The following is a 71794-nucleotide window of genomic DNA, read 5'->3' on the forward strand; positions in this document are numbered from 1 at the left end:
CTGAGCTCCCTCGCTGAGGCCCAGAGATAAACCACCGTCATTTCCCTGTCTAAATTCTTTACTGGTAGAATTTATGAGTGTCATAAAATGGCTTTTTTGCACCATAAAGCTTGGAGGTGTTTGTTGCACACCAACTCTATGGAGTCACTGAAAATCTGGTTGAGCTACACACTGGTAAGCACTGATGTTTATGTGCAGGTCCGCTGCTGGCGGATTGCTGCTGTCGAGACTGCATGGCATGGTGGTATGAGCATGAGCTATCTACTGAATCTACTTCCTGAATCTCTGTTCCAATATCTAGTAAGCAGGATTGAGGGGGGCAGGGTGCCTGGGTGGCTCAGTCCTTTCAGCAGCGGCCTCTTGGTTTCAGTTCAGGTCATGATCTCAGGGTCGTGAGACTGAGCCCTGGTGGGTCTCTGCACTCAGCGTGGAGTCTGCTTGAGAGTCTCTTTCTCCCTTTCTCTCCGCCCCTCTCCCCCACCGCAACACGTGAGCCCCACCCCCTCTCAATAAATACACAAATAAATAAATGTTTTTTAAAAACACAACGGAATGGTAATACCTATCTTGCAGAGTTCCCATGTGGATTAGAGTTGATGTATGTAAAACACTCAGCACAGTGCCTACCAGAGAACCAGAATCAATTAAAAAATAGTTGAAAACTGCAATGCTATGATTTTCGGATTTTATGTTCCCTGCCATTTCACTTAGAATGAAGCTTACCCTCTTGTGAGTGATCTTATTCTATAAAGCCAACTCACCATAGACAGCTAAGTTGGACAGACAAACCTTTAAGAGTATTTGGGTTAAATGATAAATATAATTAGAAAATGAAAGTGCCATGTAAAAACAAATACAGGGTCAGTTAGCGCCCTTAGCTAGAAATCAGCATGTCCTATAAAACTGACTGCCACGCATAAGATTGAATCAACCATAATCATCAAAATGACTGAGAATTAAGAAAGAAAATTAATTCCCAAAGGAAATCACTGTAGATCTCATTAGTTCAGGAATAACCTACCTTAGGACTTTAATTAAAAATAATATTTATTCCAAATAAATGAGTGCTGACAGGTTTCTGCAGAATCCATAATCTTGGTTATGCTAAATCTTCTTATATTAAGGCAGACATCATTAATCTCATTTGAGATGCCCTCCAGTCTGACAGCTCTCACAGCACTGGGGCAATTTCTTGCAGCAACCTTTTTATCTTCACAAAGGAGTTATAACTCATGCAGATACCTAATGTAAAAAGGTCTAGGCAATTAGAGACATCACTCTGAGATCTACACCGGCATTTTATCATGTTAGAAAGCATCTCATAATGAGTTTGTTCTCAAACGGAGGCCAATATCTCAACCCTACCATCAAATTAACAGTGGTTATTTTATTATTTTATTTATTGCTACCATTCTTTTTTTCTAGAAAAGCATCAAGTGTTTTATAAAAATGCATAGAATATGGCAAGATAAAAGAGAAATTTTAACAAGTCGATGAAGAAAATAGGGCAAAGGAGGGAATGAGAGTAGAGTAGAAAGGTAGGAAGAAGTTAGAAGGAATCAGGTTAACATCCAAAAAGCATACTGTAAAGTTTTATAAAAGTGTGCACTTTCAAGCTGCCAGCCGATTGTTGGCTTATATTTCAAGTCTTATTTAATGATTAAGAATTTTGTTCTGTACCTATTCTGACTATTTTTGTACAACTTACTAATAGATGCATGAGCTGGGTTGAAGGGTGTCCTCGCCACCCCCAAAAATTTCACTCCCCCCAAAAAATTCACCTCAAACCTGCAGTGCCCTTTTTTGGAAATAAGGTCCTCGCAGATGGAATCAAATTAGGAGTTCATCCTGGACTAGGGTGGGTCCTAAATCCAGTGACTGGTGTCCTTGTAAGAAGGAGATTTGGATTCAGAGACTCAGAGGGGAGAAGGTCATGTGATGACAGAGGACTAATGGGAGTGTTACAGGGATAAGGCGGGGAGCACTGAGGACTGTCAGCTAGGCAGAGGCAAGGAAGGACCCCTCCTTAGAGCCTTTAGAGGGAGCATGACTCTGCTGACAGCTTGACTTGGCACCCCCAGAACTGTGAGAGAATAAACCCGTTGTTTAAGTCAGCCAGTTTGTTGTACTCTGTTATGACAGCCCTGAGAAACTCAGAACAGCACTTAAAGATGTTTTCTTAAGAGGCTAGAATATATGCCCAGAATGAACATAAAGGCCTAAAGAAGAAAAAATGAAGTAAAAGAAACAAAATTCTAAAAATGTTGCCTAGTAAACTTTTTGTCTAAAACCTATGGCTCGGGGTGCTTGGTGGTTCAGTGGGTTAAGCACCTGCCTTCAGCTCAGGTCATGATCCCAGGGTCCTGGGATCGAGTCCCACATCGGGCTCCCTGCTCAGCAGGGAGCCTGCTTCTCCTTCTCCCCCTGCTGCTCCCCCTGCTTGTGCGCTCTTTCTCTGTCAAATAAATAAATAAAATCTTTAAAAATAAAAAATGAAAACTATGGCTCCCCTATACATGCTGGCTGGTGACAAAACAAGCATCAAGTAAACAAGTGACAAATATTAAGAGGGGAAAAAAGCATCCAATCACATTTAGTTTAACAGATTATTTGTATATGGATAAATGGCCTTTTGAAATTTTATTACATACGTTGCTAGATTCTACTTCTTCCATAGTGGTACAGGGATGACAGTCTTCAATAAATAAAAAATTGGAATACAAGCAGATAGTTTACAGGCAAGATGATTTCAGGTCCCTTTAAGACTGAACAGAATTAGAAAGTTAATATAATACCCAGGACCTGATAAATTTATGCTAGCCTTTTGCAAGCCAGATGAAAACATTAGTTTGTAATCTAAATATCCTTTAGAAAGGAAACTACTGCCTCATGGCCCCGATATTTTAAGATCTGGACAGCCAGCAACGTGGTGGTGACTGGTGTCCACTCACAAAGGCCTTTTGTGAGGAGTCAGGACACTTCTCAGCTCTCACCACACAGGACTTGCTGTCAACACAGTTCTGAGTTACATTCAGAAGCCAATATGCGGATGTTACTGGGCTCAGGTATCCTCTCATGCCATGAAAACTCACACTCTCCGTAACTAGATCACAGACTCGAAGCCTGGGGGCCAGATTCAGCCCCCAGGCTAGTTTTGTTTGCCCTGCTCAGGTATTTTGTTTTTAATTAATTGCTAACTTTTAAAAATTGGGAGATTTCGTGTGAAATTCCATATTACCAGTGGGCATGAATTTCTGCAGGGCAATCATCTGGAGCTGAGTAGCAGTTTCTGCCTTTGCTGGAAGCATGTCCAGTGCCCCCCCTGTGCACCCCTCCAGGAGCCCACAGCTATAGGCACAGGGCTAAGAGTGCAGGCCCTCGGGCCGGACTCCTGGATGTGTGACCTTGAGCAAGTGTTTTCTCTTCTGTGACCCTCAGCTTCCTCTCAGGTGCAAGGGGCATAATAATAGCGTCCATCTCGTGAGATTGTTCAGGGGATTGAGAGTGTTATACCATGTAAAGCACTTAGAGTGTGCCAGACGCACAGTGGCAACCAATAAATGTCTGTTGTTATTTTGATTATTACTAATTCTTAGCATCGTGCCGATCCCACTTCCCTCTTTTATTACTTGCCTGGCGTCTCTTGTGTTTTTGACTCCAGCTCTAGGTATAGACCCGCCCTCGACTGGAGGAAAGGAGACAATCCTACTAAGTGCTAGCACAGGTCTGCCTGGTGTATTAATAAGAGCCCAGAGTCTACCGTCAGACAAGCTGCCTTTCAATCCCAACTCCACTACTTCCTAGCAGTAGGTCCTTAGACAGATTACTTAACTCTCTAAAGCCCGTGTTTCCTTACTTCCGTAAGGTAGTAATGGAACTGTTATGAGTCAGTGGGTTAGCACATAGTAGGTTTCAGCTTTTCAGGTTTTATTATTAAGAACAGCAGACCACAACATTCTCCCTGGGCCTGGGTCACTCAGTTTCTCCCAGCAGGCTGCCAGTGCCAATCAGTAGTATAAGCCTCGCTGGAGGCTGTGTCCCAAGGGGCTTTCTAGGTGAGGGAGATACGAATTAGGAGAAAACCAGGTAGAGCTTGGAGCCACTCATAAATAATCCCCTGTCTTCCCCTTATCTTGTTACCCTAAAATATATGCCCTAGATAGCACTAAAACTTGCATGGCCTTGAAATTAAAAACAATTCTTCTAAGATGGAAGCAGATTTTTTTTCTACATTTCAAATAATAAAAGCATCTAAGCACATGACAAAGGGATGAAGGCATTTCAAGTTCTTAATGTTTTCCAAAATAATCCCTTAACCCCTAGACAGACTTCTCAAATCATTGCCTTCACAGCGGGACATCCACCCACAGCTTGAATTCTCTCCAAATCTTATCAAAGATTTAAAAATAACTTTTAAAATAGCACTGTAGACAGTCACATTAAACAGTGTCTGAGAACAGATGACCTCAACAGTATTTCTTAAAGAATACTTTCTACTCTTCAATTTGTTTTAGGCTCTATGATTCTAAAACTTTTCATTTCTTAGAAGAAGCAAAAAAGTATTTCTTCCACCCACAAAAGAAATAGACAGTCACAAACATCAAAGTGTTGACTCCTTATGAAATTATTGCCTGTAGAGAAAAGCTTTCTGAATCTCAATGACAATGAGATTAAAAAATAGCTGAATGTTAAATCAATTTTTAAAACTAATCAAGACATAGACGAGAATGATCATAGCAGCTTTATTCTTAAAAGCCAAAAAAAAAAAGAAAGAAAGAAGAAAAAGAAAGAAAGCAAGAGGGCAAGGGAGGAAGAAAAAGGAAGAAAGAAGAGGAACAAAAATTGATCAACAGTAGTTGAGTAACTTGGGGTAAATTCATACAGTGAAATAATACACGGGAAGGAAAAAGAATAAAGCACTGCTCTATGTAACAAGATGAATGAATTTTGCAGACATAATGTTAAGCAAAAGAAACAAATCTCAGAATATTGGTTACCTTTGAGAGAGATTGGGAGGGAGTGGGAGGGAATTTTCTGGGGCATCAGAAATGCTTTAGATCTCCAGCTGGATGGTGTTTTCATAGGTTTATTTGTACGTAAAAATTTACTGAGCTGTACACTTTGGATTAGAAAGTAAATTAAAAAGTAAATTTTAAAAATGAATCAGGCTTTGGATGTGTTTATCAACTACACATGGGTCTTATGGCTCTGTAGGAAGTTTGAGCTTTGTCACTAAAAAAAAATTAATATAACATATTTGTATTTTACATTGTCATTAAAATTCTTTGCCTTTAGAGTAATGGTCTTTGTTTTATTAAGTAACACTTTTGGGGTGCCTGGGTGGCTCAGTCAGTTAAGTGTCTGCCTTCGGCTCAGGTCATGATCCCAGGGTCCTGGGATCGAGTCCCATGATGGGCTCCTGGCTCCCTGCTTCTCCCTCTCCCTCTGCCCTTCCTTCCCACTCGTGCTCACTCTCGTGCATGTGCTCTCTGTCTCTCTTGCTCCCTCTCTCTCAAATAAATTTTTTAAAAAGTAACATTTTGTTGTTTTTCAGGAAAATTTAAAAATCTCTTCATGGATGTACTGTATGGTGACTAACATAATAGAATAAAAAATCATTAAAAAAAATAAAAATAAAATAAAAATCTCTTCATGTACTTAAACCAACAACCTATGTCAAGTTTGAACAATCCTGGAAGCCTCATGTTTCCATAACTCTATACCATTGAGTCCTGTTTTGTATGAGAGTTGGCTATGGGTGCAGTGAGAAGAAAATGGCCTTGAGATGGTTAGATCTGGATCAGAACCCCTATTCTACCAGTGGCCAGCTAGAGGACCTTGGCAAATCACTCTCGCTCCCGGAATCTCTGTGTTCTTATCTGCAAAATGAAGGCGATTCCTCCTTCATAGGGTTGAGAGAATCCTTTGACAAAAAGAGGTACACACTTTTTAAATGCAAACTATTGCTAAATGAAAGACAGCATTTATCTAAGTCTTTATTTTAAAAAGCGCACGACACATGTTCCAAAGTCTCCAAGCCCCAAAGATTTACATCTAAGAAGTGTAGGAGAAGCCAAAACTTTTGCCCATTTTTATTAACACTAGTATAATCTTTGGTTCAGCCCTGACCCTACAGTGAGTCTTCACTTCCTCCCCAGCCTTTTCTAATATCTCCATCCTCTCTGGCCTTCCATCACTACAACAGAACATTCCTTTGCTTTTCTCTCCGGAACTCCCCGTCAGCCACCTGAATGTTGGTCCTGCGCCAGGGCCTGGAGCCTCCACTTCCACACTTCCACCCCAAGAGGCTGCCGAAAGCATCTTTCCATAAAGGCTGATCATCGTTACCAAAATCCCAGAAGGTGACATAGTCCTTACATTTTTCCGAATAAACTAACTCAGTTACAGTTTGTGAAAAATACACAGCCAGCCATGAATATACATGTCCACAGGATGGAAAACAAACACGACTGAGAAAGTCTGCAGCTTGTTTGTAGTTCAGTGTGAAGTAAACTCCAGGCCCCAGCCTCAATAGCAGGCACCGAAAAGAAGTTAATATTGGAAAATTCCCTCTGTAACTCAAACTTGCTTTGAATTTCTGTGTCACTGGAGGAAAATACTCCCTTTGAGAGTATTTCTCAAAAGGAGAGGGCGCTACGGGCATTTAGGGCAGGACAATTCTTCCCTGCGGCTTCTGCGCTGCTGCACAGATAAACACCAGGAAGAAAATGAATCCTATCATTAAGGCTTGTTTACTTCTTCTTGGGCACTTGACATAATTTCTCTGAAAACAATTTGAAAAGTCTCAGTGTAACAATGGTAACTGCAGAATTAGCTGCTGAAAGAGCTGCCCGCTAGCATGGAAGCTCCAAGAGGCCAGGAAGCTTTGTATCCTCAATGCCTAGAGTGGTGCCTGGTATATAACTGGTCCTTAATAAATAGATGATGTATTAATAGATGAAAGAAAAGAGGACTCATTGACATTTTGAACTCTTGGTACTCAACTCTATTAAAGAGTTGTAAGTTTGGCCTGGGTCTTACTCTTTTCTCTGTTTTCTCAACTCAATCAGTGACCTTGCAAATGAGACACAAGTTGTAGTATAGTTAAAGATTATATATGTACATAGAGGCACTCAGCAAATGGTTAATTTTTTTATAGGGAGGCAAAGTAGGGTGGTGGCAGGAATAGAAGCTTTGGGGCAGGATTAATCTGGATTCGATCTGACTGGACATGTACCAAATTTCTACGGGCCTCGGCTTTTTCCACATGTAACAGGGGGATAAACATCTTAGCATACAGGATTGTTATAAGGATTAAATGAGAAAATGTATGCAAAGCACTTAATGCAATGCCAGGAACATAGGAAGTATAAATAGGAGCTATTATCCCAATATATAATTTTCACTTTACTTAGCTCAGCTCATTCCTCTGAAGGTAATTTCAGGACATAGGAATAGACTGTATATTATATACACCAGGCACATGCTACCTCAGGACCTTTGCGTTGACCGGGAATGTTTTTCCGACAGATGTCCATTTTCTTCCAGTGAATCTCCTCAGATTTACCTTCTCAAAGTGGCCTACACAGGATTCCCCATTCATAATTCACAAGTCCATCCCCCTTACCCTGCTCAGTTTTTCCCTCCAACACCTATCACCTTTTAACATACTGCTTTCTGTGCCTTTTCTTTCTATTTGGTGCTCACAAGAATATAAATTCCAGGACAGGGATTTTTGTCTGCTTTGTTCACTAACACCTTAATGTCTAGTTCAGTGCCTGACACAAGGTAGGCACTCAATAAATATTTGTAAAATTGAATTGTTGATTTGAATATATTCCTACTAAATTTTATGCTTTTTAGTTTGGACCCATTATTTAGTTTGTCAGCATGATTCTGAGAAATAATTACCTGCTTTCATCCTGAATCCCTCAGCGTGGCTCATCACCCACATTCCATGCAACCAGCCACACCAGGGAAAACTCCAGGCCACCAACCCTGTTCGGTAACTAGCTGTGTGAACCTTGGCAATTTACTTAGCCTCTCTGTGTTTTGGTTGTATCACTTAAAAATGAAGATGAAAACCATCTCTCCTCCACAAAATCTTAGGAGGATTCAAAGAGCCAACGCACAGGAAGAGCTTTCCACAGTGCCTGACACCCAATCAATAAATATTAGCTATTGTGAGTCTATGTACAGCCAGATCCAGGACCCTCACCCCTTTAATTCTACTCTGCATCCCTATTGCTCCTGCTGGGGTAGTCATCCTCTCCTACCACTTCTTTCAGATCAGAAACTATGCTGTCTCCTCAGCTTCGACTCGCCTCTTTCATTAACCCCCCCCCTCTTTTTTTTTTAAAGCATTTGCTATTAGGCCCAAATTGCTCTTGGGATCTCCAGGTGACTCTGCGAATAACCTGTGCCTGGACTAAAGCTTTCATGTTTTAGCACTGTGGGTCTAAGTAAAATCCCCATGGGAACAAGGGGGAAATTGTTCTTACAAGTTGCTTTATTTGACGTTGATCTAAAACTATTTTAATACTATCCTTTATCACCAGTAATCTACCCCATTTCATTTAAGGGTGTTTTGTTTTGTTTTGGGGGGGGTTAGGAACAGAGGGAGAGGGAGAGAGAGAATCTTAAGCAAGCTCCACACCCAGCGCAGAGCCAGAGGTGGGGCTCAATCTCAGGATTCTGAGATCATGACCTGAGCCGAAACTAAGAGTCGGACACTTAACCAATTGTGCCACCCAGGCACTCTTGTTTTTAGTTTTTAAACAAGGTGGCCTTCCTTAACATCTTGGGTTGTACTATTTTAAAGAGAAAATAATATCAAACCTCCTGAAACAAATTTTTTTGCCTTGAAACTAATTTAGAAATCCCTAATATGTATATGCTCTCTGAACTTCATTCTTATGCCAGAGGAGAAGAAAATAGCCTATTCCCTGGAAAGGCTATGCTATCTTAACTTGGACAGCGTAAAATCTGCCCTACCTCACGTCACCAGTCTCAGGAAAAGGAGGCTGCCAGCGAACTTGGCTAAAGGTGGGGAGGTAAGAGGTCCAAAGAATTAAATTTCCAACTCCCAAAATAACCTCTGAGTACTCCTGTCACCTCAAATCAGGTCCTACATGCTTCTTCATGTTGGAAGAGTGCCACCTCTCTGGCCCGATCCCAGGAGGCCCTGTGGAGCCTGGGATGGCCCTCTGTCTCCAGAGGACAGCCCTCTAGAGAGGCTGGGGAGCCCACTGTGTTCAAGGTAGACATACATACATACATGTCCAAATCCCACCTGTACTAGTTCCTTAAATTAGCTCACTTTTTCACTTACATTTGTAAAGACTAGTTATTAATGTATAACACTGCTTTAAAGTTAAAACCATTTTCACTTGCCATAAACAGAAGGCTCACACATAAATATAATTAAAACAAAGCTATATAGTAATGGAATTTTAGTTGGACATGGTGCAGGTCTTGTGACTGGGTCCTACTCTGTTAGGTTAAGGAATGCTGGAGAAGTGTGAAAGACGTGCTGGCATCAAAGTGAGACTTGTTCCTTGAAATGGAGACTGGAAGGAGGACCAAAAAGAGAGCAACTTGCTCATCTTGTTTTTAAATACCATGTCTATGTAAAACTTAAGCATTCCCACTTCGGGAAATATTGCTTTGAATTTTAGGCTCACATAAGGCAAAGAAGTTTGTGAAATTTTGTAAGCTTCATTTCCTTCAAGCAGGCACTGAGTACATTGTTTATTAACTGTACTCAAAAACTTGTTGCACATTTATTCTAAGTATTTGTGCACAGCTCTTGACCAACTACCACAGAGTGTTTTGGATATAAGACTTCGATCCCGTGGATCACAAAATGCGGGAAGTGAATGGATCTTTGGAAGCCATCTAGCCCAAATCTTGACCTATTTCCATTTTCCCGAAAAGAGAGTTGGGGTTCGAGGCCGAGGGCGATTTGCCCAAGGTCACGCAGAGGGTGGTCTAATTTCTGTGTTCCTGCAGGCCGGGGAACAAGCTATCTCGTCCCTCAGAAAGCTTCATGAAGGGTTGCCTGGCTGGCGGGAAGCCAAACCTCTCGCCTCCACTGTGTTGATCGCAGTTGCTATGGCAGCGGCGCATTATTCCCCGCCTCGTCTTGGTGACGTCAGGAAACCAGCGTCCAATGGGAAATCATCTCGGCGTCACGCACAGCCCCGGCGGGCACCGCCTTCTCAGCCGGGTGAGTAGCGTTGAGGGCGTGGGGAAGGCTGGCTCGGGTCGCGGCCGCGGCGAGTTACATCGTTTTCCAGTCTGTCCGCGTCCGCCGCCGCCCGTGACAGAGCCAGGATGTTCGGGATGCTGAGCAGCAGCTTTGAGGATGATCCCTTCTTCTCGTGAGTGTCGGGAGACGGGAGCCCCCGGTCGCGCGGGAGTTCAGGGATCTTGAAGGGAGCTATTTTAAGGGAAAAGTGCGAGTTAAAACTGTGAGGAAGGCGAGAGGGAATTTGAGTAACTTCACGAGGCGGCTGGGAGAAGAGGACTCGAGGGAGTAAGAAGGGAAGGGAGAAGAGAATTTAAGGATGTGGGAGGGAGGGGAGAGAAGGATGGGGGGTTGAGGAGGGAGAGGAAGATTCGGGGGTGTGGGAAGGAGAGGAGAAGGATTGGGGGGCGGTGGGGAGGGAGAAGTACTGGGGACATGGGAGGGAGGGGGAGAAGGATTTGGAAGCGTGAGGTGGGGAGAGGTGCGAGCCGGCCCCCTGCACACAAACCCAGGTGCCCCCTGCTCTCCGCTTGGCCGGACTTCGGGTGCCTGGGTTGGTTCCTGCGTTCGGAGGCCCGCCTTCGCAGCCGCAGAGCTTTGCAGGTGATGGTAACTGCCCTCTAGGTGGAACTTCTGGTGAGAATTATGCTTAGAGGACCCTATCCACACCTGTTGCAGTTCCAAATGAGAGGCAGGGAATGTTTTACAAGATGACAACTGTTTGAAAAGGAAAACATTTTTAAAACAGCATTTTCATAAATGCGCATTTCTGAGAGCACAACAAAGTTGGAGAGTTGTGCTGTGTCTCACGTCGAAGTGGTTGGAGGTTGCCAAGCGCGCTGTTTGTTTTCTTTGCTTGCCTTGTTACAAAGCTAGTCTTGCTTGTAGAGGGACTTCTCTGTCAAAAGTACAAATAGGGCAGGGAAGCAGAGAGTGGGTGCATTTAACACCTCAGGTAAATGTCAAACCTGTGGACAGTTCCAAGTGAGTTAACGTGATGCCTTAGGAAGAAGGCTTCCAGAACTTAATTGGTTGCTTCATTATAATCTAGTTTTCTTGGGGGGGGGGGTGTTGGTTTTGGGTTTTTTTTAGTTCTTGCTTTGGCGATTATATAAAAATGATAACACAATCTAGTTGGATTCCTAAGACGGGATGTCTTGTGTTACTTTTTTGCCCAAGTGTTTTACCAGTTTGAATCTTGACTTGGTGTCCTAATTTATTTTGATCGATTAAAATCTCTACCTGTGCAACTCGGAGACTTTTTTTTTTTAAGTTTAAAATGTCAACAGTTTACTACATAGTATTATTGTTTTTAAAGGAAAATTTGTTGGCTTACATGTGTTAGTACTATTTTTAAACCAAATAACATAAAAGTAACAATTGAAAGAATAATGGTAAAAAGATGAAATGACTAATATAGAAAAATAAAATATAGAAAAATAAAAATTTAAATTACAATTAAGAGGTGTGTAGATTCAGGCAGGTTTATTATGCTGTTTTAGTTGACTTGTTTAGGAGTTTTGGGACATTTACAATTAATGCCATTTTGACAAATTTTAAATTTTGTGCTGTATTATGATTTGCTCTTTTAAAAGTCTCTGAGAGTAGGGACTAAATATATCCATAGATTAGTTGAGCTGTTGAAATGATTCTTATGTAATTGTGACATCACTACAATGGGTAATAGTTAAGGAGATTATGATAGACAACATTTGAGTTGCATTATGTCCTCAATTATATCAAAAACAGCAATGGCCTTAACTAAACTGTGAGTGTATAATTAGTACCTTTTTTAAAACGTCTAGCAAAAGTGTAATTTAAACTCTTGGGGAACTGTCTGAGCAAAGGCAATGAACCCAAGAGTCAGGGTCAGAAATAGTAACAGACCACAAATAGTAGGCATACATCAAAGAACACTCTTCCCTGTGCTTAGGATGGAAAGGACCATCGGTTACATGTCAGTGGGTCTTTCAGTCATCACTCTCCATTGCCTTCTTCAAATGCAGACAGCCATATCATAAAAAGTCAGGATAAAATTATTGTAATTAACTTTATAAAACAGATTAATGCTTCTAATTTCATTGTCCACAACTAACTGTATAGAGAGTAAACACAATGGGGGGGAATAAGAAAGAAAGAGAATGTGTGTTTCTGTTTATTTCAAGTAATTTGTCATTTGACCCACCTCTTTTACTCTAACCCCAAACAAAATGAGTATGCATTACTTAATATAAGTCCAACATAAAAAATTCTTAAAGGTTACAGACTCCTTATCAAATCATTCATTTACCTTAACACAGAAGGGTTCCTTGACCACCATCTTTTGTATAAATATTAGCCCTATTGCTAACATAATGTGTCATTGGATTCCTTTACTGGTAAATTAATATCTGACATGTAGAAAGTATTCAGTAAATGTTGTTTAATGATAGTCTCGTGTCCTTTACATTTTGTATTGTAGTTACTCTGGTGTTTAGTTGGTTGCTGAAAGTATTTGCATTCAACACATGCTGTTATTGATGTTGACACTTTCTTATTTGAACACTACCATTGTCTAACCATTAGTTCAGTATCAAGAATGTTAATACAAGCACAATCTACTAATTTACTAATTATTCAAAAGTGGGCAGACAGATACTTTTTGGACATAAAAGTAGAATTATTAAATAATTTGAAACTGGTAAAATACTGTAATCAAACTGTCAGATGTTTAAAAGATTTGAATTAAAAAACGATTAAAATCTATAGTCTTGAATTCAAATATGTTCATTTTCAATGTTTACCCTAAAAGTTGCACCTTAAATGTTTCATCAGAAAATTAAAAGGAAACTTTAAAAGTGATATGTTGAAGTTTTTTAGTGTTTTATGATATATTTGGAAAATTTCTTTTGTATCTGATGTTGCAGAGCTGAAATTCAGTGAAAGTTGCCATACAGTGTACCCTCATATATACCTTCTTAAGTAAATAATACTTGTAATTTCGTTCAAAACACAAAAGCCAAAAAGCTGGCACTTCTGGCATGCAGTTTATTCTCAAGGATACTACTTTCCCTTCCCATTTATATTTGCTTAAGAAATAGAAACATGTATGGATAGGAAAATTAATTTGAGGTTCAAATGATTTTGGCATCTATCCTATATTCTAAAAACATTGATTATTTAGTATAAAAATTTACCTATATCTGGTCCAGTCTAAAAATGTCTACGTTGTGCAGAAACATGAACTTTGAATCTTCTGAGCTACAGAAATGAAAGTCTGATCATGCAGGTTTACAAAGAATAGCTATGTTACCATGTATCAGCTATTAGATATTAAAGGCTCAGAAGCAAGTTGACAGATCTATCAGCCTCATTTTTAATTATAAATTGTTAGCATTTCCTTAAGGGCACCCTATGTATAACAACCAGTCTTTGGTCAAAGAACCCCTACATATATTCATGGGATGTTACTTTTTCTATCTCTTTGCTCTTAGCAGGAGCTAAAACTTACATATCTATATCTTTTTAAGTTAAAAAATTTTATTTTGCCCTTTGGAGGTAGGCTTTGACTTACTCACTAACTGAGTTGACAGTGAATATATTCCATGTACAAGACAGGCCTTCACTGATATTTTCTTGATTGAGAATATTGTCATAAAACAGGAAATAGGGGCACCTGGGTGGCGCAGTCGTTGGGCGTCTGCCTTCAGCTCAGGGCATGATCCTGGCGTTATGGGATCAAGCCCCACATCAGGCTCCTTCGCTATGAGCCTGCTTCTTCCTCTCCCACTCCCCCTGCTTGTGTTCCCTCTTCTAGCTGGCTGTCTCTATCTCTGTCAAATAAATAAATAAAAATCTTTAAAAAATAAAAAAAATAAAATAAATAAAACAGGAAATAAAATCACCTTTCTAAATAAGCTTTTGTGAACAATGAATGTTTGGGTTACTCACGTACTTGTTTTCAGACTTAAAGTCTGAGGTAGGGTCTTCATCAAGATGACATAGTTTGGTGCTAATTAGTATTCTGCCACAATTGTAATCATTTAATAAAGGCAGCTTGAGAGTACTCAGCTAAAATTTAAGGTTTTGATTTTCAGGATCCCATTTTATGTTAAGACACCTAATAGCCTCTGTGATTTTTAGCGCTTAAAAATTTGTTCTCAGAAATATTTTAATACATATATTTCTTATAAATGAACTTTGCAGATTTCAAAATCATATTTGATAGAATGAGGCATTATGAGCCTTGAACTGAAAGAATTTCTAACGTAGACTTTGGGGGCTTCCTGTGGTTCATTAGATATAAACCATTGAATTAGGAGCCAAGGAGCACAACGTGAGTATGACATAGTTGCTGAATCAAGGAATGTCATTTGGTAGCATCTAATCGTATCATAGTGCTTGGTTCTATCACTGAACGTTGTAAATATCCACACAAAAGTAGGAAAGTACTTATAGGATGAGAGGGGGCCATAGCCATTCCTACAACCCTTTTAGTATAAAAGCCTTCTACCACACCACCATTTTAAACTGTGCTTCTAAACAGTGGGGAAATAAAGAATTGCCTATGGAAATGTAATTCATTCTTCAAATACTTCTTAGGTTTCTATTATATGCCTAATGCTGTGAACTCTATTATAAATTTGTGAAGTCATGGCCTATTCCCTCAAGATTCTCTTATGAATGTAATATGCATTATTTCTAGTGTCAAAACTTGGATCACCTAATGTTTTTTCTTTATGGATCTTTACACCTCATTGCAACTAGGGAACATTTCTTTATGATCAAGAGAGCTATAACAATGTGATGATAAGCTTTTTGCCACCACTTTGTATAGTGGAAGGAAGGAATTTCTCTTGATAACTGGAACTGCCATGTCATTTATCTGAGACCCTTATGTATAAAGAATAATGTATTGCTTTTTACTATAGTATTGTACTAGTCAAATAAAATTGTAACTGGTCAGTATATATTTGAGAGGGTCTTAAAAACAGGACCTAATTTGGAAGTAAAACTTACTATCCCTTAAAAAGAAACCTTTTATTTTGAAATTATTCCCAATCTAAGAGTTAAGTCCTTTATTTTTCTTTTTTTTTTGGTGGGGGGGCAAACTTTATTTTTCATAGCTTGTGATAGGTTAATAATATGGAGTAGAAAAGGTACATTTGGTGCCAAATATCGTTCCGTTTGGTTGTGGTTTGTGCAGCAATCCTAAAAGAGGTAGTATGGCTATCATAATAGTATAAGTAAATTTTTTCTGATTTAAATGAAAATGCATCCTCATGGAAAATCTGAAAACTATAGGAAGTTTGGTAAAGGAAATCATGCAACCAAGATTTTATCATTTTGGTATATTTTGTTTCCATTTTCCATATATGAAAAATATTTTCCAAAATTAGAACAAAGCTTTATGATCATAAATATACAGTTTTTCCTCTACTATACCACGATCATTTTCCTCGTCTTCGGATATTCTCTAGAATATGAATTTAGCATCTGCAAAGTCTTGCATCTTGTGGATGTACGAAGATTATTTTTCTCTAAATCTTTAACCACGTTTCAAATTATTACTTTAGACTAGTTTATGTATATGAAATGACCAGTTTATAATGTATGAAGTTTATAAAGCCTTGCCATATATCCAATTTATTTTCCTAGAATGAAACATTAATTTTCAAGAGAATAATGTGAATAGGTAGAAAAATATAAAAACGATTGACTTCTCACCTGAGAAAAGAAACTCTGCATTTGGTTAATTCTTAAAATAATAAAATAGTTCCTTGCTATTGCAGGAGATTTTTGGCTTTGATAAAAAAGAATTCAAGCTTGAACAAGAGAAATTTTAAATTAATTTTAAATTTTAAAGTCTTATCTCTGGACAGCTGCTGTCCAAGAATTGAACTCACTTCAGGGCCCAGCCAGATTTCTTCCTGAATGGTTTAGACAGGTGCAAAAGCCAGACTGTGAGCACAATTTTGTCTTAATGCTTTTTCCAAGAAGCAGCCTTTTGTTCATGTCACTCAAAACATAAAGACATTTTTAACAGTTGTTCTACATATAAATATACCTACTTCTATTTAAATAAAGAGAAACCTGGGCAACATATTAAATGAAGCACATTTAGTTGTTGAATTTGTAGCTCAATTATAATGCAATCAGAAAAATAAATCTCACTAAATTACATGTTTCTACAGGAAAATAATAGCTGCTTAATACTCGTTCACAGAACAAAATCTAGTATTCTCTGAAGTATTTTTCTTCTTTGCAGTTGAATCTCATCCACATATCTAAAGGGAAAGTTGACTGGTTTTCTTAAGTGACTAAGAAATTGATAAGAATGAACATTTTAATCTCTACACTGGTACCCATATTCTAAGCTGTAAATGTCCAGTGAGTATGGAGCTCTAAGCAAAAGGACTGTCTTTTGAATCATCCACTTTAAAACATCAGATGGTATGAAATCCTTTAACTCCACATAGTTCTATTTCTTTTTCTTTAAAAATTTTTTAATGAAACATTGCAAACATATACTACAAAAGTATAACAATTGTGTATCTGTCACCCAGAATTTCAAAATTCATACTTGCTTTATCCATCTCTATTTCTGCTGATATCTCAAATGTGTTTTAAAACAAATCCAGATTTCTTGTCATCTAACCCCTGTATATTTCCAAATACATTTCTGCAAAATATGGTTATCTTACATAACCACAGTACCATATCACATGTAATAAAACTTAAAATAATTCCAATTGCTTGGTATCATTTGGCATTAAGTATCATCTAGATATGAAGTAGTTTGGAATAATCTAGTTTTTGAGGTAAGAATTAAAAAATTGTTCCTTAGACAACTCTTTATGGGTCTTAGAACTACTTGAAATTCTCTTCCTTTAAGTAAAAAGTGGGAGATCCAGACACCAAATTCTGATTCCTTAATTATAAACTAACTTGATCTTCAGACCTTGATTTCGGGAGCATGAAACAACTCCCTTTCTGCTCTCCGGTGTGTTCAAACCTGAGTTGCTCATTGTGTGCCATTGATCCATTTAATTTTTAAATGTTACAACTTCCTTATAACGCTAGTTACCTACAATCCTGTTAGAGTAGTGATTCTGAAACCTTTAACAGGTGGAAAATTTAGGAATAGTAGTCTGTTAAATTTTCTGTGCCTGTCACCCTTATCAATAAGACAAAAATCCCAAACTAAAAATCCCACAAGAATTCATGGAAAAATGACCTTGTTTATGATATATTTCTGCATCATGTATAATATCTTGGTTTTTTCTTAATATGTTAAAGTCTGTCTTTAGTTGGAAATAATAAGATATATATAATAGCTAAGTAAAGCTAATGTCTGGTGTCTTCATTTTATATTTCCTGAGTGAATTTAGTACAATTACGTTTTTCCAGTTAATACCCAACATTTATCTAAAAAGACTCTTCATTCTGAGAGATTGAGTTAATAATTTGATTAATTAATTTTCCTGTAGAAATTTTTATATTCAGTTGCAATAAGAGTATCTTCAACCTGCACACACTGGAGAGAGCACTTTCCTTTTATGACTTTGCATAAAATTTGTCAGTGAGCAGGGAGAAGGCTGGAAAGTACAGCAGTGTTCCTAAGTGGATTGGTATGTAGAGGACAAGAGAGTTATGGCAGGAGAGCAAATGGAGAAGTAAGAGTACTGACATGTTACAATTTTTTAGAATATGGATTTGTCAAACAAGTGATTTTTAAAGTGGTTATCAATCATCCAGACCAGCAGTGGTCCTAATGCGGAGGTGGTTGGAAATTATCATGTTGGTCAGGTAAGCAGGTAACCTGCTATTGATATTTAAGTCATTATTAACTATATTTTTCTATTTAACAGTTACTGTTAAAACAACTGGTATTGGACAAGAATAAACAGATCTGTAGAATAAAGCAGTCTAGAAACACTCTCATATACAGCCTCCCTGTTAGATTTATTTAGAGAATACTCATCTTTTTATTTTTTAATACTTTGTAATATCATCAAGTGTACCTGGGCAATGGCACTGCTTTCTGAGAAGATTAAATTGTGATTGATGGAACTATTAACACCTTGTTCTTTATTTTTAGTAAAACTTTACTGCTGAGACACCGTGTTTCTGAACTGCAAAGCAGTGTTAGTTAACCACCGTAGTTAAAAAAAAATCAAATACGGGACGCCTGGGTGGCACAGCGGTTGAGCGTCTGCCTTCAGCTCAGGGCGTGATCCTGGCGTTATGGGATCAAACCCCACGTCAGGCTCTTCCGCTGTGAGCCTGCTTCTTCCTCTCCCACTCCCCCTGCTTGTGTTCTGTCTCTCGCTGGCTTTCTCTATCTCTGTCGAATAAATAAATAAAATCTTAAAAAAAAAATCAAATCCTTTAAGTAAAAAACACTCACCTTTGCACCATATATGGTAGACTCAATCGTTCAAAACAATATAACAAATTTCTGCACTCAATTTTCAGGAATTATGTCCCAAGTTTAATCAAGGCAATAAGGTCTCAGAACTCCACAATGTTTTTGGAGTGCAGTTTCTGCCTTAGCATATTTTTAAAACTAATACCTAATTGATAACAGTTGGGAACTATTACTTCATTAAAACATAAAATTTAGTGGCGTCTCACCACAAACTTTGACAAGCTAATATACTTTCAGGGTTTTCACAGAATAAGATAAATTGGCATACTTTATTTTACAGCATTATTTAGTGGGATTTGCTAAGAGATAAGCTTTATTACTATTAAGGAAGAAAAACACATTTATACAGCCTGGAATGAACATTTGCATATGATTTGGAATTGCAGAACTCTTTTCCCATATCAATTTTCCATATTTACATGTGCACTAGAAGACTTGAAAAATTTTTTTTTAAAACTTAAAATTCAGTAACATCCAACATTTGGTAATTAATACCTTATTTTATAAGGTATCAAGGTACTTTACATTTTCAAAAGTGTGTTTTGGGAATATGTAATACATGCTTATGGCAAAAACAAAAGCTACAAAAGAGTATATGGTTATAAAAGACTCCCTTTCCACAACAATGTGAGTATACTTAACACTAAACTGTGCATTTAAAAATGCTTAAGATGGGAAAAAAGCTCAGTGAGTTATACAATTATGATCTGTGTACTTTTCTGTATGTTCTATACTTCAATAAAATAGCTTATTGAGACCAAAAAGAAAAAAAAAAGACTCCCTCTCACCTTTGGCCCTCAACCATCTAGTTACCCTCCCGAATGCAACCACGGTGACCAGTTTACTGCATAACTTCCTAGGGATATGTTCTATGTATTTATAAGCATATATATATATATATGAATTTTTTTACACAAATGGAGGTATACTGTATATCTTGTTAATCCTTCCATGTCAGCGCATAAACATCTGCCTTGCTCTTTTAAAGGTGGCATAATATTCCATTTAAATTCTTTAAAAAGTGCTGAAAAGTTTTTAATGGCTCTTTTCCTGTCCTTTTTTAGTTATTGTTCCATCAGTCAGTAAAGAAACATCTGCAGGCTAATTTTGGATAGTGGAGTGAGCAAGAGAGACGTTCATGATCCTCCAGAAGCTTTTAATCTAGCAGAAAAGACAAACAGTATTTTCTGTATGTTATTTTATTATCAATAGTCTTTACTTATGAAGAGGATGGGCTAACACAAATAACAAGACTATTTTTAACTTGAATTTTAAAAAATTTCCCCTTTGAAATAATGATAACCTATGCCTTCTTTTTGAGGGAAAGAAAAGAAAGTAGAAAAGAAAAAGAAAAGATTACTTAAAAGAAACATGTTAAAGTAGTTTGAATAATCATTACTGCTTAGAAGTGCTAGAGTGGGATTAAGGTAAATGTATACTTTCCTACTTAACATTGGTTCAGTTGTAGAAAACAAAATTTACTGACTTTAGGCAGAAAAGAATTTATTACAGGGCTTTAAACAGCTTGGAGAATCATTATGATGGCCTAAGAAACAGCCTCTCGATTGGACTTTCAGGAATGACTCCCAAAGCCATGTCAGAGGTCCAGACCACGGAGGGAGCAGTGGTCACTTCCCGCACTAGGAATTGTTGAATTGGGAAGCTGCTGCTACTGCTGGGGGCTCTAAAGTCGTGGTGTACCTGTGAGGAGCCATACCAGCAAAATGGATTTCCCTTGCCTGGCCCCCAATACCCATAAGCTGTAGTGATCACCCTCGGAGTTCTGGCAACACTGCTACAGAAAGACTATGTACCTCTGTGTCCATGCTTACCAAATAGGAGAAGTAATAGTACACACAGACTCTGCCGCACTTCTACTTTCCAGTTCTCAAATAATGGCCCATAATTGGCAGAACCTAAATCCAGAAACTTTGCTGCAATAGAGTCTAGGAAACTAAATCTTAAGCTTTCTAGTGTCTGCAGTATAGAAAAGCACCTTGAGAGGAGTTTGAAATGGATTGAATGTGAAAAACTTTAGAGATGTCGGAGGATAGTGCATTCGTTTTGAACAAACTAACCAGAGATACCAGAAGTTAAAATTTTGATTTTAAAATGAAAAAAAAAAAGGGGCGCCTGGGTAGCGCAGTCGTTAAAGCGTCTGCCTTCGGCTCAGGGCGTGATCCTGGCGTACCGGGATCGAGTCCCACATCAGGCTCCTCTGCTATGAGCCTGCTTCTTCCTCTCCCACTCCCCCTGCTTGTGTTCCCTCTCTCGCTGGCTGTCTCTCTCTGTCAAATAAATAAATAAAATCTTTAAAAAAAAATAAAATAAAATAAAATAAAATAAAATAAAATAAAATGAAAAAAAAATGAGTTAAGTAGAATTTTCACAAAGACTAAATTAGTAACCTGGGAAACTGAGCCAAGGAATTTCTTCCAATATGTGGGATAAAAATCACAGAAGGTTCAAAGTTCTACGAAGAAGGAACAGATAGAATAGTAAATATACAAAGAAATGTTTTAAGAACAATTTCTAAAACAAGCCAAAGACTGAAATCCTTAGAACACAGATCGGAAAGGGAAATTTGAGGGTTGTCAGGATTTTTTAAAAGTTCTATACCTGGATGCATGATAATGTAATTTTGATACATTAAAAAATATATAAAGAAAAGAATCATAGATCTTCCAGAGAGTGTAGATTCTTTAAGATTTTATTTATTTATTTATTTATTTATTTATTTATTTATTTATTTATTTGAGAGAGAGAGAGAATGAGCGCAGGCGCATGAGCGGGGGAGAGGCAGACTGCGGCTGAGCAGGGAGCGGGACGCAGGGCTCAATCCTAGGGCCCCATGATCATGCCCTGAGCTGAAAGCAGATGCTCTACTGACTGAGCCATGAGAGTGTAGATTCTTTTTTTTTTTTTTTTAAGATTTTATTTATTTATTTGACAGAGATAGAGAACCAGTGAGAGAGGGAACACAAGCAGGGGGAATGGGAGAGGAAGAAGCAGGCTCATAGCGGAGGAGCCTGATGTGGGGCTCGATCCCGTAACACCGGGATCACGCCCTGAGCCGAAGGCAGGCGCTTAACCGCTGTGCCACCCAGGCGCCCCGAGAGTGTAGATTCTTTAGAAAGAATGAGAACCAGATTGTCATGACTCTTCTCTTAACACTAAGGAAGGAAGATAATGAAGCAATATAGATCCTCAAAATAGGAGAAATGATCTAGATTTCTATGCCCAGATAAGCCATGTGTAGCATTCTCATGCCATCATAATTCCAAAAATCATTAAGTAAAACCATCATTAAGTAAAACCATCATTAAGTAAAACCAAGTTGGGAACTATATGTCTTTAGGAGACAGTACTTTTTAACATTCTAATGTCACTCACAATTAGAAAATATTTACAAAGCATCTTGGGGTACAAGAAGGAAAGACTGATGAAAGATAGAAGTAACCAGCGCCAGCGGTTTTGGCTGGCTCAGGCCCCAACCGACTGCTTCAAGGCTGAGCATGTCAACATTTTGACACACCAGTTGTCTATCTGTAACACTCAGGAAGCTCTGTCAAGCATGAGAAGGAAAATGAACAATGAAAATTTAAAGGAGACATTTATCAGACAATGCTCCGAACAATACATTGCTCCAAAGTTAGACATGCTGCGTATTCAAGGAACAGGAATGACTTTTGGGTTTCAGTAATTGGAAGGTTGAGGGACTCCTTGGAGCTTTAATGCAGAGGTGAAGGGAAGGAAAGGGGCATTTGTAAAATAAAGTGAATGCTCCAAGTAAAGGATACAAGTGTAGATGACTACTGGAAGATTTTAACTGCTAAAGGGAAGGAGACAGTAGCTCGAAGAGTTTAAGGAAATGGGTTTGGTGGGGCAGAGAAGTATACTAGATGCCTTACTTTGGTACATTAAGAACAGAAAGTAGTTTTCATTGGTAGGATTTTGTTAAGTTCTTACTTTTTTTTTTTTTTTTTTTTTTTTTTTAGTAGTCTAAGAAAAGGATCTCAAAAGTCACTTGGAATTATAAGAAGAAATAATGGTTGCAAATCAGGCCATTTAGTGCAGAGACAATGCTGCCATTGAGGTGGATACTTCAGGAGCTGATGCTTTCAAGAACTTTTTTGGCTTATCGTAATGTAGGCTTATGTTCTTTATTACTGTCTTAATCATCAGTCATAGAAATCCCATTCAGTATTCTAGTGCCAGCTTAATCACAGGTGTATTTTATAGCATTTCAATCTTCTAAGACTTATGCAGACTAGGAAGAACAGTTGGAACGCTTTAAATGTGATTTTAAGAATATGTCTGTAGTAGGTGGAATAATTCCCCTTCTCCCAAAGATGTCCATGTCCTAACCCCAGAATTTGTGAGTATGTTCATTTACATGACACGGAGGAATTAAGGTTACAAATGAAATTAAGATTAGTAATCACCTTAAAATAAGAGATTAACCTGCATTACCCAGGTAGGCTCAGTTTAATCACAAGGGTCCTTTAAATGTGGAAGACTCAGAGAGATTTGAAGATGCTATGCTGCTGGCTTTGAAAATGGGAAAAAAATAGGTCGCAAGCCAAGGAATAGGGGCAGTCTCTAGAAGCTTGAAAAAAGGCAAGGAAAAAACAGATTTCCCCCACAGCCTCCAGAATGAACCCGGCCCTGCCAACGCCTTGATTGTAGCCCAGTGATATCCATTCTGGGCTTCTGACCTCTGAACTATAAAAGTGTAAATTGGTTGTTTTAAATCACTGAATTTATGGCAATTTCTTACATTAGCTAAGCTAATATCCAAGTTTTATAATCTTAGTTTTAAAACATATGTCTCATTTCTCTTCGGACTGTAAATTCCTCTAGACCACAAATCAGCGTCTGTGCTTGACACACGGTATACATGATACATGTTTATTGAATTTGAATCATTCTGTATATCAGGTGGGGTCTCCATCATTTTGGGGGAGGGTTGCTTCCTGTTCTTAAAGTCCCTACTCCCCTGGGTCATGCTACATAGAGAAGCAGCTGCATTGCAGTCAGTACCTGCAGTTCTGAACCTCTTCCTTAGTGACTTTTGATTGGAGAAGGGGTACTCACTTAAACCAGTTGGTTTTCTCTGGCTCAAGTGTTTTAATACATGAGACTTATATCTTCTAGTCAACAGTTTCATGGGGTTCTTGTGCCTCCGTTTCAACTGTTCTAGAGTAAGATTAGCTGTCTGAGAAACCCCATACTCCTGAGGTTTATAGAAGCTTATATTTTAATTTGTACCATCCCAAACATAGTCTCAAAATTGTTGAAAATCTAAAAAAAATTTCCTCACAATGCCAAAACAGACCTACAGACAAACTACTTATTTTTATGGATTTGCACTCATTTCCTTCCCAGTCTTTAGATTAAAAACCAGCAAAATTGAAGACTTAGAATACGTACAGTTTTAGATGTGTTATGTACTGTTCCTTGGGATATAATATGTATTAGTAATCTATTGCTGCTGTAATTTAGTAGCTTAAAACAACAAACATTTATTATATAATCTCTGTTGGTTAGAAACCCAGGAGCCGCTTACCTAGGTGGTTGTGACTCAGGGCTTCTTAGGGGGCTGCATCAAGTCATGAGTCAAAGCTGCCGTCATCTCAAGGCTTGACTGATGGAGAATTTACTTCCAAGTTCTTTCACGTGGTTGTTGACTGGTCTCAAAAATCTGCTTCTAAGCTCACTTATGTAGGCCTCACAGGGCTACATCACAGCGTAGCCACTGCTTGCCCCAGAGCGAGTCGTCTTGCTAAGACAATGCCCAAGCAGAAGCCACATTCTATTAGAGACAAGTCAGTAAATCCAGCCCATACTTAAGGGAAGGGGATCATTGGGGGCCATCTTAGAAGCTGCCTACCACACATATAAATTAGTGAGTTCATTAGTTTACCAGAGACTAGATAATCAAGTTTATAATATTCTTAACTGAAATAAAGTTTAATAATATCAAACATTTTGTGAGAAAACCACAAATGAATTTCTCATATTAGAAGATATAAAATAAAAACAGAAGCCTTTTAACTTTCACAGAGTAAATTCAGAAGGTACATTAAAATAACACAATTCACTTTCTTTAACCATACTTCCCTCAGTTTGTCTACTTCTAACTTCCTATTCCAATTCGTCCCTTCATTTTAAAAACTGTACTTACCCCTCATCTCCTAAAAACAATTGAAAGCATCTTATAGAAATATGTAAAATGTTATAAGAATTGAAATTGAACAAAGATGACAGGAAAGACAGAGATAGAAAACTAAGTCAGAAATAAAACTACTACACAAAAGTCATAGTCTGGTGAAAACTGAAGATCTAACAAAGATCCGTAGCTATGTGGCTGAATAGGTTGATGTTAAGAAAATGAGAAGGCAAGACCAAGACTAGGAAAAAAAATACTTACAAGACGAATATCTGATAAAAGTCTTATGTCTACAACATATAAAGAACTCTTGCAAGTCCATAACAATAAGACAAACAACCTGGTTTTTTAAAATGGGGGGGAAATTTAACACCTGTTTTATCAAAGAAGATCTATGAATGACATACAAAATATGAGGTACTATTACACCACCACTCAAATGGCTAGAATTAAAAAGACCGACAGTACCAACTATCCGTAAGAATGTAGCACAACTAGAACTCTCAGTTCACATTTTTTATAAAGTTAATCACTCAACCCCACTCCTCGTTATTTTCCACAAGAGAAATGAAACTGCATATACACAAAGAACAGTAGATGAATGTTCATAGGAGCTTTATTCTCAATAGCAAAAAAACTAGAAACAGTTTTATGATTACATTGTGATATAGTCATATACATACAATGTACCTAGCAATGAAACTGAATGAACTAATGATAAATGGACCAATACATTTCTGTATGCAAATACTGCATAATTCAAAAGAAAAGGTTTTTCTGCCTGGGACTACTGAAGGAAGACAATTTTTGAGCTTTCTCATGATGACATCTGAAGATTGGAGTTTAGAATTAGAAGTGGGAAGAGTGACATAAGGAGGATGACACTAGGGTGGAAAAGTCTGAAAGGGGGACTGGCTATTAGGGGACTCCAACATTATGGGGAAGACTAAGATTGCCTTGGTAAAGTACGCTCCAGTGGTGATGTGCCTTAAGTTCTAGAGTGAGCAATAAGGAATTGACCAGTGGGTGACTTTCCAACTGAAATGAAGATAAAAAACCACTATAATAAGGCAATAAAAATTTCACATTCTTGAATGGGACTTGTGGTGAATGGGATAACATCACATTAAGAACACCGATATTTATACAAATAGAAAAGGGCCTGAAACATGATTATTGTTATATGTATTTTTAAATAATACATATATCTTTTTTCAATGAGAGATATTTAATATTAATAATAGAATGATAGGGAGTGGCATTCATTTATGAGTTAAGAAGAGAGGTAAGGGAAATTAACATTCAGCATATTCTATGGACCAGATACGATGCTTTGTGCCTTCAGATTACGTGCTTTAATCTCAACAACAAGGAATGTGCAATATTATCCTCATTTTACAGCTGTGGAAACTTAGGTTCAGGAAGAAAGGCTTGGGTTCTAATTAACTCAGGTACTACATATACAGAAGGGATACTATTCCTCAAAGTTTGGTGAAGAGACTACTTGAAATAAGGTCACCAGGGAGGCATGTCCACAAATCATACCCAGAACTAGTAAATTCGATTGGAATATTGTTGGGAGACAGAAATCTGCATTTCTAACCTGCTCATTGGTTACTTGGTAATTTCAAAAAAAGTTTGAGAACAGCTATCTAAAGACTTAGGAGATATTTTTACTATGTGGTGATTTCTGATACTAAGAGTTCCTAGAAACAAAAGCCTCATAAAGTGATCTATAGCTTTATTTTTTACTATTAAAATAATGTATATTTACAGTATTTATAACATAGCTATAGTTCTCAATGCTCGTATTTCAGAAACAAGAGTTAAAAACTAAATAAGCCAGCATTCTTTATTGGTTCTTACTAGAATTTATATTTTTGGCTGCCTAAATGAGCTCTACCTGGTAGCAGTATTTTTCAGTCCTTTTTTGCCATTTCCCTTAGTGCTGGCTTAAGCTACCTGAGATGTGTTAGTTTGTATTTGTCATTTTTATACATTAAGGGATAAATAAAGGTGTATTTTTATTATACATAGATTAATTGTAGTAGATAGCAAATGGAACAGTTTTTGTATTCATGAGTAATGGGTCTTTGTGAGATAATTCCATTTGCCTAAACTCTTCTTTTGTTTCTTTAACAAGCATATCAACTCAAAATAATTATTTGTAATATTTAGCTGCCTACTTATTATTAAAATTCCAACACTTACTCTTGGATGATTATATGTCTTTTCAACAGTGATTCTTTTATTGCACACCGAGAAAGTATGCGACAGATGATGAGAAGTTTTTCTGAACCTTTTGGAAGAGACTTGCTCAGCATCTCTGATGGTAGAGGAAGAGCTCATAATCATATGAGACATGATGATGGCGAAAATTCCTTGACTGTAAGTTATTTTAAGTTAGTGAGAAGGTCCTATGGAATTGGAAGAAAATTATTATGGAAGAATATATCTATGATGTTAGGATATGAATAATGCTTATGTTATAGAAATAACTATTATATAAAAAGATGGACCTGTTGGAAAGTGAATCCTTTAACAATGAATTGTTAGCTTTATGAAATTCCACCGCACTATCAAACTTTAGGACCATAGAGTTATATATTATAAGCCAAACTTAAAGCATCGTTTTTCATGTAGTTTGTTTTGCATGGATACTTTGGGCCTTCAAAACTTAGATTAACTTTTAACTGTATTTAAATACTTGCATAACTACAGAATATTTTCATAAGTTTTATCTGAGAGCAAAACTAGGTGGTTACAAATATATTCAACTAAAAAAAAAAATCCAGGATGCTTATATATCTTAATTACTTTCTTGTCTATTTTATTTCTATTGAATTTTCAATCTCAGGAATGGCAGTTCTAGAATAAAAATCCCACAGGAGTTTCTGGTTTTGTTTTCTATTAATTAGTTAATTTTTACTATTACATAAGTCTTTCATACTTAGACATAAATATGTCATATGTATAGCAACCTAGGGAGGAAAGGTGAGCCATATCTCGCCAGTATAAATTGTAAATATACAGGAAAAAATGAGTTTTGGCTAAAAGAGAGGCTGAATATTTCAAATACTCCTAAGAAGTTTGATGTATAAAATTAGATTTACCACATAAATGAAATTTTCACATTCTTTTTCTTCTTATTCCATATGTATTACTCATATTTCAATTTGTTTTCTTTCAATTAGTGACGAGTGGTATTTTTATATATATTTTTTACTTTTAGGGCTATCAGTTTCCATAAAAGTTTAAAATTAAGATCTAAGGAAAAATTATCAAGGAGGGCAGAAATATCAATTGTAAAGACATTCTGAAATTTTATCTTTCACATGAGCATTGAAATATTTTGTCTATCTGCTCTAACCATAGCAAGGCAGATGTAGGGCTCTATATAGTACTTTGTATTTATGTGCATAAATGAGCTACTTGTAGCTTTTGTAGAAGAACGAAGAAGTGACAATTTTATTCCCGATGGAAAAAGTCATTATATCGTATCAACTATCTTAGAATGCTAACACCCATGCACTTTTTTCTTGTTCAAATTTTATGAAAACCCTTTGCCAGCCAAGAGTACTGATATTATCCTAGGGCAGTAATAGTTTTTAAAATATAGATTTACAGCAGAGTTACAGCAGATTTTCCAAGGAACATTCAGCCTCTCTTTTAGCCAAAACTCATTTTATAATTTATCCTGGGGAGAAATGCCTCTCCTTTTTTCCCATAGGGTGTGATACATTTGACATGTGTATGTCTAAATGTGAAAGACTAAATGTAATAGCAAAAATAAATAAATAAATTTTTTAAAAAATAGTAACAAAAGACCTCTATGCCAACTTGAACTTTTCTAAGTCAGTGTTTTATAACTAGAGGTGAAGGTAAGAACAGAAATTAGAAATTGACTGCAGGGGGCGCCTGAGTGGCACAGTCGTTAAGTGTCTGCGTTCAGCTCAGTGTGTGATCCCAGCGTTCTGGGATGGAGCCCCACATCAGGCTTCTCCACTAGGAGCCTGCTTCTTCCTCTCCCACTCCCCCTGCTTGTGTTTCCTCTCTCGCTGGCTGTCTCTCTCTATCAAATAAATAAATAAAATCTTAAAAAAAAAAAAAAGAAATTGACTGCAGAAGATGGGAAATACTGCTGCTATTTGAAAAGAGCACAGCCAAGAGAACAATAGGCTTTTTTGAGCATGTGAGCAGTTCTAGTCCATTTAAACTTTAATAAAAATTCATAGAAAGCTTCTCTCTCTCTCTCTCTCTCTCTCTCGTGAAGCCATAAAGTTTTAAAAATTTTTTTTAAAGATTTTTCTTATGTATTTGAGAGAGGGAGAAAGAGAGTGCATGTATGCCCATGAGTGGGGGGAGGGGCAGAGGGAAAGGGAGAGAGAGAATCCTAAGCAGACACCATGCCCAGTGCACAGCCTGATGCTGGGCTCGATCTCATGACCTTGAGATCATGACCTAAGCTGAAATCAAGAGTCAGGTGCTTAACCAACTGAGCCACCCAGGCTCTCTGACATTTGTCATCTTTATCAGCCATTTTATGAAGGAAAACAGACTCCTACAAAAATAGGGAAGCATCAGCTATGCTATTTTCTTGTTTATATTATTAGCATTTTCTTTAGTTCATGATTTCTTTATGGGGATATTTTTAAACCACTTGTCCATTTTGGGAGGATTAGTTTTGCTTAAAACTAGATAATTAATTTTTTTAATTTTTTTAATTTTTTAGATTTTACTTATTCATTTTAGAGATAGAGCATGAGCGGGGGGTGGGGAGAAGTAGAGGGAGGGGCAGAGGGAAAGGGACAAGCAGACTGCACACCCCATTTTGGGGCTCGATACCATGACACTGAGATCATGACCCCAACTGAAATCAAAAGTCGGCTGCCCAACTGACTGAGCCACCCAGAGGCCCCTAAAACTAGATAATTTAATCTGTAAATATATTTAATTAAGCAGTTTATAATTCAAGATATGACATGTGACCATCTAACATTTAGATAGAGTGATGGCACCAAAGTCAATCTACAATGTTTTTGATTTCAGTGAAAAGAAATAGAGAAATTATATTGATGTGTCCAATATTCTTTGGAGATTACTGTTCTAAATATATAGTATAGGGGCGCCTGGGTAGTGCAGTCGTTAAGCGTCTGCCTTCGGCTCAGGGCATGATCCCTGTGTTCCGGGATCGAGTCCCACATCGGGCTCCTCCGCTGGGAGCCTGCTTCTTCCTCTCCCACTCCCCTGCTGTGTTCCCTCTCTCGCTGGCTGTCTCTTTGTCACATAAATAAATAAAATCTTTAAAAATAAATAAATAAATAGTATAAATATATGTAATCTGATAACATTTATTATAAAATTTAATATAAATACACAGTGTTCTCTATTTTTCAACATAATTTACCCAAGGAGGAAATTATCACTGAATGATGGTAAAACTTTATATATACCATTTACCCAAAAAATTAAATTTTACTTTCAATATTTGAAATTTCCAAGTAATGAAAGTTTTTAATGTGTATATATGTTTGTCTAAAATTTTATTTTTACTTATCTGAATCTACTGAGGAATATAATTTGTGAAATATTAGATAATTCCATCTATTATACTTAACATTCTTTTGCTTATCAAAGACCCTGCATATTTTTAAATCTGTGTGTGATCCTTTCTGAAGTCTATATTTTTTATTCCATGTATTAGTTCTTGGGAAATATTAATTTTTTTGCCCAATATCTCTACTTTTGAAATGTTATTAATGTAAATAATTGCTTATTTTAATTGGTTATAAGCAAGATTAACTCATCTTTTAAAAATATGGAATAGTTGAGCGAAGGAAAGATGAGATCTTAATCATTGTGCCTTATGTTTTAATTAATTTTGTGTGAATTTGCATTTTCTTTGAGAAATGTTTGTCTTAATCTATAGCAAAGACTTTTTCTTTCAACTGCCTTTGGTAAATACCACAGTAGTCACATTTAAAAGTGGTATATGGTCTCCCCCTTTGTCTTCCAGGCTCCTGTCAGGCTCTATGATGAATAATAAGTGGATAGTTTTTAAAATATATTTTGAGGATTTTTTTATTAAGTGGATCTAAAAGTTTGTTAGCTCTGAACTACGTGATTATATAGTACATTTCTTTCTTTTTTGGGGATTATTATATAATAAATATCATAACCAAAATTAACTGGATTTTTTTTCTAGGCAATGAATTCTCTTGTGCCTTTTGGCAGTTTTGGTGGTATGGTTCGTATCATGAGACACAAACCATTTTAGCAATATTTTCTGACAAATATTTATTTTTTATTAACTCAAGCAAAGTGAATTGGCATGCAGTTTCACTTATTTTCAAAATAGCTTTTTAGAATTTGTACTGAAACCTGTTTTATGTATTAGAGTATTCAGGCATGTTTTTTCTGAATTAAGTCACATCAACATATATAAAATCAGTCTTCAGAAAAGAAAAAATACATTTTAACAGATGAATATTCGCTTGATTTACAAAAGGGATCCCCATAGTTTGTTTGAAAGTTTGGACACTTCCACATGCTTATGATGACTTTCCCAAAGATGAAAAAGCACCAAACTGTAGCTAGAGGAGCACATTGGAGAAGCTCAGATTGTCTGCTTTTTCTAAAAGTTTTCTAAAGTTAATTTGTTCATGCAGCTTTTCCTTTCCCACATCTAAGTATGGCTACTCTACAACCAGCTTTTCTCCCACTCGTGTTTCTTTCTTTTCTGTGATGCTAGTTTCTAATACAGTTAAAAGCAGCCTGGGGAGTAGCAGAGAATAGCATGACTTTGGAACATTTCCTATGGATGCATCTATTCTCTTATGAAAAAGTTTCTTCTTCTTGTATTAGACTTAAGCCATCTGTCTCCTTAAAGTCTGACATACCTAACATTTGTCCTTTCTGATCAGAGTTTACAGTGGGACAAATTGACAAATTAAAAAAGTAGTTATAGCACAGAGTTATCAGTAAAATGATCAGGAAGTTTAGCATGCTATGGAAGCACAGATAGAAAAAAAACCCTGTTACCCAGACCTTTTGGTGGTAGGGTGGTGGTGTGGAGGTTAATCAGAGATTTCTGGGACCTTAAGGTTGAATAGGAGTTAGCAAGGGAAAGCAGGGAGAGGAGAAAAAGAGTATTCAACACAGAAGAGACAGCATATGCAAAGACCTGGTGGCTCAGGAGCTCAAAGATGTTTAGGATCACTTGGCCCTGGAGCATAAGTTGGAGAGTAGATAAAGATAGGATGGTAACCAGGGACTTCTTTTGATCCTGCTAAGGACTGTGGACATTATCTTAAGAACAGGGGAATCAGTTGATGAATTTTCAGCAAAATGGTGATAGAGGCAGATTCTCATTTTTAAAGATTATTGTGCCTTCAGTGGAAGGACAGATTAGAAGGGAACACCAGTCGAGGCAGGGAGGCCAGGAGGCTGTTAGGGTGTTCTGGGAAATATTAGTAATGGGTTCTACTAGGGCAATGCCTGCAGTGTCTCATTTGAGAGTTAAAGAGGTGAAATGGGTAAAACTAGGGGATTTACTGGGTTGAAAGGACAGTAAAGAGGGAAAAGGAAAGTACTATGCCCATTTTTTGGCATGAAGAATTAGCTAGATGGGAATGCTGCTGAGCTAAGGAATGGTGCGTTCATACAGTACAGATATGAGAGCAGGGGTGGTCAAAGGATCATTTCAGTTTGCGGTGTTGGGCATTTGAGGCATCTGTAGTATGTCCAGGTGGATTTATCTGGTGAAGAATTGAATATATGGGTTTGAGCCAAACTAGAGATAATTTGTTCATTCATTCAGCAAATGTTTATTGAGCCCTCCTTATGTGCCAGGGAATTACTTTAAAAGTATTGAGGATATAATAATGAATAAGACAGAGAAGATAGCCCTGCCTTCACAGAGATGATTTCTATGGAGTGGGAAGACAGGCAATAAAAAACAAAATAATTTCAGATAAAGTACTTCAAAGAGCTCTGAAGGAGATGAAGCAGGGTAATGATATAATGACAGATGGGAGGTGAAGCAGAGATTACTTTTATAGGTGGCCCTTCTAAGGAGGTGTAAATGGAATGATGAGAAGAAACTATGCTGAGAGTCAGGATAAAAACATTCAGGCAGAGAGAAGAGCGTGTGTACAAAGTTCCCGAAGTCTTTAGGAGCCCACTGGAATCTTAGCTCTAATTTGTTCCCACACTTTTGTCACTCCAAGGTTTTGGGCCACCCCACAGCAAGTACAGGTACATTTTGGATGGCGATTTGACAGTGAATTGAGAAAAGGGCATAATATACCCAAACATCTGATCTTTTCTTCCTTCTCCTCTGATTTGGGTTAGCCTTTCCAACTCTCATGAATTGTATCTCTTATATAGCCCTGATTTCTCAACCTGGTGTTGAAACAAAGTATTCAGAATGTTTCGTGAATTGTGTTGAATCTCTGAAATGCAGATTAATTCTACTGCGGTCCTTTGTGTACCCAAAGATATATCAGTATCTCCTAAATGTGCCTTTGTTGTTCCTTATGGTGTTAAGTGCAGGTTTTAAAGAAGAATTTGGTTTTCTCTTCTGTTTCCCATTGTTACAAGTAATAAAAACCCATTGGAAGGCAGAGACATAGACAGGCCTTTGATAATTCTTTATTGAGTCCCAGCTTGGCTTACAGTAAAAGAATCTCTAGAGGGGCTGAAATACTGGCACTGAACTACAGTGTCTTACAGGATTAAAAGACTCCTGTTTGAGTGGAGGAGTTCCTTGAATCAAATGCTCCTTCTGTTTTATAGTAGTAAACAATGTATCAGCTGGCACACTAAAATGTGTGCTTCACTTTTTAATTTCCCGTGAGTGTTCTAATGGTAAAACTTAAAAGATTTTTCGAGAGCAGAGCTGCTCAGCCCCTGACACCATTGTCATTTTAGGCTAGATAATTCTTGTTCTGGGGGGCTGTCCTATTTTTTGTAGGATTTTAGCAGCGTCTCTGACGTTTACTCACTAAATGACAGTCATACCCCCTCCTCAGTTGTGACACACAAAAATGAATATAATTATTAATGAATGTCCCCTGGGAGTCAAAATCAATCTTTACTAAAAAACCACAGTTCTAGAGGAATTAACTATTCTTCTAAAGAAGCATATGCCATGCCTACAGGGAATGTTCTATTGAGCCTTCCACTGTAGGTAGCAAATTCCAGGTCTACGAGTAGAGTGAATTAGCCTCTATTACTTGGATCCTCTTATGTAAAGGAGAGCTGGAGACCTCAGAGGCAGTTTCTATCAGCTGTGTCGTACTGGTGGAAGTGACATTGGTATCTTATACCCAAGTTTTATCGATTTGCATGGTGAGATATTGAGAGGGAAGAAGGAAAAACTTGAAAACTAGTCTATGCTAGAATTGTCCCAGCCCAGAATACACCACTCAGGACTTAAATATTAACTGAATTGTGTTTTGAGAAAGTTGATAAATGTGTTTATATGTTCATGCATGTATATATGTGTATATATACACATGTATGTATGCATGTATTTATAGTGTTGCAACTCCCTAATTATTTATATGTTGGCTGTTTGAGATTTTGTGTGTGCTTCCATTTTTTCTTTAACAAATCGCTTTTTCGTATAGTTCTTAAATTATCTTTGCCTGGTCAATTGCTGCATGAGCTCCCACTGTGTAAATCAAGAAAAAAAATTTTTTCAGCTGTTTCAGGAAGGTTGATTTGCTTCTTTTGTGTTGTACTTATAGTTAATAACATACTTCCTAATATCCTGTAGCGTACAGATGTCAACCCTTTTCAGGCAATGGACCGAATGATGTTAAATATGCGAAACAGTATGCAGGAATTACAAAGAAACTTTGTAAGTACTAAAAAATTGATGAGAACATTATTTCAGTTATTGGTACCCTATATTATAGTGGCTTTCAACTTTTTTTAATCGTGGTCCACGGTGGCTGAAAAATGTATCTTAACAGTATGACCCAGTACACAATACTTGTGTACTGTAAAAATAAACCCGAAACAGAAGTTTTGTGAGAAAATGATCATATTATTTACAGTGTGTGCTCTTATTTTCTATTTTAGTTCATATTTTAAAAATCCTGGTTAGAACCCACCAAATTGATTTCACAACCCACGAGTTTGAAAAATAGCACTAATTAACTTTCAAAATTAAAAAAACACAACAACCTCAAAAACATTTATCCTGCTGAAAATCACTATTGTAAATGAACATTTTATATATGAACTTAGACTTTTTAATTATTTTTAGCTTGTCTACTTAAAAGGATTTGTAACATTTAGGAAATCAAGTTTTAGTGTTTTCTTTTAAAAAGCTGAGACAGAAATTTCAGGAATGATGTTTAGGCATTGGATTAGATCCATAAAGTCCAAATAGTCATAAACTAGTGCTAATACTCTTTTCTACTCATAATATTAACATCAAAAATTAACTTGATTCAATATGAAGAAGACTCATATTATTTTAGTCATCCAGTTTAGAATCTAAGGATCATTTCAGAATGTCCAAATCATTCTTAATGGCATTATTAATGATTTTCATAATCTAGCGATCTGGTACCCACGGGAGGTATAAAACTTCTTGGTGTATGGCTAATTGGCTCAGCATTGGCAAAATTGCACACAGGGGTCAACCACTGACTGTAAAAGCATCATAGGCTTCAGAGCACAGCATCTGTATTTAAATCTGAGCTGTAAGTCTTTGGTCACAAAGACTTAAGGATCTCGGAGTGAGTCACTTCTTACTGTTCCTCGCAAGGAGAGTGAGAATTGGTACCTAACATGGAAGGAGATGAGGACCTTCCTGGGGGTGCCATTTGGATATACCATACTGATAGTATGGTACCCTTAGTAGATCTTTAGCTAGTATTGTTACTTATTTGAATCCTCTGATGTCAATTCTTCGTATTTGACTAAACTCTCTGGACTTAAAATTTATATTTACCTCTAGGGTCACCTTTCAGTGGATCCAAATGGACATTCATTTAGTTCTTCCTCAGTTATGACTTATTCCAAAGTAGGAGATGAACCACCAAAGGTTTTCCAGGCCTCAACTCAAACCCGTAGGGCTCCAGGAGGAGTAAGTATTTTCTGAGCATTCTTGGAACTTCATAAAGTTGTGGAATGATAGATCACCTATATCGGATTTTAATTATTAAAGCTTGATCTGATATTCTGGGGGTAGAGATGAGGAAAGAAGACACATATCACTGTGAAAAACAATAATGCTAACTGTACTTACTTAGTTTAAGGCATTTTTTTCCTACCCCTAACCCCTAACCCCTACCTCATGTGAGTATCTATTGATGTTTATTATTACCTTTACATGTTGACCAGGTAAGTAGGCACTAAAAGAAGTCTTTGTCTCATGAAATAAATGCCTACTTTTACTTTATATCTGAAGTAAATGAGTTTTGTTAACTCCTGAAATACTTCAAATGTACAGAAAAGATATAGAAAATAATATAATAGATATCCACATTCCTCCCACCCAGTTTAGTCAAATCATAACATTTTTCTCTATCTGCTGTAAGTTGTCTGTTTTGTTTTCTTTTTAAGCAAAAATATTAGATGCAGTTAAAGCTTTCAGTGCACTGTTCCCTCCCTGGTTCCTTTTCCCTTTTATTCTCTCCACAAAACAACCATTTTCTTGTATCTGGAACTTATCATTTTCATGTATGTTTTTATAATTTTCTTATGTATGCTTTCATAAAATATATGATAATTATTTTACAGGTTTCTAAACTTCATATAAATGGTTTCATGCTGCATGTGTCCTCTGCAACTTGACTTTGCTCAGTAATATGCTTCTGAGATTTATTCAAGTTGATATATGCAGCTCTATTTCTTTATTTTGACTTCTATGTATTATCCAAAATATGAATATACCAGTTTTTAATCTATTTTCCTGTTGATTGATATTTAGGTATTTCTAATTTTTCACTTATCATTACACATGTCTTCTTATGCAAATAGTCTAGGAATGGTATTGCTGATTTGTAGGAGGTGGGTGTCTTCATCTTTATGTAAAAATTACTAAGTTACTATCACATAGTGATTGAAACAGTTGGCTCCCACAAAGTCTGGTATGAGAGTTCCCATTTCCACACTTCCTCATTAGTATTTATAGTAAAAAACCATTAGGTTTGCCTGTTTAATGGGTATGAATAGTTCATTTTTTAGTTCTTACATATAAAGACATAACTTTTAATGATGCTCTTGCCATAGAGCAGACATTTTCATTTTAACTTGCTAAAAACGACATACCTCTTAAATGTAAACAATTCAGTTGTAGACATCCCATAGCAAACCATGCTAATATTAATAGTCTCTGGCTATCATGAATATTCTCATAAACCATAGAGTTGGTATGTAGGACCCATGAGATTCAAGCCCATCAGCATGACTGCTGAATAATCAGTTGCCCTTGCTTAGTAGGGATGGACTCCCAATTATTACACTGTGTTAAGGACAGTGTTGAAGGCACTAAGTTTTATATAATTATTATTTGTTTACACTATTTGATTATAACTTAGAAAAAGTTTAAATTGTGGTTCTATTTGCCCTAGACATTTTAATTTTAAGCAGTTCTGAAAATATCAGAGAACAATTACCACAATTTTACTGCAAGTTAGTAGTGGAAGTGAGTACCCAGTGTTTTTAAAGCTGTAGATTTATGGTCTTACCTCTGTAAGTAAACAGGTCCTGAGGAGTTGAGAATTACATCCATTCTCTGTATATTCAAGTAATAACTAATCTTTTTTCTTCATTTTTACAGATAAAGGAAACTAGGAGAGCAATGAGAGATTCTGACAGTGGACTAGAAAAAATGGCTATTGGTCATCATCTTCATGACCGAGCTCATGTCATTAAAAAGTCAAAGAACAACAAGACTGGAGATGAAGAGGTCAATCAAGAGTTCATCAATATGAATGAAAGTAAGTTGTCACAGAAAATAGCATTCTTCCTCTTAAAATAACAGCTGTACTGGTAGAACCCAATGTTTTTTGTAGAAACATTTCATAAGATGTCATTTTGAGGTATTTTATGAGTGATATGTGTAAGGACTACCTTATCAAAATAATAAAATTGTGGTTTCATTGTTTCATAGTACATTTGTTTTTTTTATAGTGATTTTTGGTAATGTTTTTTTTGTTTTGTTTTGTTTTATACTTGGAAAATGGAATCTTTTGGATTGCCATTTAATAAGACTTCCAGTAGGCAAAATGAGTTTTTAAATATTTCTGAGGTATATTTGAAAAGTATTAAAGAGAATAAAGAAGAAAATTAAAATTATCCATAATCTCAACCCAAAATAACTACTAATGTTTTAGTGTATTTGTTCCTAGTAGTTTTATGTATATATAAACACATACATTTTTTCTCAAAATTGGTATTTTACTATCTAGTTTATATTGTGCTTATTTTAATTCACCATTATAATTGCAAAAACAGTCACCTATGATATTATTTTTCAAAAACATTCTAAATGGTTACCTAAAAGTTTTCATGAAGGGGCCATAATTTATTTAAACCATTCTGTATTGTTGGACACTTTAGGTTTTGTATAGATAAGATTTTAATTTCTTGTATTGTTAGATAATATATCATGTATATGTCTTTCCATTTTCTAGATTTTATATTCATTCTTCAATGCATTTAAGTCCTTCCAGTGTTTTAACTCTTCTCATTGTAGTTTTTGGGTTATATTCATCTCCTACTTTCAATAAGTATTTTGAATGAAAGTGTTTTGTCACTTTAAATTTAAATTTTTTGAATGAAAATGGCTTAAATTATATCATTTTAGAAAAAGAAATTCTCTTATGGTTGGCTTAGAGAAAATAATTCTTATGCAATAAGATAGAAGCTACAACATCTTAACCTTTCTTTAATTTTAACCTATTTATAGTTTTGTCATAGTTAAATGTACACAGAATACTTCACAGTAATTAACATTTTGAAGAAAAATTTAGTGAGGGAACACATTATTATTATAAAGGCCACCTGATGGAACAAGTATTATCATTTACCCATTGTTGTTGTTATTGAAGTTAGATTGCCTACTTCATAACAAATTGACAGTTGAGATGAGTAACCTGTCTTAGGAAACTGACAACAGAAGCTTTCCAGGTAGGCCAAGTTATGTAGGAAAACAGTGAGGTTAATAGGAAGTGCTAGTTACAGGAGAAGTGCCCAAGTACAGAGGAAAAGCATGATTACCAGGAAGATGATCCAGGAAGAAAGACTGTAAGTCAGTGTAATTGGGTCAAAGCGTTCATTGGATAGAATAATATATCCAGCAGGTGCATGAAAAACCAGATCGTCAGTAACCAAATTATCAATAGGAATAAAAGAGGAACAAACAAAAAAGGAAATATTACTCTGAATCAAAAACCTTTATATTTGGAACAGTTCCCTACCTCTATCTTGAGGTTAGGCTGATGGAAGCACAAGGCCAGAATCAAGTATGTGGGAGCCAAGGCAGTTACTGACAGTTGATATCTTAATACTTGCCCCTTTATTTTGATATTTAATGTAGGTGATGCTCATGCTTTTGACAATGAGTGGCAAAATGAGATTTTGAAGTACAAACCAGCGGGACAGTGGCGCAATGTAGAAAACCCTAGGGTGCGAAGTGTTGGTCATGAGAATTCAGGCTGCCGAGAACTTAAAAGAAGGTAAAGGTTATTTCTAAAATAAATTGTGTTTTTTAAGAAGAATTAGAAGAAAGGTTATGTAACTTTACCTCTGTGTCAGGAAGTTTTGATTAACATCCGTTGTTTGTATCAACAGTATCTTTTGTGAAGGATGTAATGATTTTACCTTATATCTGAGCATTCCACACAAATTTGAATTTGTATCTAAAAACCCATAATATTTTAAGATTGTATGATTAGTAGCTCACTAGCAAATTATGCCTCAGAAGATAGGGGCTAAAATCCTTCTAAGGAAAAGTGAAATACTATAATGTAATTATTCTTATAAAACAGATTTTACTCTGAATATAGTAAGAGTCATACATTTCATGCCAAGTAAAGATACTGGTATCTAGAGATATGATAAGGGGAGAGGGGCTCTATTTGAAAAGCTTAACAAAAATTCCCTAGCAAGTCAATGGTAAATGCATTTTTAGATACTTGCATAATATATAACATTATTTGCACCTATATTAGGTATTAGAAATTAGATATTTTGGAAGCATTTTTCCAAAACTTTAGCCTCCTTTGGGATTACCATTGGAATAGCTGTGCTGAAACCACACCTTAAAGATTATAGAGATTTTTTACATTTAGTGTATATTCTAGTATATTCTAGAGTTAAGATTTAATTTGTTTCTCTGGGGAAAAAATGGAAAACAATACCTAGTTCCTATTAAATCTACACTTAAGAGAGAGAGACGCCTCACCAGGCCTTAAAACAGAAATCTGTTCTAGGCCATAAGAGAGTGGAGGATTGCTGCGGAAGGTGGAAGGCTTCACAGAATCAGCGGTGGACAAGTGGGTATCAAGTAAATCAGAAGCCTTGAGCAGTATTTTATGTGCTAGCATCTTTTATTTTAATATACTTATTTAGGAATTTAGAACTCTAATATTTTCCATAGAAAATTAGCTTCCATATTACTTTCAGACAATATTTGTCTCACTTTGTAAAGTTTATTGATAAAAAAACTTCACAGTGCTAAGTTTGACTATGAAATCCAGGTCCCTGTTAGAGAAAGCTTTGCTCTTTAAGGATGATCTATAAGTCTATGGCCCTATCAGTGGCATTTTCTATAAACTAACACTGTCCAATAGAACTTTCAGGAATGATTTTCTGTAATAACAAAAATGTTGTGTATCTATACTGTCCAATATGGCAGCCAAGAGCCACATGTGGCTGTTGAACCACATTGAAATATGGCTGATGCAGCTGAGGAACTGAATTTTAAACTTTATTTTATTTTAATTAATTTAAATGTGAATGATGTGGCTAGTGGCTACCATGTTGAATGGCATGGTTAAACAGTTCAATCTAGCTCAGGAAAGCAGCTGTTGCTTTCTTAAATGTGAATGAAATAGTCTCTCATATGTTTTTCAAAGCTATTACGGAAGTTTAGATAAAATTCTCCATAAATTGCATTGGTTTTTTGTTAAGTCATGTTTGTATTGATTTGTAAACTATTGGCCATTTAAAAATGGTATTAATGTTCATATTATATTTCTCAGGGAGAAACATCAAAGTCCAGCCATTGAACGTGGAAGGAGATCAAATGTTTTTGTGGACAAACTCAACATCAAAGGATCACCTGTGACAATCAACAAAAAATAAATAGCCTTGCATTTGATTTGTTTAGTTTTGATTGTTTTAACAGAGAAAGTAATGGTGCTGGGTTATACACATAAGACCAATCTCTTGTTAAATCAGTACTGTACTTAACTTTCTTCTGATATCTGAATGTTCTTGGATGTGCTAGCTTTATATTGTCCGTACTTTAGGAGTAAAACTTTGATATTCAACAACTTAAGTAAGTTGCTAAACATTCTATAAAACTCTTAAAACATACTAATTTTTAAAGCTGATTTTGCTTACCCAATTATCGCCCTATTGGCTATGTATTCTTTTATATATTCAAGATTGAATGTACAGCTAGCTAGGTTTATCCTATGTATTAGTTATAAGAAAGTAAAATGTTAAAAAACAGTCTCAGTTTTCACTAACACAATACTACAGTGATGTTAATAAAGGTAAAATTATTTAAATCAGATTTTATGTGTTATATAATAGCCAGCTAGCTTTAAGATTTTAAAAAATAAAGTGAAATTATCCTAGTACTGTTTTATGAGAAATTATTTTGATAAATGACATTGAAATAATCAAATAATTCTGAATTTTAAGGAAAGAGATTTTAAATTGCTAGTATATATGAGTTTTATTCTTATTTCTTTACACAGTGTATTCCTTTTTGTTCCATATTACATTCTTAACATTCATCAGACTTTACATTGATCTTTCTCTTTAACTTCTTAAGGTAGCATATTTCTGCTCTCCTTTCCCACAAACAGCTTAATCTGTCTCCACAGTTAATATTCGGAGTGTCCTTGGAGAAACTCTGCTCAGCCTTTTTGTGACATTTAGAAAAATGCATTTGGTATTCTGTAAACCTGAATGATTGATTGTCTCAAAATTTCTTAGACAGGTGATATGTGTGTTTGAGCAAGATACTTAATAATTCAGTCGTTCCCTTTTATACCATTTAAAAATTCAGCTTGAGCTTTTTTATTCTAGAATTCAAGCATTAATCTGTTTTTAGGAAAAGTTTGAAGTTTATGAGAATATAAAATCTTAACCCTTAAGTTTTCGTTGTTTCAGAGGGGAAAAAAGAACAGAAAATCCACTATCACTCTATAATCCTAGTATCTTGCTTTCTTCACTTTGGAAATAGAACTATGTGATTGTGCTTATATTCTCCTAGTTTTCCATATTACATCCTGTTAATTTTATCAGTGTGTTTCATGCCTGTAATTAGTTATTAGAATAAGATGCATACATGTCTGTTCATTTTTATAACAAAAAGTAATTGAGCATGTATTAATTAAAGATGTTAACATTTTCCTCTTATGCATACTTTAGTATACTAATAACATATTGGGAAGTTGTCATAAAGCATAAATTCTAAATAACACTTCTGCATAAATTTACTTGATAGAGAAAATCCCAATAGAATAGATGTTGTAATTATTCTTTTTCTGCTTAAATCATTACACTGATGATAACTTGAGTCAGTATATTCAAATATGAAAACACACTTTAATAAATAATTGTATTTAAAACAGTGTAACTTCTACACATCATGTAGCAGTTAGAGCATTTATAGCTATTTTTTCCCTCCCAATTTGTTTATCATAGAAAGTAAACAAAAATTGAATTAAATATATATTTCTTCTTATGACACAGTGCTTCATGTGGGGCCACCCATAAAACTATGTGACATAGATTAAATGTCAATTCTTTATGTTCACATGTTGCTGAAATTGCCTCTTTTCAGAATTATTTTTACCGGGGCGCCTGGGTGGCTCAGTCGTTAAGCGTCTGCCTTCCGCTCAGGGCGTGATCCCAGGGTCCTGACATCTAGCCCCACATCAGGCTCCCTGATCTGCTGGGAGCCTGCTCTTTCCTCTCCCACTCCCCCTGCTTGTGTTCCCTCCCTCACTGGCTGTCTCTCTCTCTCTGTCGAATAAATATCTTTAAAAAATAAAAAAAATAAAATTTTTTTAAAAAGAATTATTTTTACCATACTGCTGGAGTCAACCATGTAAGAAGAAGGTTCTCTGTAGCTTGTAGTTCATATTATTTTTCCTTTGTGGACAACCATTGATCTTTCTGGAACCCTCGATCTTTTGGGAATGGAAAGATAGCAACAATTTGGTGAATGTGGCCTTGGCAATGAGGCCAAATTGCATACTTACACTCCTTGCTACATTAGAGGTTTTCCTGGTACCTAGCAGTCTCAGTGATAGGTTTCCATTACTCTATCTTTATGACTCCATTATCCTTACTGTCACAAGGGCAGGAGCACATTGGGGCAGGAGCACATTGGAATCAGATGGTGCCCTAAATGTGGCATTATGATGATGATGGTATTTGGAGCACTCCTGAGCTCAGGAGCACTGATGAGGGTGGAGCGCTCCTGAATAGGATTAGTGCCTTTATAACAGAGACACTAGAGAGCTCCCTTACCTTTTTTTTTCTTTTAAGATTTTATTTGTGTATTTGACAGAGAGAGGGAGAGAGAGCACACAAGCAGGGGGAGCGACAGGCTTCTTGGCGAGTGGGGAGCCCGACTCGGGACTCAATCCTAGGACCCTGGTATCATGACCTGAGCCAAAGCCAGACACTTAACCGCACCCAGGTGCCCCTCCCTTACCCTACTTCTGTTGTTTATAAGCCACTATATTGTTCATGGTATTTTTGTTGCAGCAGCCTGAATGGACTAAGACAGTGGTCTTAGGCTGATAGGGCTAGGACAATTTAGAGATTCTACTGAAGTGTGACCTAGACCCTCACTGCAGTGAATTAGGATCTTCAATTTTTTAATAATGTACATGTCTGAGACCTCTTGAGTCCCCTCTGTCCCTGATTACATGGAATTTGCTGTAAATCTGCATTCTGGTGATTTGTCCCCAGGATCATGCTTATTGTCTCTTGCAGTTTGGGGGTTCTGATCAGACTTTGGTGTCCTCTGGCAAATTTGACTTTAAGCACCATCTCCTATCTTCTGACTACTTGTCTACCATCTTATATTATTTTTCTGTGAAAATTTTCCTCAGTCTTGTCACTTGTATGAGAAGTTTGCTTTGGGAGAGACTTTCCAACTACCCATGTAGTTTGCATAAAAAATGTGGATAAGTGCATTTAAATAATAGCTTTTGTTAGTATAATTATAAGAAGAAAGTTTTCAAGATAAAAGAGGAAATTTTAAATATGATTGAATGATTATAAGGTTTATGAAGTACTTTTTAAAAAGTTTTATGAAATATATCTGATAAATAGATGGATTTGGGTAAAGGAATGAATATTTGAAGGCAACTATATGTCTTCCAGTTTTTATTATGTAAAATAAATGCTAATAAAATCTTCTAGTTTTTATAAAACTAAGGTTGAACTCATAATTTAAACTTTCCAAATTTCCTCTATTGATCTTATGGGTCAAATAAGTTATCATTGACTCCATCAATTGTGTAAGATTACAAAATATAAAATGGTGTTTATCTACATAAATTTGCAATGCAGATGTCTTTTAAAGGGGTTTTAATCTTACATGATTATTATAATACTATTATAAGGACTGAATGTGTTAGTTAAAGTTGTAATTTTTCAAATTCTTAGTTAACTTTTCCAGAGCTTAGAAAATAAATTAGTCCTTGGAAACTTGGACAGTTTCTATGTAAAAACTGATACAAGATTTTGGTCACTGAAGATAGTTTCAATTTTCTTAGAGATTATAAAATGACTATGAATTTACAGTGTGGAAATGTTTTGGATGATATTGTATATGTGTATTCTGCCACTTTAAAACAACAGAAGTAGGGGTGCTTGAGTGGCTCAGTTGGTTGGGCGTCTGATTCTCAATTTTGGCTCTGGTCATGATCTCAGGGTCGTGAGATCCAGCCTACATAGGGTTCTGCATTGGGCATGGAGCCTGCTTAAGATTCTCTCTCTCCCTCTGCCCTGTGCCCCCAGCAAGCTCTTGCTCTCTCTCTAAACACACACACACACACACACACACACACACACACACACACACACACACACACACCTTAACAGAGATCATCTATAATATGTACTCATAAAAATTTAGCTAGACAGTTCTTGGTTTTCTATCTTCCAGTTTTCTTTTTGGAGTAAAGAAAACTTGATTACCTTGGTTAAAAGTGATTAATACAAATAAGAATATATTCAGTATAATAATTACAGAATAATATGAATATATACAAATATACACACGATAATGAGCATGAATTTTTACTTAAGGAAACTATTAGTTTGTTAAAGTGATTTTAGTGTAGTAGATATACTATTTTATGTAACAATTATATCTTTAACCTTAATTTTATGATCATTTGCATAATTATATATTTATATATTTTAAACATACATATAAAGGCTTATAAAAACTAAATTTTTGAAAGTCTATAAACAAGGGCGCCTGGGTGGCTCAGTCAGTAAAGTGTCTGCCTTCAGTTCAGGTCATGATCCCGGCATCCTGGGATCAAGGCCAGTGTCAGGCTCCCTGCTGTGTCAGGCTCCCTGGCTCCCTGCTCAGCGGGGAGCCTGCTTCTCCCTCTCCAGTTCCCCCCTGCATGTGTTCCCTCTCTCCCTGTCTCTGTCAAATAAATAAGTAAAATCTTAAAGTCTATAAACAAAAAAGTTTATTTGGTATATTCAACATTGATTTATTCCTCAGTTTACAAATCCTTTATTGCAAATTAATACATTGATGACATACAAAAAGTAAATTTGAAATTCATCATTGAAACTTTTTCTTTTCTCATCCCCTGTAATTTACTCTGATTTCTATTTATTTGTTCTCATTTAACTAACACTTAGCACCTAGCATATGCCAAGGGATACAGAAATTAACAAAACCAAATCAGCCTCCTTATGGAACCTACATTCCCATTGGGAAAGCCGGACAATAAACAGGGATGTGAAAATGTTTGAATATATCTGAGAAGTGTTCTGAAGGAAAATGAAACAGCATGAGAAGATAGAAAGTGGGGAGCCTGCTGTTTTAGAAACGTTGGCTAGGGAACATCTCATTGATGAGGTTATTGAAAATAAAGGAAAGAGCTGCCACGGTATCTAGGGAAGAGCAAAGTCTCTGGTTACACGAGGATCAGCAAGGAGGCCAATGTGGCTGGAACAGAACCAGCAAGGGAAATAAGGCTATGTCAGCTTGGCTGCTGAAGCAGGGCCTTTGTAGGCCCTTACCCTGAGGGGGAGAGGAAGCCATTTCAGAATTTTTTAAAAATTTAGTTATGAAAAGTTTCAAACCTACACAAAAATAGAGATAACGGCAACAATGAACTCACTGGATGGAGTATTTTCAGCAGAGAAATGACAGAGTCTGGCTGAAAAGGATCCCTCTAGTTACTATGTGAGAATAGACTGAATTGTCTCCGGGCAGAAGCAGTGAGATCCTTCAGGAAATCTCTTACAGTAATTCGGTCGAGAGATGGCAGTGTCAAGAGGCGGGGAGAAAGCGCAGGTCCTGGATCTATTTTTGAAAGTGGTGCCTCTAACATATGGGGACAGATGTGACCGGAGGTGTCAAAGAGTGGTGTTGAACTGACTAACGTTTTAGGTCTGGGCAACTTGAACGGAGTTCACATTTTCGAAAGAAAGACTGCAGAAGAAGGTTTTGGGGAAGAATATGAGAAGCTCCGTTTTGGACGTACTGAGTAACACCTGTAAGAGATCTAACTGGAATCCTCTAGGATGCTGTCTTCCATATGGACTGAACACGTAACGTTTAACATCGAAGGATGAACTTTCTGAAATGAGAAAAAACATAATTGATAGTTCATTTTTCCACATTCTTTTCAAGTCATGTCTTTTTTTTTTTTTTTTTTTTTTTTTAGATTTTATTTGAGAGAGAGAACATGAGCTTGGAGAAGGGGGGGCGAGGGCGAGGGAAAGTGAGAAGTAGACTCCCCACAGAGCAGGGAGCCCCATGCTATTCTCCATCCCAGGACCCTGAGCAGAAGGCAGATGTTTGACCAACTGAGCCACTTAGGCGCCCTTCAGGTCATGGCTTAGAATTTTTTTTTTTTTTTTGTATTTGTAATAACATAGATAACAATTTTGCTTTTTTTTTTTTTTTTTTTCATTTAAATTCTGTTATAAACATTTCTCCACATTGCTATATTGGTGTGGCTGTTCAAGCAGGGCCTTCTAGGCACTTTGCAGGGGAGAGGAAGCCATTTCAGATTTTTTAGAAGTTATGAAAAATTTAAAACCTACGCAAAAGTAGACATGACGGCAACAATGAATACGCAAAATAACCACGTTTCAAAGGTTGCATTTTTCTAGGAACGTGCAAATGCTTGATTAGCTCGCCAAAGCGACTGCACTTTCTCTTCCAAGTCCACAGAGGGCGCGAGGGCAGCGGAGGGGACTGCTCTGCGCTGAGGTCCGGAAGTCCCTCCTCTCTCCTTTCCTGTCTCCTCCCCCGCGTCCTTCGACCCGGAAGCCCTCTTCCGGCACTTCTTGCCAGCGTGACTTTGAGCGCTTCCCGGTGTGGGTCAGGTTGCTGAGCGGACCCGCAACTGCCGGACTTTGACGCTCGTTCTGCGCTTGCCATGAGACTGCTGGGAGCAGCCGCCGCCGCGGCTTTGGGGCGCGGGCCGCTCCCGCGGGTCCCCGCCACCCTGTCCTGGCAAGGGAAGCAGGTACTGGAACCCGGCGAGGCGAGACCGAACCAGGGACTGCATACGGGACCTTGCTGTCCCTCCAGGGCTGGGGAACAGTGATGCCTTCCCGGGGACCTCCTGACAGCTCTGGATACGAGGTGTCGTGCCTCAGTGCTGAAAAGCCTTTCGGTACCTGCACATCCTCGTTATTCATGAGCTGCGTCTCGGTGCCCTGGGAGAGTGGGCGGACGGGCCACCAAATTACGGTTCAGCCTCTCTCTCTCTCTCTCTCTCTCTCTCTCTCTGTTATACCTTAAAAAGAAGTGACTGGAGTGACGGTCAGAATAGCTGAAAAATTCGTGTGTTCAGGGTTCGAACCCAGGGCTTCTGACTCATTATCGAGTGCTCTTTTTACTGCACAGTGCCCCTGGGCTGTGGACGGCCCTCTTTGGGCCGACCCTGGGTGGTTTTGGCGTTCGAACTTCCCAGTACTTTTCTTTGATCGTATTTCTGCCTTTTGCGGGGGATGCGGAGTGGAGTAGGTTTGGGTACGAGTTGAGCCTTTCCTAGGACGCAGACACGTTTGCTTTGGTTGCTGGTATTCATGGGATTTCATCTAAGTGCCTGTCCACCAGAATCCATTTAGTATTTGACCACCTTTTCCAAGTTCTTCTGTTTCCCTTTCCCCGGAAGTGCTGCAGTGTATTTTAGATGTGCGGTCCTATAGGGAGAGGTTTAGATTTTAGATTGTGTCTTGATTACATAAAATGCAAGATTTTCCCTTACCCCCGTCTCCACCAAAATGAAATAAAGTTTTTTTCAAGAGTAATTGTTTTTGTGCAAAAGGAATTGGAAAGCTTTTGTGGGCTCCCTTGGAGCTGTCCGCACCTCAGCACAGGGCATATGTGTTGGAAAACACGCTTGCTGGCTGTGAACTACAGTAAGGGAGAAGGGGGGGGGGTGGGGAGTAAAATTTAAAACATGTGTTTCCTATTAAAGTAGTTGTTGGAAGTTGTCTTTCTGGTTTTATCAGCCTCAGCATGTTTTCAAACCTGTGACATTTGGAAAAGTATCTGTCCCTTTTTATTTAACTAGCTTATCTGAATATATTTTTCTGATTGATTTATTTTTAAGAATGTGTATGTCCTTTCTGTCCTCTCTTGCAGCTTCTCCTCTGGTTACAGGAGTTGCAGTTTGAGGCATTCCTTCTTTTGCCTTTCCAGGCTATCACATGACGTTTTGTGTCCACTGAGATTCCTGGGTGGAAGGATCCCAACCTCTCATAAAAAGTGCATTGATTTAAGTTCTAATTTTTCCAGGTTAATTGGAAAGTCTGCCGATGGTGTTCATCAGGAGTGATTCCTAATGAAAAGATACGAAATATTGGAATCTCAGCTCACATTGATTCTGGGAAAACTACGTTAACAGAACGAGTGCTTTACTACACTGGCAGAATTGCAAAGATGCATGAGGTATGGGGTTTATGGTTGATTCCAAGCTACTTAGAGCTTGGTTTTAATTGTTTAGCAGTTATGATTTAATAAAACATCACAAAACCTAAAAGGTTAAAAGAATGGTTACAGTGGATCTTTATCGAGGTCCCGTCACAAAGGGGATACATAGCTCAAACTGGCTTGCAGTGTTGTGAGGAATCTTCCTAGAAACTATGAGTATCCTCAGATTTTTTAGGAATGTTAAGTCTCCACCTGAAACTAATATAACTGTTAATTATACTTCAATTAAAAAGTCATGTGTATACTTAAGCAGCTGTTAAAGTTGTATTTACATATTTTTTAATGTTATGGAAAGGTGTTTATAATGTTAAGTGGAAAAGGGTTTAAAACTATATATAGTATGTTAATAATTACAAAATACATTCATCAGGGAAAAAAATTTTTAACTTGAAAGTCTTCTAAAGAAATTACCATATCATTGAGTAACTTAACTCTCCATTTCTTCAGATGAAGTTCATTTTGTTAAATCATGTATTTTGAAAGCTGAATCCTTCCCACCCAGGCCTCAAAATCCACATGTCGTAGAGCAGGGACAAATCTGTCCTTTGAGCATCTGCTCATGGACTACCACTAGGCTGGTGGACAGGAACGGTGCAGAGGAAACGAGGTTGGCTCTGAGACTGAGGCGATTGCTCTATGTTAGCCATTGCTGGAAACAGCAGTGGGAAGAGGGTTAGAGAGTAAATAGAGGACAAAACTTGTAATCACTTTTCTGTTTCACAAGATATGTTCTGACGATAGCCTTCTCTAAAAATTGCTTCAGTTAACTATCTGTGTTCTAGTTCCATCTCAGTAAAGATTTCTTTCCTTCTTGGGATGCAGGGACAGGGGACTCTGAATTTCTGTGCTTGTGTTTAGGTGAAAGGTAAAGATGGCGTTGGTGCTGTCATGGATTCCATGGAACTAGAGAGACAAAGAGGAATCACTATTCAGTCGGCAGCCACCTATACCATGTGGAAAGATGTCAATATCAACATCATAGATACTCCTGGTGAGCTGAATTCTTATTCTTATTGTTGCAGCTTGTTTTGACAAAAGCTCATTTAATTCTTTACTATGGCCTAGCTCATTTTTGAGTGTCAAATGATATTTAAAAGTGTGACTGTGAATTCCTGTTGGAGAAATCTGACTTGGGACCTAGAGCACTTCATCATTATTTGTTTTCCTTAAAAAACAGTGCAAATGAATTGTGAGTGGGAAGGTTCTTGCCTGTTGAAAGCTGTAGCTGATTTAAAGGTGCCCATGCCCTCATAGTTTTTTGAAGAGATGGGCCCCTGGACCTTATGGTGAGTAAATAGTATGGTGTTCTAAGAATTCCACATTCTAATTAGAAGACCTATGTCATGAGCAGAGATACAAAAGCTTGTAATCGTGCATGTTACAGAAATTCATACTTTAAGACCCTCACACTTCTTTGTCTCCATTTAGGACATGTGGACTTCACAATAGAAGTTGAAAGGGCCCTGAGAGTGTTGGATGGTGCAGTCCTTGTTCTCTGTGCTGTTGGAGGGGTGCAGTGCCAGACCATGACTGTTAATCGTCAGATGAAGCGCTACAATGTTCCTTTTCTAACTTTCATTAACAAATTGGACCGAATGGGCTCCAACCCTGCCAGGGCCCTGCAGCAAATGAGGTACTGAGCCTTAGAAAGAATAGGAGGGGCTGTGATGATTTGGATAAGAAACCTTACATACAGAAGGACAATTAATTCAGTGTCATTAAGCTTTATTCCTAAAAAAATTTTTTCTCTAAAAAATTTATTTATCTGAGTGACTTACTGTAGTAAAAGAAACAACGAGGTCAGCAGTTTGGTTTGTGGTGTGATCTCATGAGCTACCTTCTCTGTAGAATGGGGAAAACATGATTTAAATTGTAGGGAGGTTTAAGGTGAGTTCAGAAAACAGTCTGGCGATTCACTGTTTTGCTGTGATTAGAGAATAATGTAGTGTGGATTCTAAAAGTACTTTATATGTTTAGGCCAACTTAGAGGGTCATCTTCTGTGTTAACCTTTGCTGGAGAAATTTTAATTAATGCCCTTAAGTAGTATGGTGTATTCCCTTGGGTTCATATGGTAACATACTTGCTAAGACATAGTAACACTTCTTTCTGTACCAGATGTAACTGAGTCATGGTTGTAGCATTTTACACTTTACCCAATAGTGTATGTTTCACATGGCCTTTGAAAAGAGTGGAAGTTTCACTTTTCACCTTTGGTAGATGTGTAAATGGAGCTCTCAGGTTCCTATTCATATTTTAGGGCCGATGAAAATAGTAAAGTTTGTGGTAGTGGAGAGACCAAGAGTGATTGATGTGTCCGATGACGAAGGATGTGGTGTGAAAGAACTTAAAGTGACAGTATTGCTGTGTGCATTGATGGAAGTGTTGTATTTGGGAATATGAGCATGAAAGTTTTCTTTATTGGGTATTTGTAATAATTTCTTGGCAAAACAAAACCTTTTCACTTTTTGTCCTTTTTACTTATATTTTACTTGTACTTGGCAGTGGATAGACTGTTTCCACCAAGTCTTTGAATTCCAGGAAAATTCTCTTTTAACATTTGACTACTGCAGTTCTCTTTCTGCTGTACTCCCTTTTATCTGCATTTTGTAACTCCTTTTAAACAGATTTTAGAACTTCTGGATCTCATCTACATGTATTCACTTTTCTACCATACATTCTCATACATTTTGTTTCTTCTCATTTTGGATTGGGTTATGAGAGAATTCTTGAGGTCAGTCTTCCAGCTTACTAATCTGATAGTCATCTGTGTCCCTTCTGTTAGCCTGTTTTTTTTCTTTTTAATTTCTGCAATTATGTAATTAATTTCTTAAACTTTTTTATTGCATCGTCTTCATTAATAGAGAGGTAGTTACTTCTCAAATCTGTACATTTTATTTTAATAACTCTCTCCTTGGAAGTTAATATTGTTTCTTGAGCTCACACCCCTCTTTCAAGCTATTGGTAACCTTCAAATATTTGTTGATTCTTAGTTATCTATCCATAGTTACAGATGGGGGCCTAGAGTCTAGACTAAACAATGGTAGCCAGAGCATATTTCTTTTGAGTGAGAATTCCTGCCAGTGAATCTCTTCGGTAGCCGTGCCTGATTGAGGGTACCGGCTGATGATGAATGTCTGATTTTTAACATGTGTGCTAAAAGTTCTCCTGTAGGAACTTCCTCTTCAGATAACTGTACTTAGCTTTGCTAGAGTCGGCTGATCTAAGAAGGAGAGATGGGCAAGGTGATCCCACTGTCCTTTAATTTTCTGACCAACCACCTTTGACTTGTTCTTCCCCCTTATGTTTTTGATCCAGGATATTCTGGGGCTCTGATGGGAAAATACTTATTTTAGAGTTCTTTTATTGCCTAAATAGGGTTTTGGCTTCCTGAGCATGGTGAGTTTGGTTGTTCCCAGCTGTTTTATATTTTCTGTTTTGAGCGCCTGATGATACCCCTCTCAGTTCCACAACATCTTTTATTTTTATTTGTCATTTCAAAGGGATTTACGGAGGACATATGTATTTTTGTTTGGTAAACATATGTATTTTTATTTTTCAGGTCTAAACTGAGTCAAAATGCAGCATTTATGCAGATACCCATTGGTTTGGAGGGCAATTTTAGAGGTATAATAGACCTTATTGAGGAACGAGCCATCTATTTTGATGGAGACTTTGGGTAAGTTAAAAATGTATTATTAATGTCTTACATTTTAAAAAGCATCAAAGAGAAGAAAAAGGATGATTTCTTTAAACATAGACAAAACATCTTTTTAAAATGTGGCTGGAGGAATATACTCCAAAATGATTGTGTTTTAATGCCTTTAATCCTAGTTGCTTCCCATTTTGCTTAGTATTCATTCCAAGGGAGAGTATGTTGCTTTTTGGGTAATTTATATCATGTTATGATATGCATGGTATGGTGAAAGGCCTTCAGCTTGGGCTAATAATGTATCTCTTTTTCCACTTGTTCATTCATTGATTCATTCTGCAGACTTTTATGGAGTAGCTGCTGTGTCCTGGGTATTGTGATAAAAACTGGGAAAAAATATGGATCATGCATGTTCGCTCTACTTTATAAGACTAGAAAGATAAAATGATAATATGTAAAAAGCAGTTAAAAATAGTACAAATATGGTTTGGATAATATTGGATAATATAAGAAGCAGATTGGTAATTTTTTGACATGGCATTTGATCCATCAATGAATTTTAAGTGACGTCTACATACAAAAGTGGTTATCAAAATTTGACATTCAGAAAAATCACCTGAGAGCTTGTTAAAACACATGCCTGGATCCACCTCCAGAAGATTCTGATTCAGTAGATCAAGGGTGGAACCTGGAATTTGCATTTCTGGAAGGCTCTCAGGTGATGCTATCATTTATGTGACCACATTATAAGTGGCACTGTTTTGGACAATGTGGGAAGTCATAAATGACCCTTCATTATGAGGAGTGGCCCCAACAGCCTAGCAGTTTCTCCGGAGGTAATTCCTGAGAGGTTTGCTTTCTCTGCTTTCTCTGCTGTGAAACTGGGATTGCTAGTCTGGGAGGTGGGTGAATGGTGTTGTGTTCAGTTAACTATCATTTATTCTCATCAGCTGTCTTGTAGGCAGGGAAAGGGTGTAGGCTGCCTAGTAGATGAGGTATTTTTCTCACTTTGTGTGTGATAATAGTGACTATAGTTTATCTACTATTTCTTAGAATGTAAGGCCCAAGAGGACAGGGATATTTTATCAAGTTATTCAGTGCTGTCCCCAGCCCTAGAACTTGCTGGTACACAATATGGACTCAGAAAATATTTGTAAATGAATGAATAAATCCACTTTCCCAAAGTTACCAGGGCACACGTTTGTCTCCTAAAGTAAAGGCTCTTAAACTTTGTTGTATGCCCCAACCACAGATGAAATTTGTTAATATACCTGCCCCCTTTCCCAGCCCTAGACCTCTGGGTATATAAATTTCAAGAGGACCCGCAGCTGATTCTGACATAAGAGGCTAAGAACCAGGGAGCTTGACAGGAAGGATGAAATTATGATCTGAAGGCTGTGAAGAGGTTTTTTGGGGATAATAGGAATTATTTTCTGACTATATGCAGTAGGCTTCTTTTACTTTTTTAATTTAGGAACATGTTTTCTGAAAAGCTTATTTTTTTACATTAGTTTCCATTTTTAAAGAAATACTTTGAAACCTTTGAGACTGATGTTTTTAAATATCAAGTATATCCATTTCTCAGTTGTGCATATTTTATTTGTAACTCTTAACCTATCCCTCCCCCAGCGAAATGGAGACCTGGGGCTAGGGTTGAAGAGTTTGTCATATTTAGTAACCTTTTTTTTTTACTATAAAGCATTCTGTGTTAAAATTGTGTGATTGGGTTTGTTATTAATGGAAAGGAACAGAGTCAGGTCTCTATTCCTCCTTGTTAGTGACTGTGATATTCTGATTAATTTGGTTAATAGAATTTTCAAGAGTCCTATGAGCCTAAGAATCAGAAGGCCTTTGAATCTTGGCTCTTACATTTACTAGTAGCACAGCCTTTGCAGTTTGCTGTGCCTGTTTAAATATTTTTGCCCACTATTCTGTCTAAATTTTAAAGATCTGCATTAGTCTTACTTGCCACTTTAATGCAAATACATCAGAGCTCTTTCTCATCTATAAAAATTTTTTAGCCATTAGGGTTTATCTTTTTCATTGGTGCTTTGTAGTGTTTAATTGAATATCTTTACAGTAGTAAAATAAAGCATTTCTTTTCTTAGTCAGGTGGTGCGATATGGGGAAATTCCAGCAGAATTCAGGGCAGCAGCAGCTGACCATCGGCAAGAGCTGATTGAATGTGTTGCCGATTCAGATGAGCAGCTTGGTGAGATGTTCCTGGAGGAAAGAATCCCCTCAGTTTCTGATTTAAAGGCAAGTGCTCTCAAAATAAGTCTTGCAATAACAAAAAAAAGAGGGTGGGGTTTTTTGTTTGATTTTATGTGGGTAAGAGACATGATGCTTTTATGCCTGGGTTTTATTAATGAAAGCTGAGTGAATTTAACATTGTTGGTTTTTTCAAAAAATACTTGGTATGGCACATTACTTTTTAAGTAATGAGTTCTGTAACATCTTAAAATGGGAAAGGAGTCATAGTTCTAAAAAAGAAAAGATATTTAAACATCCAACCTTTTGAGTATATCTTAAGAAAGAAGATAAACAAGTGTTACAGCAATAAGACAGGTTAAGTGACAAGGCTGCTGAGTGTTTGCAGACCAAATGTTGATACTTGTACTGTTTAGAAGGCTGTATACATTCCTTCACTTGATCATTTAGCTCCTTAAAGTAAAAAGATCTCTGCTTAAGACTGGTATTTATTTTTCAAATAGAGAATTTTTCCATAGGAGACAAGCAGATGGCCAGTAAGCACACGACAAGATGCCCGGCATCACTGGTTATTAGGGAAGGCAAATCAGAATCGTGAGATGTCACTTTATCCACTAGGACAGCTATTATTTAAAAAAAAAATTTTTTTCTGTTAATGATAGTAAAATAGCAAGTATTGGTGAAGATGTAGAGAAATTGGAACTCTTGTGCATTGCTAGTGGGAATGTAAAATGAAGTAGTCACTGTGGAAGAAGTGTGGCCATTCCTCAAAAAATTAAACCTAGAACTATGATATGGATCCAGCAATTTCACTTCTGAATAATATCCAAAAGAATTACCCAAATAGGTATTTGTACACCTGTGTTGAGAGCAGCACTATTCATAATAGCAAAAAGCTGGAAACTATTTATTTATTTATTTATTTATTTTTAAAGATTTTATTTATTTATTCGACAGAGATAGAGACAGCCAGCGAGAGAGGGAACACAAGCAGGGGGAGTGGGAGAGGAAGAAGCAGGCTCCCAGCAGAGGAGCCTGATGCGGGGCTCGATCCCAGAACGCCAGGATCACACCCTGAGCCGAAGGCAGACGCTTAACCGCTGTGCCACCCAGGCGCCCCAAAAAGCTGGAAACAATTTAAATTCCCATCAGTGGATGAATGGATAAACCAAATTAGTTTATACCTACAATGGGCTATGATTTAGCCTTAAACCAGAATGAAATTCTGATATGTAGCGTGGACGAACCATGAAGACATGCTAAATGACATGAACTGGCGTCAAAGGACAAATATTGTATGGTTCCACCTAAATGAGGTACCCAGAATAGTCAGAGTTCCTAGAGACAGAATAGTGGTTACCGGGGGTGGTGGCACAAGGCTGGGTTACAGAACAGAGAGTTCAGGCAGTACAGAGTTTCCATTTGAGATGATGAAAAAGTTCTGGAGATGGATAGTGATAACGGTAGCACGGCAGTATAAATGTACTTAATGCCACTGAACTGTATACTTAAAAATGGTTAAAATGATAAATTTTATGTTTATTTTACCATTAAAAAAACTGAACTTATTTTGCAGACCACATGGTAGGCTTAGCAGAGATCAGATAAATGGTTACTGTAAGACCTTGCACGATGGAGTTTATAGTAGGTCAGATGCACAAGGAAAGAACCCTATCGAAGCTGAGGATGCTTACTAATATATCTCATAACTTGAGTCCTTTAGCTTTCACAAACTGTGTAGGAAGGCATAGGTCAAGCGTTGTGTCCTGGTAACCACAACACAGAGTTAGGTTTTTATCTATTAAAGGGCGTATGTCAGAGGTCCCCTAGACCATTCCCAGGTTCAGTGATTCACGAGGATTGCTCAGAGTTCTCAACACATTATCATACTCATGACTATGATTTATTACAGTGAAAGGATACAAAGCAAAAACAGCAAAGGGAAAAGACACAGGTGAAATCCAGAAGAAATCATGTATAAGCTTCCAAGAGTCCTCTGCCAGTGGAGTCATGGCAGGGCACGCCTCATTCCTCCAGCACTGAGTTGTGACTGTACCGTGAATCTCATCCGTTAGAAACGCGGTGCCTTCGGTTTGATTAGGGGCTAGTCACAGACATCCTCTGCCTCGAACATACCCAGATTCCAGACTTCCAGGGGGAAAGCAGGTGTTTAGCATCCACTCCATTGTTTATGCAGATAGTGTAGTCACAGTGAACCATTCTGGGAATGCTGGGAACCCTCCTGAAATCCAGGTTCCCAGACACCAGCCAGGGGGCCAGCCTTGTAAACAGGCCTTTCTAAGCATAGCCGATTCGGTGCTGCCATGTTTACTGTTTTCTGCAGAGGATACGTGGGTATACCTCTGTATTGTTGGATATATTATTAGGGACAATGGAAAGGCAACACCTTTGAAGTGTGAAAATGGTTCTTAGGAAAACAAGGGAAATTTTTGGAAAAATAAAGCTTTTGTTAGGCTGTATTAGGATAGTTGTAATTTTTTTTTCTATTTATCTACCACCCTCCTGTTTTTCTGTTGTAAAGTAAATGTCGTAAGATTCTTCTGTGTCCCTACTTGCATATAAGGGAGGGGTGGTAAGTCAGAGTTGTGGTCCTGTGGCATAAGGGAGCTTAAGTGGTTAGTGACCTAGCCATTTATGGATCCTGGCAACAGCGAAAGCAAGCTTTTAAGATATTTTCAAATAGTAATTGCTTTCTTGCCATGCACTTTCCCCCCTTTCTTATACTCCCTTTATTGTGTGCAGCTGTTATCCTACTTTTCACTGTGGTGATGTTTAGAAATTGTGGTTGTAAGTGTTTTGCTTTAAGGTTTTTTTAGGATAACTAGTTTTCTATTTTTTCATGAGGACTGAGAAATAATTGTGCACTGGTTCCCTATTTCTGCTGTGGCAGCTTGTGGCCACAGCACTGCTGTTGACCTCTTTCAGCTGTGAGGACCTAAAGTAAGTTCCACTGCTTGCTCTCCAAGACCTGCTTAGCCAGGAGGGCCACCTGTGGCACGCAGCTGGGACACATTCATAGTGCTTGCACTAGGGTTGAGGTAGGCCTGGAGGTCGTTATTTTAGAGCCTGTTACTCTCATGGCTCTTAATTTATGAGTGATCTGTACTACTTGGCTTCCTGTAGGTATGTTATTTAAAAAAAAAAAAACATCTATTAAATTTTTTTAACAGATGATATTTTCGTAGGTTTTAAACATTTAAAAGTATACAAAGGTACACAGTAAAGAAAAAATCTCCCATGTCTCCTATTTGCCTAGTTCTCTGCCTCCTCCCTAAAACAGTTTACCAGCTAATAGTTTTTGGTGTATCTTTCCAGAGATATTGTGTGTGTGTGTGTGTGTGTGTGTATTACTTTTCCTTATGTTTTACATAATTGTTAGCATACTGTTTACACATTTCTATGTGTGTGCCTATTTTCTATGTGTATATATATTTTTTGTCATTTTGAAAATTAGTGACATTCCAAGAGTGTTGAAAGCATTTATACATTAAATAGCTTCCTAGCCTGAAGAAGGAACCAATTTTTTTTCTTGTATTTTGACCTTAAGTTATAGAGGACCCGATCTGATTCTAGTCTCCACTATAGCCCGTACTCCAAAAAGTGTCATTTCTCCTCTTTCCTTTCCCTCTCCCGTCCATTTTGGTGGCTGCTATTGGTTGGGGCCGTCCCGCATCTAAGGCAGGAAGATGATGGCCGCAAAGAAAACAAAAAAGTCTCTGGAGTCGATCAACTCTAGGCTCCGGCTCGTTACGAAAAGGGGGAAGTACGTGCTGGGGTACAAGGAGGCTCTGAAAATGATCAGACATGGCAAAGCGAAACTGGTCATCCCCGCCAACAACTGCCCAGCCTGGAGGAAATCTGAAATAGAATACTACGCCATGTTGGCCAAAACTGGTGTCCGTCGCTGCAGTGGCAATAATATTGACTCGGGCACAGCATGCGGGAGATACTACAGAGCATGCGCGCTGGCTCTCACTGATCCAGGCGATTCTGATATCGTCAGAAGCATGCCGGAACAGGCTGGTGAAAAGTAAATCACGCAAAATTTTTCTTTAATAAAACTGGCCACAGCTTGTTTAAAAAAAAAAAGTGTCATTCCTTTTATTCACTTGTTGGTTTGTAATTGATCTGAAATACAAAACTTTTTTTTAAGGTTAACTGTTAATTTTTTTTTTTTTTTTTGTAGTGTGCAATCCGAAGAGCTACTCTAAATAGGTCATTTACTCCTGTCTTTTTGGGAAGTGCGCTGAAGAACAAAGGAGTTCAGCCTCTTTTAGATGCTGTTTTGGAATACCTCCCAAATCCATCTGAAGTACAAAATTATGCTATTCTCAATCAGGAGGAGTAAGTCTTAGAAGCTGAATCTTAGTTTATGCAGAAATACGTTAACATTTATGCACTATGAAGGAATTTAAGAATGGTACTTTTGATTAAGCTGTGTTTGTGGGGTTTTCTTCCCCATAATTTATGAAAACCAATTGCCAGTTTCTATTTGGGTAACACTTTTGACACATAAAAAACTATTATACCACTTGCCATATCATATTCTGTTTGTGAGTTAGAAGTATGATTTATTATCTACCAAGGTTTACGTCATTAGTAAGTTTTTTCATTTGGGACTAGCCATTTTCAGCCACACCAAAACAACAGCAGCAACAACAAAAACCTTGAACTTTGAAAAAAAAAACAAACTTTTTTTTAAGCTCTCATTGATTATTTTTCTTTTCTTTCTCTGCCATTTTTGTGTTTTTTAAATCTGTTCTGGTCCTCTCATAATGTAGTAACTAAGCCCTGAGAAGTTATTCTTACTGATCTTTTTCAGTGAAATTTCACTTATGTGAGGTCAGAAATCTTTAGTACGTATATGCTTTTTCTCAGATATACTCTGATGAAACAAAAAGATATAAAATAAATATCAAATAATGCATCTCACAGATTTCTGTTTTTTTTAAGTGACTCAAAAGAGAAAAACAAAATCTTAATGAACTCCGAGAGAAACAGTTCCCACCCATTTGTAGGCCTGGCTTTTAAACTGGAGGTAAGTTGCTTTCTAATGTATTTAATTGCTGTATGTGGAAATTTTCTTTTAAGGTCGTCTTCCTGTTACAAAAAGACTTTGTTACAAATTTCTCTGCTGAAAGTTACTCCCCCTTCTCCCCTTTCCATACTGCCTCTGCAGGAGAAAGCTGCTGTACTAGGCCCACACTCAGCTGTGGGGCATTATGCTCCGCCCCCTGAGGGAGCCGTATATACTGTTACTCGGGATTCTTTTATATGGGAGAGATGCCTTCTCTCCCCCATTTATATTTTTATTCAGTCATTTCTTTATATTAGTGTGGCCTCATAGATATGTATTTTGAGTTATAATGAGTAGTGTGTGATTTCTTTTGTTGTGCTGGTTGGCCGGGTTTGGCCATTGGAGCTCTTTTAGCTGCTCCTGTGTCCTTTTGACATTCTGCAATATTTTGTTCTTTTGAATACTTCCTGACTTTGTGGGACTGCAGGATCCTCCACATTTATCCTCCCTGTCTCCACCCTAGAATCAACTGTTTCTCTAGGTGCCTCGGTTCCATTTCTTGTAATCGAGAATGTTATTAGGAAACCAAGATTTGGGCACCTGGGAGTACTTTTTGTTAAGTTGTTCTTGCTTCTGTTCATACTATTTTAAAGGGGAAAGAAGGTGGTTAAGTTAGTGTTAAAAGTAGTTATTTCTGGGATGGGATTATATTTTGGGGGCTTTCAGTTTTTAAAATTTTTACAATATATTTATTACTTCTAAAAAACATAATTTTAAGTTAAAAAGTACAAATAACACTGTGGTGACAATTTTTATGGGTAAAGCTTTTAAAAATATACATTTAGGAATGTTGTCTTAGGATTCCTGGAATGGCAATTACTGAACTAAAGGAATGGGATGTTTTAATATTTAATAGTTTATTGCCAGGTTTCTTTCATATTTCTGAGTCTTTATCAACATTATTATTTTAAAATTATTACTGGTTTTATAAGTGAAAGTTAATAATTCATCTTGCTTTAAGTCCTTTTTTGTAAATAGTATTTTATATCTTGCTTTATTTCCTAATGGTAGAGAACATTTTTCCATATATTGATTATGCAGTTACAATTCCTCTTTGCAATGGTGTCACTTCTTATTTTTAAATTAGTGTTAAAGTGTTTATTAAATGATCTTTCTCTAATAAAGCTTATTTTTAAAAACGATCAGCAGTTTAAAATTTATAGTGAAATGTATCAGTCTTTTGTAGTTCTCTCATTTTTAACCTTAGAAACCCTCTTCTTTGTATATATTTCATAAATGTTTTCTACTTTTTGTATGACGGTTCTTTTTTCATTGTTAATTTAACTGGAATTTGTTTTGCGGGGTCCTGTGAGGTGGACTCTAAATGTGTCTCCTCTGCCTCCAAATAGAGGACCAGTTGTCCAGCTCCCAGTTTTGCAACAATGCTGTACTTTTCCATTGTTCTGTCTCTTGTCTTCATCATCTGTTGACAAATGTATTTTACATTTTAGATATTTTTACTCTGTGGGCTAGTCAGTTTAATTTGTGCTACTTCTGTACCTTTTAAGTTTGGAATATTTAGTATGTTTGTATATTGGTCATGGTTAGCTTCTTCTCATTGCCATAATACTTCAGAAATTTCTATTTTTATCCATTTATTCTTATTAATCATATGTTTAAAAATTCCTCTTGGGATTTTTATTGCTGTTGTGTTAAACCTGTAAATTAATATGGGAAGAATTGGCAACTTTTAAAACATTGGTTAGTGGTAGTATTGAGGAGTTGATTCTTGATTATTTTATATTCAGTTACTTTAAAGAATGCTTATTTATATAGCTTTCTAGGTTCTATGTCAAAAGTTTTTTTTTTAGATGTATAGTCTTAACATTTCTAAATATATTTTTGTTGTCTTTGTATAATTATAACTTATTTGTGTTTTATATCTTAATTGTATTAAACCAAACTTAAGAAATAATAATAGAAAGCAGAAGGATGTTACCTTATTGCATACACAATTTAAAATTATTTTCTAATTTTTATTTTAGAGGCATCAGAAGTAGTACCAAAAAGATCAACAATAACCATCTAACTCATGTATATTTAAAGCTAGTATTTAAGTATTTCAGACAATAAGCCAAAGCATGTATAAAATATACTACTAAAATTGATAGGGAATAATTGGAGGTTGTCGTGAAGTTTTTCCTCTTAATTTTGATTCTTAAGTTTGCTTATTCTTCTTTCTGCTTTACCCAATCTTGACTTGTAGGCTGGGCGATTTGGACAGTTAACTTATGTCCGCAATTATCAAGGAGAGCTGAAGAAGGGTGACACCATCTACAACACAAGAACAGGAAAGAAAGTGCGGGTGCAGCGGCTGGTTCGCCTGCATGCTGACATGATGGAGGCAAGTATATGTCTTTCCTGGCAGATCAGAAATTTCTCTAATGCAGGTGAAATAGATCTACCTTCTTGGTATCCCGACCCCACAAGAAAGTCACTTCTATTTGAATATTTTTCTAGCTTCTTCCTTTTTACTTAGTTGTGCTATAATTCTGATGGAGCACTTTGGTATGGGCTAAATTGGCAGATGTTCAGGACACATTTTATACACCGTGATTAGCTGTATTTCCTCAATGGCCAAGGTTAAGGAGAAGGGCCAGTCAGTTCCCTAAGACTTAGAACCCAGAACCCAAGATTTAGCACCTTTCTCAAGAGCTGTCATTACAAAGAGTGTAACAGATTGGGACAGTGGAACTGTGGTTCTCGAAGGTAATTGAGAGTAATCAGTTCACACACAGTGTCCCACATTGTTCAGTGAATTTACTTTCAGAAATATGGCCCCGTGTGAAAAGCCCTGTTGAATCCCAGAGTTTTTTATTCCTGTTATAGAACGAACACCCCCAGAAGGATCATATAGGTGCTCGAATCTGTCTGAAGATTGAGAACCTCTCAAGGTCTTATCTGGGAAATAAACTTTGATTTATGGCTTGAATTTTTGAATTGCCTCTGAATCTATTCTAGCCTTCTATGTGGTCTTTTAGGGTTAAGCCTTAGTAGAAATGCCGAGTGTGGGGGGTTGTCTCCTACTCCTGCTCTTTCCCCAGTCAGCTCTATATTCCTAGAGAAGTTTATTAGTCTGAGCAAACTCTTAACGACATTCAGAAATTTGTGGTAGCCATAACTGTCTCTCCTGGAAGATGAATAAGCAGTCTTTCAAAATTGGATGTTATTGCTGTTCTGTGAGATAGGCAGCAGGGGGCCTGATACAGGGATTAGTGATTGTCACAGATGTTTTTATGGGCCAGAGGCTACGAGATGTTTACATCTGTGGACCGATAGAGACTCAGGCACCCTTGTCATTCACAGCCACAGCTGTTATGAATGAGCTGTCAGTATAAATGGACAAAAACTAGGAAGCTTAAGAGGCACCAGTGCTTTGTTCTTAGATTTCCTGTGTTTATTTGACTGCTTGCATCTGTGAGAAATTAAGGTTATTTTAAGTACAATGGGCTGAATTCTCCCGCCTTTGTTTTCAAAACTTCCTTCGCAGTTTTTCCTTGTACATCTCCGTCTTGCATATCTCATTGTTGGACTGTCGCAGCCCATGTACGACATCCTTTTTAATCCACAGAAATGCCTTCGGCAGTATAAGGCTGTGTTCTGTCAGTACTACAGATCCTCCCGCTAGTGAGGCCATAGCTCTGAGTTTCTGTGTAAAGTAAAATCTTGTCAGTTGAGATGTGGTTTAAATAAAGGCCCTATTCAAGGTAAATCTTGCCTTGGTTGATGATTGGTATTACATTGGTTCTAGCAGATCCATTCTCTGTAGAATGCGTGGTGAGATGCTGCCATGTGTGTTTATGTACAGTGTGTTCGTTGTGCGATCACTCTTCAGTTACCATGTCCTGATTTGTATTATTTGCAAGTACTATTTTGTGTTCTTTATTCAGGATGTTGAGGAAGTGTATGCAGGAGACATCTGTGCGTTGTTTGGCATTGACTGTGCTAGTGGAGACACATTCACAAACAAAAGTAACAGTGGCCTTTCTATGGTAAGTCATTTAATTTCGAAGCTGTTTATCACTTGAGTTTTAGAAGTCTATGTGTTTGTGTAGTACATTTAGTAGTTCAGAAAAACAATCACAGAACTTTTCATTTATTGCCACAGGGATCACTATAGGTTTGTCTTGGCTCTTTGCATGTCAGTTAGACAAGTGCTCTGTGTAAGCTAACCTATCTGGTTTTTCTTAGTAAAATGATTCCACAGTCCTCTAAGGTTTAGTGTGGAGGGAAAAATCTTCACTAGATACACCTGAACTGTGTGGCGCTGACTCCTCTACTCAGAGATTTGCTTTCCCATTGCGGATTCCTCTCTAATTCCTATCACTAGGATCAGGCTGGTCCCAGTGGATGGCCACTTACGAACATAACAGCCAGAGTGGGCCCTAGCCTCAGTCCCCCAGAGAACGGTAACGTGTAGACTAGGGGATAACAGAATGGAACCTTGCTCAACCAGACAGTCTGACTTACTGCACACAGCCTTCCCTGTGGAACTCAGAGGTCCTTTTTCATGACTGAGGGGTCCCGAAGGGAAGAGCATGCTTGGGCACTTTCTGCCTTGAGTCCCCTTCACTCACTTCTCTCTTTTGCCCCTGTAGGAGAGTAGGCTCTCCGACAGTATGATCCTCTCTCCATGGGGGTGGTCCCTCTCCTGAATTCAGTAAAGAAAGAATATGAGTACGTTCGGGGATGGGTAATTTGCCATGAAGAAATTTACAGTGGGTCATTTACATAAGAACTGGTCCAGCCCTAACAGATGAGCACTATAATAGTCCCTGTATTATGTGATGAATTAATAATTTTATAATTTAGCTTTTCTGTATAAGATATTCTCTGATGTCTATGGTTTTACAGGTTGATTTAAGATACTACAGGAAATCAAAATCTATACAGGTTTTTGGGGGATCTAGAGAAGGGGCATGGTGTGTAAACAAATATTGTTGATAAGGCCTTCTCTAAATACTTGTATTTAGTAATATGAAGGACTGGAAGTTGTGGGAAGTGCTTAGGCTTTGAAGCAAATAGACCTTGATTAGAGTCTCACCTCTGCGGAGTTATTTTGTCTTTCCAAGCCTTTAATGATTTTATTTGTAAAATGGGGATAATAATATCTGCTTGTCAGAGTTGTGACTGAATGAGGTATTGTATGTATAAGGAATCTAGTGCCCTTTCTCTGTTTTATCAGTTGTGGTATATTTTGATTAAAGTAATTTATCAAAAGACAGCAACAGCTCGTGTAGCCACTAGCCAATAAGAATTTTACATCTTGGCATTTGGGTTCATTACGATTATGTTTAAAATGAATGTGTCGATAAACTTAAGGGTCTTAGACAGTTATAAACAAGTTATTTTTGTTATTTTGGAAGGGAGGAGATCGTGTAAATATATGCATTTATTTATTAATGTGTTATATTTATATTGATATATTTAATACAAAGCAGACCAAGATATATATTGTCTAGCATAAACATGTTGACTAGTATTTGTCCTTTGTTCTTTTGTAAGTAGCACATTAAAATTAGTCCATCCCTGACCCAAACAGTACTGTATTTGAATTCTTCTCTTTTCTTTTAAAAAATATTTTAGGAGTCAATTCATGTTCCTGATCCTGTCATTTCAGTAGCAATGAAGCCTTCCAACAAGGTAGGATTTTGGTTTCAGTCTCAGTACAGCACAATAAAAACTTGAGCTCTTTTTTATCTTTCTCCACAGTGCACATAGTATCTTGTGATAACCAGCAGTCTTATGGTCTCTATTTCTTCTTTTGGTATTGAGATCACCTTCTAAAACTACCAGTCTCTTGGTAATAATTAGTTCTCACTATATCTGAAAAAATTGATGGTATTAAATAGGCACAAGACTGTGCTTTCTGACTCTTTACAGTATCCTTGGCTCCAAAGTGGTAAGAATATTTTCCTATATCCAGATCATAAAGGAATCGTAAAGGAAAAGGGGGGAACAGGGACATTTGTCCTAAGTTGTAAAACCTCGCTGAAGTACATTAGATTACTACATGGGTTAATTGCCTCATGGATTATAATACATCTCTGGATTTGAGGTAGTTATAAAGTATATGTCTGATTATAACATGGAAAGCCTGCAAACAAGACTTTCTCACCTTTTTTTTTTTTTTAAAGATTGTATTTATTTATTTGAGAGCGAAGGAGAGGGAGCAGGAGCAGGGGGAGAAGCAGACTCGCCTCTGAGCAGGGAGCCCGATGTAAGGCGATCCCAGGCCTCTGGGGTCATGACCTGAGCTGAAGCCAGAAGCTAACTGACTGAGCCACCAGGCGCCCCATCACTTTTTTTTTTTTTTTGAGTAGGCTCCATGCTGGGTGTGGATATGGGGCTTGAGCTCAGGACCCTGAGATCAAGACCTGAGTGAGATCCAAGAGTCAGACAGTTAACCAACTGAACCGCCTGGGCACCCCTTTCTCAGTTTCAAATATAATAGTTTTATGGTTGCATTTGCTGTCATTTAGCTTTTTATGAAACCAGAATTGCTTGATAGGTTCTTACTCACATTACTGCCATTGGAATTAGTTTGCATTACTGCCATAATTGTTTGTGTTCTTATGTTGCTTTAACATTCATAACAGTCATGTTAATATGGTAAATGGAAATGAACTCATTCATGCATTGAGTGACTATTTTATGACCTTTTGTCATCTGGGAACTATTGTTTACAGAACATACTCTGATGTATTGTCTTGTGGATGCATTAACAGGTACTTCTTCCTCTGTTTTGAGGAAATGAGCTTTTCCAGACCCTTCTCAGTATAGAAAAGAGGATGTTGAGGGAGCAAGAAACATTATGTCATTCCATCTCAGAAATTTGAGGAAAGGCAAACCGTGGCATCTTACCACACAGGGAACTGCCACATTGCCAGGTGCTTTGCTAAATTGCTGGCTTTTCCCTTCTGCATAATCAGGGAGAGAAGTTAAAGATACTATGCTTCTTCATCCCTACTTCAGAGTTTATATACGGTATTTAACTGTTGATCGTTTCCAACAGTGGAGGAAAATCAAAGGCATCGATATCTAAAAGGTTCTTGGTGTCTCAGGGTCGTCTGCTTGCTGCAGTACGTTAATTTAAATACCATACTGAAGTCACTGCGTGAAGCTGTGACTCTCGCTAGCGGGGGCGGGGGCAGGGATGATCTTGTAAGTTGGGAGTACCTGGGTAACGTGGGGAAAAGGCAGAAGACTTCAGAGAGAGCCTGACCGAGGACTCAGTCCCGGCTTTGGCATGCGCTAGCTCTGTGGCCTTGAGCAGGTCACTCAACCTTTCTACACCTAGTTTCCTCACCTGTGAAATGTGGGTAATTCTGGCTTGCAGCATTGTGGTTAGAATTTGAGGTACATATTCAAAACATACAGCACAGTTCCATGCACACGTGATAGCTGTTAAATACTGGTGATTCGGGGGTGTTAGTTTTCTATTGCTGCCATAAGAAAGTACCAGACACTTGGTGGCTTAAAATAGCACAAATGTATTCTTTTACACTGTTAGAAATCTGACATTGTTCTTAATCGACTGAAATCAAGATATTGACAGGACTGTTCCTTTCTGGAGTCTCTGGGGGACATTTTTTTTTTCTTTTTTGCTTACTCAGATTTTTGGCAAAATTCAGCTCCTTGTGACTGTTGGGACTGGGGTCCCCATTTCTTTGATGACTGCCACCTGGGGCCTGTTTCTGGCTTCTAGAGGCTGTCCATTTTCGTAGGCTTGTGGCCCCATCCTCTTGTCTTCAGTGCTCTCAACCACGAAATCAGTCCCTTCTGTGCTTCAGATTTCTTCTGCCTCTTCTTCCCTCATTCCATCTTTCTAACTTAACCCTTCTGTTTTCCTCTTCCTTTTTAAAGGCACATGTGATTACATTGGGCCAACCCAGATTCTTCATGGTAATCTTCCCATCGCAGAGTCTGTAACTTTAATCATATCTGCACAGTCCCCTTCACCACATAAAGTATCATTCCTGGGTTTGGGGGATTAGGGCAGATCCCTAGAGGACCATAATTTTACTTACCACGTATGGAATTATATCTAAGGAGAATAAGGGTGCATGCAATCACATCCAAGCAGGTTGCTTTGAAAGGGAGAAGTCTCGGTGTGCCATCTGCCTTACTCTTAGTCTTAACTGTTCTGCTTGACTCTACAATCAAGTGGTGGTAAACGTGCTGATTCCTTTGATTATGTATAGAATTTCTTTTTTTTTTTTTTTTTAAGATTTTATTTATTCGACAGAGATAGAGACAGCCAGTGAGAGAGGGAACACAAGCAGGGGGAGTGGGAGAGGAAGAAGCAGGCCCATAGCGGAGGAGCCCGATGTGGGGCTCGATCCCATAACGCCGGGATCACGCCCTGAGCCGAAGGCAGGCGCTTAACCAAGCTGTGCCACCCAGGCGCCCCTATGTATAGAATTTCTGAAATGTAATAGAGTAACACAGATTCTCCTTTCTCCTTCATGGAGAAAGTTTTCCCCAAATGGACAGTTTTCCCCAAATGGACAGTTTCTATGTATATCCAAGAATAAAATAGGAAAGGGCATAGTTAAGCCTTACAGTCTTGTTTTTTATCTTGCTGTGGAAAGAAAATTCTGTCAGCCAGCTATTCGCTGCTCTCTCCACTGTGTGATGTCCCAGCTCACATATTGGAAGGGTTTGACCTAGGAACTGGATGGGGATCATTGTTATTTCCTGTTAATGTACTTGATTTCATTTAGTAAAATTCTTTCAACAATCCCATTGCTTATCACGTTTACTAAAAAGTGTAATGACTCTTTTTTTAAAGAATGATCTGGAAAAATTTTCAAAAGGTATCGGCAGGTTTACAAGAGAAGATCCCACATTTAAAGTCCACTTCGACACTGAGAGCAAAGAGACAATTGTATCTGGAATGGGAGAATTACACTTAGAAATCTATGCTCAGGTAATGAATAACAAGGAAGTTGACTTAAATTCATTTTATTTATGTCTGTGCTTTGTTACAAGTTAATAATTCTCAGTCTAATGACTGTAAAATAATAGTGGTTCTTCAGACAACATTTGGTTTGTATCCAGATGTGCTATACTGTGTTACAAATGTTACTGTCTCTTACAGATTAAGTATTTTTGAATTCTAAATCCTGTTATTTGTAAAACATTTGCAGACTCCTAGAGCAAGACTCAAGTATTTGCAGTAAGAGCATCCGTCCACCCCTAGGTCATGGTTAGTTGGGTCCCAGCCAGGGAGACAACCTGCAGGGAGAGACCTGCGGAGGAAGTTGGCCCACCAGGACCCACTCTTGAGGCCATTTCTTGCCTGTTTTCTTCTCAAGTCAGTACTTGAAAATCATTAGAATTTAGATAGTAGAAAGAGTATATGGGCTGTATTTTCCCTAGGAAACAGAAAAGGTCTTCTGTATCTATGAATGGAGGCAAAAGCTGTTTGGCTTATGAATAAAAATTCTGGTTGTGATCATATTTTTGAAGTTAAGGTAGTAGAAAGCCCTGACAACAGATTCATAGGCTATTTCAGAGAATATGTAATAAGAAACAAAGCTGAAGTTTTAGTGGATAGATTAATTAGAGGTAAGTGTAGTTAAACAGTCTAAATTAGAATTCATTTATATAAAATCTTTAAAAGTAGTTTGTATTACTTAATATCATGTATTTAACCTTTGTAAGATACTTAAGTGATTTAAGATTGATCATTTTGTATCCTATTTAAATGAGTGCTTCAAAGGTAATTAAGATTCTTATGATTTTTCTTTCAGTTTATTTTTTTAAGTATACCAAAAAATTATCTCCCTTCTTCTTTTTAGAGGATGGAAAGAGAATATGGCTGTCCTTGTGTCACAGGAAAGCCAAAAGTTGCTTTTAGAGAGACCATTACTGCCCCTGTCCCGTAAGTATGCAACACAATTAAACATACTGTGAGGCCAGAATTGAAGCTTTTTATTATGGGATATACATACCACTATTAGTGCTGGGACACTTTTACATCATGATAGTGTCTGGAATCTGTATAGTTCTATACTGTAATGAAGACATGTATACAAAGTGACATTTTGGGATTTGCTCGGCCCCATAAACTAGGTATCATGAAGACTGGCATACACGCATCATTGATAAGCATGTTGACACTTTGGTGTTAAGGTCTTCATTTATTCCAGCTGTGCTTCCTTCGGCAGACGGCTGTTATGTTTGACTTTAGTACCATATTGCGGATGCCAGAGAACTTGCATTTGCCAAGGAATAATCTCCTGCAAGTAAAGGAAACTAATGCTATGACAAAATTCAGAAAACATTTAAGAAAACAATGTTGGGTTTAGATTTTGTTAGAGACAAAACAGTCCTTACAAAGAACAGCAAAAAAGAAGTTAAATGGCTACAAGTATATACTTCAACCTGGTGTCTATATTAATTTACATGAATTCTGATTTAGAGTCAAAATTAATAAGGCATACACTGTGGCTATAAAACAAGTCTCCGTTTTCAAAGTCTCATCAGATAAAGGTAAATGATACTTTACCTGAGATGCAATGTCATGAAGTAGAACGGTGTAGTCTAACTCAATGAAGTCATCATTTCTTTGCTATCATAAAAAATAAAAACCTGGTGTTTGAAACTAGTATCGTTGGCAAAAATGATATGTTCATTTTAAAATTCAGCTTTTGTTATTAGGTGATAATACTTCCAATTAATAAGTAAAAACAAAAATTGAATGTTATCATTTATTTAGCCTGATAAATTGGGGCACGTGGGTGGCTTAGGCGGTTAAGTGTCCAGCTCTTGGTTTTGGCTCAGGTCACGATCTCAGGGTCATGAGAGGGAGCCCTGCATTGGGCTGGCACTGGGTTTGGAGCCTGCTTGAGATTCCCTCTCCCACCCTCTGCCTTTCCTACCCAATGCCCATGCCCACTCTCTGTCTCTCCAAAAAAAAAAACAGAAAGAAAAACTATGTTCTTATAAAAAAAGTTTTCTTTCAAACTACATTTTAAAAGCGTGATTTTTCACCTGTTACTCTAAAAGTTGTGTATCCTTTCTTAGGTTCTGAGTTGTGATACCTACCTCAGAGCAGTATGATCTGAAGTTTGTCATTTAAGATTTCCTTAATGTTTCTATTGTTCAAAAAAGCATCGTTTTGAGGGATAAACTACTGAAATGAGTGTTTACATGAAAGGAAACCAATTTTATAATAGAAATTCTCCTTTTAAAAACTGAGACTAGGAAACGTAACGAGTGTAGTTAATATGGTGTGTGCTGCTTATTGTTTTGGGCATATAAAGTATTTATACCATCAGCTACACAGAAATACTTCATCCACATAGTTTAAAACTACATTCACCAGAGATTGCTGTACAGAGATTATGATCAATGTGTTCAAACAAGCCCTGGCCTCCGAGGGGCAGCATGAGCTCCTGTGGCCCCTTTGGTTAATAGCGATTATAAATGTGCAGTAAACCTTTCCACTGAAATTTTAATAATGCTTTAAAACTTTGATGAAGGGTTGCAGGAGTTTTCTTTCATAAAACTTCTGGCACTATGTTGAGCATGTTTTGATACAAAATCATGCCTAGAAAACCATGA

General features: G+C 37.3%; 3 protein-coding genes and 1 pseudogene across 6 annotated transcripts in view; 3 read left to right on the top strand and 1 right to left on the bottom strand.

The window, feature by feature from the left end:
- Positions 1–10208: 10208 nt before the first annotated feature.
- On the top strand, positions 10209–42853 carry MLF1 (myeloid leukemia factor 1). Of its 4 annotated transcripts, XR_015727921.1 has the most exons (9): positions 10211–10382; positions 27072–27219; positions 31037–31078; positions 34613–34696; positions 35807–35935; positions 37634–37793; positions 39395–39533; positions 40290–40352; positions 41061–41119. XR_015727921.1 is itself a non-coding variant. In XM_045811797.2 (8 exons), exons 1-8 carry the CDS (start codon positions 10336–10338, stop codon positions 41161–41163), a joined length of 852 nt encoding a protein of 283 aa, XP_045667753.1. In that variant the 5' UTR covers positions 10213–10335; the 3' UTR covers positions 41164–42853. The 4 variants fall into 4 exon arrangements, 3 of the variants coding, with proteins under 3 accessions (XP_087726437.1, XP_045667763.1, XP_045667753.1); XM_045811797.2 differs by lacking the exon at positions 40290–40352 and having other exon boundaries at positions 10213–10382; positions 41061–42853; XM_087870311.1 differs by lacking the exons at positions 31037–31078; positions 40290–40352 and having other exon boundaries at positions 10209–10382; positions 41065–42853.
- Positions 42854–47580: 4727 nt separating this feature from the next.
- The window catches only part of GFM1 (G elongation factor mitochondrial 1), a 42512-nt gene continuing 18298 nt past the window's right edge, over positions 47581–71794 (top strand). Inside the window, exons 1-13 of the mRNA XM_045811767.2 lie at positions 47581–47786; positions 49067–49219; positions 50120–50252; positions 50690–50894; positions 52822–52938; positions 55020–55170; positions 59330–59487; positions 60097–60181; positions 62427–62564; positions 64111–64212; positions 65807–65863; positions 69015–69152; positions 70027–70109. Coding sequence (XP_045667723.2) covers positions 47697–47786; positions 49067–49219; positions 50120–50252; positions 50690–50894; positions 52822–52938; positions 55020–55170; positions 59330–59487; positions 60097–60181; positions 62427–62564; positions 64111–64212; positions 65807–65863; positions 69015–69152; positions 70027–70109 — 1610 coding nt within the window. The 5' untranslated portion in view covers positions 47581–47696. The remainder of the gene's footprint in view (positions 47787–49066; positions 49220–50119; positions 50253–50689; positions 50895–52821; positions 52939–55019; positions 55171–59329; positions 59488–60096; positions 60182–62426; positions 62565–64110; positions 64213–65806; positions 65864–69014; positions 69153–70026; positions 70110–71794) is intronic.
- On the top strand, positions 55177–59319 carry LOC123801642 (large ribosomal subunit protein eL30 pseudogene; annotated as a pseudogene).
- Positions 70145–71794, bottom strand: part of LXN (latexin) — a 6155-nt gene continuing 4505 nt past the window's right edge. Inside the window, exons 5-6 of the mRNA XM_045811780.2 lie at positions 70737–70799; positions 70145–70467 (exon numbers count right to left, since the gene is read on the bottom strand). Of these exons, the coding sequence (XP_045667736.1) occupies positions 70369–70467; positions 70737–70799 (162 nt within the window). The 3' untranslated portion in view covers positions 70145–70368. The remainder of the gene's footprint in view (positions 70468–70736; positions 70800–71794) is intronic.

Source organism: Ursus americanus, chromosome 20 (genome assembly GCF_024610735.1).
Source record: "Ursus americanus isolate L20-20 chromosome 20, mUrsAme1.1.p, whole genome shotgun sequence".
In the NCBI taxonomy this organism is placed as follows: domain Eukaryota; kingdom Metazoa; phylum Chordata; class Mammalia; order Carnivora; family Ursidae; genus Ursus; species Ursus americanus.

Bases quoted from the DNA above. Each gene is read 5' to 3' on its own strand.
- MLF1 (XM_045811797.2), top strand. From the start codon at position 10,336: ATGTTCGGGATGCTGAGCAGCAGCTTTGAGGATGATCCCTTCTTCTC. The intron at 27,220-31,036 runs GTAAGTTATTTT...TTTTTTTTCTAG, and splicing joins ATGGCGAAAATTCCTTGACT to GCAATGAATTCTCTTGTGCC. The intron at 34,697-35,806 runs GTAAGTACTAAA...ATTTACCTCTAG, and splicing joins AGGAATTACAAAGAAACTTT to GGTCACCTTTCAGTGGATCC.